The sequence below is a fragment of the Haliotis asinina genome, chromosome 11, assembly GCF_037392515.1.
Source record: "Haliotis asinina isolate JCU_RB_2024 chromosome 11, JCU_Hal_asi_v2, whole genome shotgun sequence".
In the NCBI taxonomy this organism is placed as follows: domain Eukaryota; kingdom Metazoa; phylum Mollusca; class Gastropoda; order Lepetellida; family Haliotidae; genus Haliotis; species Haliotis asinina.
The window spans coordinates 41,498,911-41,570,999 of NC_090290.1; the positions used below are offsets into that span (position 1 = coordinate 41,498,911).

A 72,089-nucleotide genomic window follows, 5' to 3' on the forward strand; every position below is an offset into this window, starting at 1 on the left:
GAGTTCAGAGCTAAATGCTCGAAACAAAGTCAAAGCCACCAATACCTTTGCTGTGCCAGTCCTCTCCTACTCCTTTGGAGTAGTTGATTGGACAAAACAAGACATCCAGAGTCTTGACCGCCTGACCAGAAGGATCATGTCTGATAACAGAGCACACCACCCTCGTTCCTCTCTTAATCGTTTATATATGCCAATCAATTCGGGAGGTCGGGGTTTGATTAACGTGGAAGCTCTTCATGACAGAATGTTATTGTGTACTTTTGCACATATTTATTTGTCAGATGATTCTCTGGTGATGCACGTCAAGATTCATGATGAAAGCAAGGAATTCCACAGCTACTTTAAGCGTGCCAAGGTTGTTGGACACAATTTGAAATTTGAAGTTGATTTTGTTGATGGCGATGTACTGCTGGACGGTACAGTGATGGGAGTAAACCAGGTGAAGTCTTTCACCAAGTCTGCCCAGAGTCGGTCCTTTGTGGAGAAGCTGTCTGAGAAGCCACTGCATCGTGTGTATATGCAGTGTGTGGAACAGAACAGCAATCCAACCGACTCCTTCGCCTGGATGAAGTCGGCTGGTCTCAAATGTGAAACTGAGGGCTTCCTTTTTGCTGCTCAGGACCAGTCACTTCCCACTCGCAATCGCCAGAATGTGATTCTTAAAGAAAATATCAATATGAAATGTCGTCTTTGCAATCAATTTACAGAGACTGTCCAACACCTTGTCAGTGGATGCCCTTCCTTGGCACAAACAGCATATCTTAAAAGACATGATGGCATGGCTCGCTGCTTTTATTATCGTCTCCGCCATGCCTGTGGCTTTGACTCCGAGGTCCATCCATGGTATGACCCTGAACATGTCCAGGGCGTCCTGGAAAATGACAGCTACAAACTTCTCTGGAATAGGCCAATATACAGCCTGAGACGAATTCCAGCCAACAAACCTGATCTTGTCCTTTTTGATAAAGAAAATGAAATTATTTATATCATAGAATTTTCTGTCCCTTTTGACAGCAATGTGATTGGCAAGATTCAGGAAAAGCATGATAAATATGCGGACCTCGCCTTTGAAATGTCTCGCTTGCATCCCAAGTACACAGTCGTCAGGCTCCCCATTGTTCTCGGTGCCCTTGGTTTGGTACCTCCTGATCTCTTGGCGCAGATCAGGAGAGTGCCCGGGTTCTCCACTGGGAGCACAGCCCTTCTGACAATCTGGGTAATGCAGAAGGCTGCAGTGTTGGGGAGCCTCCATATTCTTCGGAAAGTTCTTGGTGGGTTCGACTAGGCAGTGTTTCCTGGGAGAAGTCCCATTCGCTGTCTGGGCTGCGTGTAGAGGGGGCGAGGGCCCTGAGCTGATGATGAGCTTGACCAGCCTGACTGTGCCAGGATCACCCGAACCCTCTCTGCTGCATTTTCATTCTAATCTGTAAAAAATAAATAATAAGGGTATTTATAAAGCGCTAGTTCCACATCACTGAGGGACATGCTCAAAGCGCGTATGACATACAAATACAGTTACCCTGTCCACTTCATCTTAGTCTTAGTCTTAGTGATCTTAGTCGGTTCTGCAATAGGATAAAGTCCATGCACTTGTTCAAGAATCAAGATAAAATAGTGTTCATCGCAAACGAAATTGAGTCATTACTGCCGAACTATTTTCTAATTCAAAAACTTTAGCCTCAACTGTATCTTGCCGTTATTCTCGCTCACAAGCTGTTAATCAAAGTCCTGAAATACTAATGAACGCGGCGTTAAAAAACATATACCATACAAAAAACAAAACCAAAAAAATAGAAAAAAAACTAAATTTGTATATTTGAGTTGGAACTGTTATGATTCAAGTGAAGGTCTGTCGAGGATGAACAGATAAAGGATGTTCGGTTTGAACTCGGGAGCAGGTCGATCTTCGACTGAATCGATAATATTGGAAGGACACATCTGCAGTAAAGGATTGCAATACCTGCTTGTTGTAAGGGAATGCAGCATCTGAACTTACAGATGTATTGACCGGCAAACATGGCTATTGGTGCCGGAATGCTTGTCAATACCGTGTTAGAAGCTATTCCGATAACGCAAAAAATAACAGCGAATCTCAGGACCAACATTAAGTTAAGAATCTCAAATATCTATGTAGTTTTTTTGGGGGTGACAGACGATATGAGCTAAGGATTTCCCGCCGCGGGATATGTATTTAGTGGTATCGTGATAAGGCAGGCTATATTTAGACACAGAGGAAGTTTATGAATCATTCAGATGACGAACATCCGGCGGGAGCAGGCATCATGCTTCCTGTTCACGCGCACGCACGAGCACACATCAGTCGATGTTACACCACGTGATCACTTAGCGACCGGGATTCAGCGTAATATGTCAAACAGTTTCACCGAACGTCAAGCTATGAAAACAAACACGGATTGTTTAATTTCTTTCGACAAACGAGCTATCAATATTATTCTTTACCATACGAATCGGTTTCTATAAATTGATGAACCATAATTCCTGCTTCTAGGAATCTGAAATAATGGCAGATAATCCAAAATTGTGGTATGTGATATTGGAAACGCATCTTCTATAAGAGTGGAAACGCATTTTTCTTCGAGACTTTCGAACTGTACTTCTTGAAACACGGGTCAAAGTATGTGCCCTTTAAGTGTTGTTCGTCGCAATGTCATCAATACAGTAGTGAAATCGCAATGGTACGTGTAGGAAACCTAAATAAAGTCAAGTAATGTTCTCAGGTGCATTAGCATTAAATTGAGTCTAAATATTGTTCTTTACACTCGAAGAGCCGTTGAGCTTCGAAAGTTTTTACGTACCAGAGTAAGTGAGTTTAGAACAATGAGCAATTTCCAGCTATATGTCAGCGCTCTGCGAATAACAGAATCCAGTGATCAACAGCATGATAATCGATTTAGGCTAATTGGAACCAATGACGTGTCAACCAAGTGGAGCTTCACCAGCCGATCCTGTTAGTCGCCTCTTACGACAAGCACGGGCTACTGAAGATCAATTCTAACCCGGATCACATAGTATTAGATATATGCATATTTAATGCTTACGTACCCGAAGAAGTCACATTAAAGATGTGTGAAGCGAAATGTAGTTAATTGCCTTTTCTTGTATTTAATTCAGTTTAATCTGGGGTCTTAAAGAACCTACTGACTGTTTCGCATTGTGGTAGTTAGCTGAATACGTCAGTTACAGATATTACTCGACACAGTATCAGTCATCATTAAGGATTAATTAACAGGAACGCTAACAACCAAAGTATCGAAGTAAACTATCGATCTGAAAGGATGAACATGCAAAACCACTTTTCGTAGACAAGACTAGAAGATTTAGCCGTGGACACACGCACGTCTCCCAGGGTAATTCCTTTCAGATCTCCTGAAAATGTTGACGCTATGAATATCCGTTGATGTATTGACAAGAAATGGATATGTCTGACTTCTTGTATGAATGTGGTGGAGTCGATGGTGAATGATACGATTACATAGCAATGCAGGCCGATACGAACAAACTGTACTAGTACCAACTTTAGTCGTTTCCATGCAGATTCTTGTACCGTTCTCAAGCGCAAACGTAATACACACGAAATAATGTTATTCATAAAGTTTGGTAGATATTGTACTTAATTTAAAAATTGTAAAATGCCACATTACGAATTATTGTACGGTGGTTCTCATGCGCGTACATATACGCCAGAAGTCACGAGGTTGCGAAAGACTGGAGGCACCGCATGGTTGCGCAGGTAAAGCCGACTGTCTCGGTGACTCATTTTAAAGCATTTTAAATGAAAATGTAATCTATAACACTGGAATATTGAGTGAGTGAGTGCGTGAGTGAGTGAGTTCTACGCCGCGTCCAGCAATATTCCAACTACATGGGGGTCTGTCAGTAATCGAATCTGGACTAGACATTTCGCTTTTCTCGACTCAAACGGACGTTATTATTGTTCACGGTTCTTCTATACAGGATATTGAATAGGGTGCGTTTGGTCGATTGTTTCGTTTTCTGTACATGAGATGTAATATGTAAGGAGATCAGGAGATTTTGCACATCAGTATAATTCATTTCAGTGACTTCAATGATGTATGACGACAACCATTGCATATATGATCACTATCATGCCATTATAAACCTAATGAGACACTAACGGTGATAGCGAAAGCGCTAAAAACCTCAATCATAATCGTTCTGCTGTAATATAACAAATTAGTGCTGGTCGTTGTGAAGTAGACACAATTATTGTTATTTACCATTTTAGAAGTAAGTGATTCTAGTTATCTCAGTACATTACCGAACAGTTAAAATACATGTTATATTAGTGTCATTGCTGGAACACTCTTTTTATCCATTACCAGTTATTTAGACGTGTATTAAATATATGCCACGCCCACCCTTGCTCGTACGTAATGTCAAGGGTATTGAAATCCATGTCCTTCATCCACAGAATTTAAGCTTGTTGCAACACTGTCGAGCACCAGACAAAATGACAGTATTACCCAATTGTACTAATGGTAAGAAAATAAACTTATCGTCTGGCCGCCATATGAACAACACATCATATGGTTGTTAGATTTGCACACGATTAAAGGGGTTTTGAACACCCAACTCTTGCCATTGTTTTCATGTGTTTTCGAGCCTGTGTAACCAATGTAAATGTAGCGATTGTAGGACATGTATTTCAGTACCTTTGAATTTAGTACACGCGTAAATGATTGGTAACCTATGATACAAATTTGACACTACTTTAAGATGTATTTTAATGGTACTGTACAGAAACTGTTACTGGTTCGTTCGATGCCCATGCTGTTGATCGCTGGATTGTTTGGTCCAGACTCGATTTTTTACAGACAGCCGTCATGTAACTGACATACTGCTGAGTGTGGTGTAAAACTAAACTCACTCACTCTTCGAACGTTCTCCCCATACGTTCGTTAGATACATCGCTCACTACCACTTTCTCCTTTTATATTCTAAAACGACTGTTGCAAATTCGTAGAATCCTGATCAAAGTAGAAATGTCTTAAAACTAATTCCTACAATTCTGTAGCATACTCATTGTACGCTGAATGATCAGAAGGACGATAATAATATTTCATCAAACCTCTCCACTTACCTATGATAGCTGTGAAATACATGTTAGGTTTGTGAAGTTACTTAAGCAACAATTTGATCACAAAGGTTTACGAATGATTCTCATGTGTTGCTTTAGACATTATAGGAAACATTCAATATAGAAATACCTACATACTCTATGGATGACAACTTCTATTCATGAGTGAGAAGTTTCAACACAGATTCTTGTACCGCTTTCAAGTGTAGTCTGAAAGGCTCCTCAACAAAGCATACCTTCAGCACAGATTGCGTGTCAGCATACCTTCAGCACATATTGCGCGTCAGCATACCTTCAGCACAGATTGCGTGTCAGCATACCTTCAGCACATATTGCGCGTCAGCATACCTTCAGCACAGATTGCGTGTCAGCATACCTTCAGCACAGATTGCGTGTCAGCATACCTACAGCACAGATTGCGTGTCAGCATACCTTTAGCACAGATTGCGCGTCAGCATACCCTCGGCACAGATTGCGCGTCAGCATACCTTCGGCACAGATTGCGCGTCAGCACACCTTCAGCACATATTGCGCGTCAGCATACCTTCAGCACAGATTGCGTGTCAGCATACCTTCAACACAAATTGCGTGTCAGCATACCTTCGGCACAGATTGCGCGGCAGCATACCATACCTTCGGTACAGATTGCGTGTCAGCATACCTTCAGCACAGATTGCGTGTCAGCATACCTTCGGCACAAATTGCGTGTCAGCATACCTTCGGCACAGATTGCGTGTTAGCATACCTTCAGCACAAATTGCGTGTCAGCATACCTTCGGCACAGATTGCGCGGCAGAATACCATACCTTCGGCACAGATTGCGCATCAGCATACCTTCGGTACAGATTGCGTGTCAGCATACCTTCAGTACAGATTGCATATCAGCATACCTTCAGCACAAATTGCGTGTCAGCATACCTTCAGCACAGATTGCGTGTCAGCATACCTTCGGCACAAATTGCGTGTCAGCATACCTTCAGCACAGATTGCTATTATCAATAATAGCATGTTTATGGTTTCCATGCTTTTATCAATAGTTCCTTCCTTTCAAAGTGCACGCCACGTCAACTGCAAAGGTAGCGATAACGTTATCGGGTGAATTCTCGATCGAACGAATTCATACGTAAGTGGGATACTCGTCTTGCCCAGCTTCTCCCAACAAAAATCAAAGCTCCAACTTCATTGGTCACGACAACAAAGAAATCTCGTTCAACCTTGTTTTTCTCCAGTCCTTTGGTGTCAAGTTGAAACACTCTTTATATGTGTTTTCTTTTTGAACCAGCAATAGGAATAATGTTCCTTTCATATATCCAACTGATTCAAAGGTTCTTTCAGTGATATTTAATTGATTGAGGTTGCAGGATCGACGGGGTGGCCTTCCGAAAAGGGGTTATTCAGTAGTAAGTGGCGAGACATATTTGAAATCTATATTATTGATTAAGATACACGTAGAAGAGATGTCTTCCACCATTTCGGATATTGTATGAGTTAATATAGCTTGTATTCTTGCAAAGACTGTTAATTAATGTATACCAATTTCATTTTACCCTAATCATATTAACCCGCAGCTGTACCTAAGTGGATCAGATATTTGTTTGACGTGAAAGTTGTCGATTCGATCCAGGATTTTTCAGAAGAGGATGAAAGGATTCTTACAAATCATAAGCGTGGACATGATGATTCTTATGCTGTTTATCACAGGATTGTCTGGTCCAGATTCGATTATGTACAGATCGCTGTTTATCTGGAACATCCATGAATACGGTGTTACTAGTATTTTTTGAAAACAAACAAACAAACAAACATAAAAAACAAGCAAATTGTGACGAATGGCTGGTGTTCGCGAAAAGTGAGCGTCTTTTGCACCCGCCAGTGGTAAGGCATTTTACAAAGTGTGGGCTCCCGTACAAGCATGGTTGGGGTACTTAGAAACTCCTGTGATTGAGGCTTAGTATATTTATCAATAGTCATTTTAGCAAATGTCATGGCGGATCCGCTTGGGAAGCGATGGAAATGGTCATAGTCAGTTACTTTCGTTGTGCTGAATGCGTCCCTTCGTCACTCCAGGAACATACGACTAAGGTGTCGCTCGGACAATGTTTCAAGACAAGAAGCCCGATCCACAGAGCGTACGTAACCCGTGCTATTCGTATGAATTTGTGATCGAAAATAAGACAAATTTTACAAATTTTTACGACCGATCCACAAAGCCTTCTTAATTCATTTGTAAATTCATTACCTTATTGATGTAGATGAAGATCGTCGCTCTCCTGCTGAGGAGGCGACGAATAAAGGGGGCTTTTCCAATGACGTCATTACTTCAAGTGAATCCCTTCATCCGGTTAGGAGATGATACGTTCCATGTACTACTGCTGTCGCCATCACCCCGACGTGAATTCTAATCAATTATCAGTCACCACCAAGCGCGAGAGGAGCGAAAATCATGGCACACAGAGTTGAGTCTTCTAGTGGATTTCATTGAAGCAAAAAACAAAACAAAAAATAAATAAAAAATAAAAAAATAAAATAAAAAATAATACTTTCGTTATTCTCTAACAACCAAAAGAACAACAAAAAGAAAATAGCTTGGGATGACACTTGAAAGAGGTTACTGTATCTAAGAATTTGCGTGAGTCATATCTGGTGCATCATTTTGAGTTGGATTAAGTAAAGCATTACAGGCGGCGACTATGGATACCTATGGCCTATCACCACAAGGTGTTAATTCAACAAGTAGTCTGTAGACATCATTTTCATGGCCGCAGCCACACTTGAAGCCACATCTGACTCACATAAAGTGAGATCACTCTACCCGCCTTTTAGACGATGCCACTGCCATGTATTATTTCTGATTCGCAGTTCAAGCCCTACCTCTCTTTGTTACTGTGGGTAATGTGAAAACACGTACATTGACGTTTTCTGGATCTGAGTGAGTGAGTTTAGTTTAGTTTTCTCAGCAACACTCCAGCTAAATGGCGGCGGTCTGTAAATAATCGAGTCTGGACCAGACAATCAGCTGATCAATAGCATCAACTTGGATCTGCGATCTGTGAACTGATGGCGTGTGTCAACTAAGTGAGCGAGCCTAAGCACCCGATCCCGTTAGTCGCCTCTTACGAGAAGCATATTCTTAGAGAATGGAGGCGAGGGTGGAGACAATTTTACAGTGTCTACACTATGAAATATAGATATGAAGTTCATGTGTGTGTATATATATATGGCTGATGGCATGATATCGAGAGAGAGAGAGAGAGAGAGAGAGAGAGAGAGAGAGAGAGAGAGAGAGAGAGAGAGAGAGAGAGACTGCTTTCGCTTTGCTCTAACGCACACAGTGACTTGGCTCGTTCCCAGCGCAACTTCGGCTGTGTTTAACTTCAGCCAGTTTATTGTATCAGTCGGAATTTTACAATGAATGAATGAATGAATTATAGTAAGAATTAAGAGCAAGAATTATATGTGAATGAATGAAAGAAATAAAAAAGAATAAAAGAAAAGGAGTACATATGTGAATGAAGGAAAGAATAAATGATACACCGCTTCCTTCCCTCCCAAAACATGCTAAAGAACGCACACGTGTCGCTAGAACACATGTGTTAACATCAGCTGTCATTTTTAAAAAAATCTACTATGAGACATTATTGTTCACATTAATAATTATTTCAGATATCTGAGGAATGGAATGGACACTAACAAAATTTTAAATGACGCTGTCACAAACCCCTAAAAAAGAGAAAGTTTAAAACTGTCATAAAGTGTTGTAAACACCTTTCTAGTTTTGTCAAATAATAAGATCAACAAGAAAGAAAGAAGTCTTGGACCTACAACCCTCAAGCATCACCAGCGTCAATGGCGGATCAGATCAGATAGGCGATATGTCATATTTTCACACACCTCAGATACACCCTAACATTTTGTTTTAGATTATAAAACTATCACTGTTACTTGCAAACCCATTTCACCTGATAGGAAATATTATCTCAGTGTTAAACTGTGTACTCCCAATGACGTTGTACGTAGCGAAATCGGGAGATATCCCATGTATATCTTTGCATACAAAGGCTTTATTGTGTATTTGTACAAACTGTTACACATGCCTGCTACACGTTTTCCTAAGAAATGCTACAATTTACTACTGTTAGATGATTCAAATGGTGAAATTAACAAAACTGAAATACTTATTGTATACAATGGGTTCTGGGTACGTATGGGAAAATCAATTCATTCCCAGTGTAAACCTTTTCATTTCTGACTTCACAACTAGAGGCAAAAACATATATTTACAGGAATGGCATTTCTCACTGTCTACTGACCCTAAAACCCATTCATATTCTGCATTTAAGCCTATGTTTGGGACTGAGCCATATCTCCTTTGCAAAGGTATCAAGAAATTCCGCATTGCTTTAGCTAAATTCAGCTGTAGTTCACACCAACTGAATACAGAAATGGGCAGATATACAAGAAACACCTAAAAAGCGTAAGATTGTGTGAAATGTGTTCCTGTAACTACGTAGAAAATGGGAGTCATTTCTCATAGATTTCCATTGCTTAGGGTGACCTACTCGTACGTAACAGTTTTACCGTTTTATTCCCGCTGATGTTTTCACTCATCCAGCCGTGTGTAAATTCAGCCGACTAATGTGTAATGTTACTCTTGTAGTCTTACGAAATCTTGCCATGTTTATGTTTACGCTAATAATCGGCAAGTTGAAGGCCGTACATGTGTCTGTATCATGGGCCGAATATGATACATGAAGTAATGAAAGACGAAATAAGGCTATCAATGTGACCCTTGACACGTTAAGGAATTGAAGAATGTGGTCATGTGGTCTGATACTTCCCAGTTTTCAATAACACATGCCGTTATTTGGACCAAGAGAGAGGTTCCTTCAGACGTGTTCTGGACAGTAGCTACTTGGTGTAGTGAATGTGGAGATTTGTTTTTACATTACATTGGCACTGAAGTGTTATTTGTGGCCCAGGCTTTACAACTTTTGTGTCGCTGAAGAGATCTTCCATGCTGGCTCCACCCACGAAGCCAATGCAACTGTCATGATCAAACGCTTGAATGTGTCATGGAGGAGAAAGTGAAACGTTTTGGGATGCTGGCATCAAGGCAATACGAGTCCAGGATGGAGGAAGAGAAGGTGAATTTGTGCGAAGTTTATTGGATGGCGTTTCCCATACACTAGCGCTCCGTCTCAGAATCGGCAACTCGCTGATAAACAGAGAGCGACGATACAATCTTATGGTCAGTCATTGTCATAATTTGAGCTGCAACACCTCGACAATATCATGGCTCCAGTAGCACGGATAGAGTGAGTTTTGTACACTGCGGTTAGATTGCACCTCATGCACACTGACGGCATGAATTTCTGGATAGTATTGGCTCCAACGAGAACGTTGCAATACCAGACTGACTTGTCATCCTATGTTTGTTCTCAAACAATGCAAACCATGGAGATACCTATTGCCGGCAATATAATATTAGAGCCCTGGTTGCTAACGGGCGGTCCAGTGTAACATACAAAAAATATGGTTACGGCACATGGTCAGTTTTGACCAGTGGATAGCCGACATTGCTGTCTATGTCGAGACAACATCGTATCCCACTTGCGTAGATCGATGATCATGCCGTTTATCACTGGATTGCCTGGTCCTTACTTGATTATTTACAGAAACAGCCGCCACTTAGATGGATTATTGCAGACTGCAACGTTTAACAACCATCCAACCAATCATATGTGACAACTGTTTTTCAGAAATAGCCAAGTCCTCCAAACCTATTCCAAACCTATTACTCATTTGCAATAAATGCAAATTTCAGCCCATGCCGATCATGTTTAATCATTCAGCTGCTTTAATCCGACATAATGCCATTTGCATATTCCAGATAATGCATTTACAAATATCATTTATCGCATTAATTCCATATTGATAGGCAGACAATTACATATCTGCTATAATAAAATCTCTCATTTCAGGCTGCAAAAAATATTTAAACAGTTTTAACCTCTTTAAGGACTTGTTAATTCATTCTTCCTGGATCAGTCCACTTCAATTTAGGGTAGATAGGTAAACAGTTGTTGTTATAGTAGAAACCTGCCCACATGTATGATTACATGTTTTGAATTGGTGTCCCACTTTTCAATCCATTGTTTTTTGCTCTGCACCATCCCGCTGCCACTTCACACTGCATTCGGATAGAGAGACTGGATCCGGAATATAAAGGTTAGTCGCGAGTATATAAATGCTTACTGTGGTCATGTTTACCCGCCTAATATATAAATGATTGAATGTGAATAGTGGGTGAGTTTAGTTCAACAATATCACGGCGGGGAACACCAGACGGATTTCACACATTGTACCCATGTGGGAATCGAACCCTGATCTTCAGCGTGACGAGCGAATGTCTTAGCCACCAGACTATAACGTCGCCCCATAAATGTATTTATTCAGAGTGAGACAGTCCAGTGATTAAGCATAAACTTCGATCTACCCAGTTGGGATAAGAAGACATATGTTAACCAAGTCGACAAGCATGGGTTACTGAAGATGTAATGTATTTATTCAGAGTGAGACATGTGTCAACCATGTCATCAAGCCTGACCACCCGATCCCGTTAGTCGCATGTTACGACAAGTATGGGTTACTGAAGATCAGTTCGAACTTGGATCTTCACGGGTCTCATTGTAGGAACATTCAAGGACAGATTTAACGTTGCAGTATTTGATCATGGTTTAACATTATTTTGGCATTATTTAGAAGTTGGGGAATAATACAAGGTCACGCTTTATGGATTAACAACTTATTCATTCAGATGATGCGACGTTTCGATACAAATTCTTGTATTGTTGTCAAGCTGGTCATACATGTTGTCCGTATTCCTGCTGTCAGTTATTGGGTTCTGTATGTACATGAGCTGCATATTCTGTACAGGCATGAGAACATATTCACATGTTCGTTAGAACATATTACCCTTCAGACTCGTGTTATATAATATGTCACTCACTGCAAATCTATTACATTATTCTTTTCATGAAAAAACACCCAAACAAACAAAAAACATCAGTTTTCATCAGAGAACTCTGTCAAAATGTGTTAAAGTGTAAAACAAGGGCTCGGGATTTTTGTGTACGCAAATGAAATGTAGGTTTAGTATGTTTTATCTTAAAACATTATGACATACATGCCATAACAAGGCACATTTGCTGATTTTTCACGGGGATCTAGTTTAAAAGTGAAGCGGAGACACTGAGCGAGTATACTGAATTCAAACATCACTTGTGATAATCTTATAGCGAGGCACAGGATGCAAATTAACTTACAAGGAAATATGCTTATTTGAAGTCACAGCGTAAGTCTTTCAACTATTTTAAAGACAGACATGTCCACTAACTTGAGTTTAGCCCCGTCTCAGACCTATGCAGTCATTCTATCGTCCGATGTAAAGTTATACCGCCATTGCGTACCAGCAACAAGAAGGAATGTCCAGACCACACTACATGGATTTGTTTGTGCAAGGTAACAAGCAACATTCACTCTGCACACTGCAGCTGGGTAAGTGGTTCTTTCTGTCCTTTTCGTATTTAGATTTCTGGTCCTGTCATAAATGGATTGCTTCAGCCCCACCCCACCTGGAGATTTACATTTTCAGTCAAACAAAGGTTTACAATGTCCATGATACGTTTAATGTAATAATAAATGCTCATAATAATCAGGATAAAAATATTGTTAGTGAAAAAAATGGTTTGATATGGACTGTTGATGGACATATTGGTGGCGTCCTTGAAATAGATGGAGCCCAAAGAGTGTGCCAGGGATCCTAAATTCCCACCGTTCTCTAGATGCGAATGATCATGTTTGTCTTAAAAGGTCGTTATTATCCAATTCACGGTCAAAGGGCAATTACTGAAAGACTCTGGTGTGACTTCATGATTTGGACTTTGAATGGGTGGGCTGTTGTCAGAATGAGATTTGATGAAAAAGTCTGAAATGACAGGCTGCCACAGTTGAACAAATTTTACCCGACTAATGCAATTCCTTAATTATTCTAAAGAAGTGCATTCCACGGTATAATTAAATAAGATTTCACTAGTATTTCAGTGTTTAATGAGACGAGTTCATGCTTGCCTGAAAAGTGTTTAATTGCACAAAGTGAAAATGACAAGTGCATATTTCAAAAAAGTTTGCCTAAAGTTCTAATAAGAGTGTTTGAATTCAAATAAGCATGTGGAGAATACCAACTCATTGTGCATATTCAAGTGCTGAGTGAGTGAGTGAGTTAATATTTAACGTCACATCGGCAATCTTGCAGCCACATCGTGACGAGAACAGTCTTGAAAAGCGGAATTTATATATATAGTAAACAACCTGTCAACGAAGGACAGTAAAACAACTAGAATATCACAATAATAAATAAAACTAGCTTGGACAGTTAAAACTAATATCACTATTCAGACAATACCATAAAAACAGGCTCTATAGATCGCCAACAACTGAAGGTAGATCACCATACTAGAGGCCATGGGGACTTACATTACTTTTGCTACCTGCATAGACCCTAGCTGGATTTACACCATCCCCTCAGCTGCTGGCGAGTGTATGCAAGATTAGCCACAAATTAAAATTACAGAAATACTACAGCTACAAAAAAATGGAAGATTAAATTTGACCTCAAATGTTTTGGGACTTACGTACCCTCTCAGGAGGACAATTATTTTACGGTACTGCAACCCCCTTCGAGGATACAGCCACTAACGATCTCAGTTACTAATTCAACTTCCAATCATAAAATGTTTATATATTTACAAGTCAGATAACAAATCTAATTCTTTTAAAAATGCAAAAATTCAATGAGAACTTACGTTACTAAAAAGGTCTTTCATAGTTCTTGATTTGAAATAATTGTCCCTTGTGATGGAATATTCAACACAGTCAAGTCAAGTGCTTGAAAATAACCAAAATGATAAATAATTTTTCCTGATGTACATTTACTTTTGAAGCAAGTACCATGAATTCACTTTCTGTATGACAAAAAAAACAGACTTGTCCGTTACTAAATTGGTTCACGTTTTGTATTTGATTGCTTAATTCAGCTGAATTCAACAATCTATATAATCTATAATTACTTCCTATACATAACTTTTTTCCCAAACTTGGCATGTTATGTATTCTTCAATGCTTTTGACCTCTTCTTTGATAGCTTATGATAATTACCAGCTTTGCAGATCAAGTAGTATTTGTGTAGATAACAAGGACACAAATAGATCACCAAAATTAATTTGCTGGCGAACTGATCACTATGATCAGATCAATATTGACTCACTGTCAATAACATGGACAGCTGCTGAACAGCTGGAGAGATAACATTACAGTTTAGCAGGGTTGCCACGAATACACTATGTTGCGAATATGATATGCATTATGAATGGTGGGTAATAAATATGAATAATTATAATGAATACAATATCATAGTTGAGTGATTGACGCACAAGATAAAAAAGAGGTTAATTTGTCACAGCAATAAACAGAGATCTAATGACATTCAAATTTGGTATTTTATATATATATAGTTATTATAGTATATTTTACCAGGTGCAGCCTTGGTAAACTAACATGACTTGCGCCACTGCAAAGATGGCCCATATTCCATTCTTGTATATCTCACTTTGAAAAATAAGACATAATGATTCAGTAAAACACACGCTCCCTTACAAAAGTTGTAAATATTCATTACTGTTCGGTTGTGGTGACCACGGATAACGAAATGAATGAACGAAATGAAGAGCTAAGGTTTGATTCAATGAATATGCGAGTGAATGGTATCAGATTTAATCTTTAAAATTCTATGTGGTTATTACATATGGAACTGACCCGTGAAGGTTCCGGGGTAGAATAGGCCTTCAGCAACCCATGCTTGCCATAAAAGGCGACTATGCTTGTCGTCAGAGGCGACTGACGGGATCGGGTGGTCAGGCTCGTTGGCTTGGTTGACACATGTCATCTGTTCCCAATTGCGCAGATCGATGCTCATGTTGTTGATCAATTGATTGTCTGGTCCAGACTCGATATTTACAAACCGCCGTCATATAGCTGGAATATTGCTGAGTGTGGCGTAAATCTAAAGTCACTCACTCACTTATGGAACTACGTGATCCATTCAGTGCAACACTCTCAAATGAAGTCCTTCTTGTAGAATTGAGGCCTCCGTCCCAGTATGTATGCTGTAAACGCAAATATTAACTATGAAATATCACAATTTGGTATTTGCACAAGGATACCTAGAGCATCAATCAAAACTAGCCAGACCTGAAAAGGCCAAAGACAAATAACTCACGTCTTGAGAGAGGGCAACAGCGACGGTGATACCAGTAGATACGTATAGTACGTGTAGATCAAGCGAACACTCGAGCGCCTCAAGCATAAAATACTTGGGTGGATATCAAACTATTCAATTACATGTGAGGAGCGATGTTTACACACGCACAACGTGCGTCATAACATGATCTTACCCAGTAACTAGTTTGCATCTTCTTGTATCCTTCTAAGCGCCTGACTCAATTCCAGCAAATTCGTAATGGCTATGGCCTTCCATTGTAAACTCAGTAAAGGACTGCTGGGTCATATATTTATATCACTATATTCTCAGTTACGCTTTGCTTCCCTTATTAACGGAAACATACTCTATAGATATTGTCCTTAAGAAGTTAAGAAATTATGAGCCGAAACAGAAAACTTGTAATGTTTGTTGAATGTCGCATGCTAATTTCTGTCAATATGGCAGTGATCCAAGAATCAATGGTCGAGCATTGATACCGTCTGAAATACAGGTTAAATAAAAGCTTGATACACGATCCCAAGGCTATTTAGACATGTGTGATGACTAGATATCATTATGATGGATGCATTTAGTTCACAGAAACTGATTGAGCCTGTTCGTAAGGTGATATCAAGGAATCCAATGGAAATGTTCAACTGCTAGTAACACTTGTTATTAAATTCATGACACTTTCGTGTCATTGTCAGATCACCACAGCATAAAAACGAAACAACACCTATCACGAATCATTCCACATTCGTATTGCAACGCAGCCTGAAACTACTTATATTTCAAAGATGACAGCGGTGATGTTTTTTCTTCAATCGAATGTTTGAAGAACGTCATTGTACCTTCTATTTACCTTTCTGTTTACTTATCATAGGTTTGAATACTAATATGAAAACAAATATAAGTGACCCAAACCAACGAAGCCTAGTAGAATGACGTCACGGGTAGTTACAGTACGTAGTTGTATAGCTACAAACAGAAGGGTGAGGCATTTTTGCGTAGTTTATACTACGTCAAAATTATGAGAAATGTACGATTTCGTGTTCAGATGCACGTTGCACAAAACATGCCCTTTGATATTTTATTTAATCGATACGTTCCGTCACATCTCCTAGACATTATTGAAAACAAATACAAAGAAATTTTACTTTTGAAATTTCCGGGAAATAACTGACAATGCCGAATATTATGGAATAAACACATGATGAATGGTTGCCAATGGTTTACATGACTTCTTGTAATCTTCTAGCCTAGTTTTCCATTGAAGTCAGTGTCATTGTGATTAATTATTTCCCCCCTATCAAGTTGTCTCTTTAAACTCTTTAAGAATGGAGATATTTAGTTCTGTACTTGTTTCATCAACCGCTTTGTACTTCTTATCAATTATCAAATTTTTTTAAAGATCTGTGGATTGGGGTAATTGTTTTCCCACAGCTTTTAAGTACATTGGTCTTAAGAACAAGTGAATACGCTTTTAAAGGCGACTGCAATTGTTTGTTAACTTCATATATGGTTTTACTGCAGTCATACCAACTTACCAAAGTAACTGCAGAACACAAAAGTGCATGAAATATAAGTTATTAGAAATATTTTAAAAGTAGAATGCATGTATCAAATTTGTTTGCATGAAATATGATGTGACATGTCATGAGTCTTGCTTTCTGCATGCTTTTTGACACCTGAAGTTCACACACACATGGTATTTAAAACTAAATGTTGGGTGATTGTTCTCTTGCCGCTGACTGTTGTGGGACCAACGTTAATTCGAACTCATACTGCGCAAACGTCACGTCTCGCCACGGCATGGTGTTTACCTTAATCAGTGTTTAGTCGTTGACATAATGCTATGGCAGTCTGTATGAATTCACACTAGCCATTGTGACACGCCCTTGGCGATATGTGATTTCAAAAGTGTCAGTTATAAAATATTAATATTACCGTACCACACAATTTTCTCTGTAATGAATTTTCTCTTTTTCCACCCACTGTCTCTGTATGAAAAGAATCGTGACAAAAGAGCATTAGGCATATCACCAAATGTAGAGGATTTTTTTTTGTGGTTTAACAACAAACTAACTATAAAGGATACTTTATTGGACGTGAAGCACCTTTTTCACTCTGACTGGAACAAGAAAGGAATAAGGGTTTACTGAATCATGATGGAGAGTCTCTCGATGAACATTATTTGTGGCACACACTATTACTTACATGAAATAAGTTAGTGCCCCATCATTGTTTAACTATTGTAATATTTCTAATGAAACCATTTTGTACGTATTTTAAGTCTTTCATTTGATAAATAGATTGTATAGGGAAATTAAAGAATGTCTGATGCTGGAATTAAAGTTATACCGCATATTATACTATGTAAATTAAAGAAAACGAGGAATGATCCTTTGATTATATTTTTCATTACAAAAAAAACACGGGTGTGGAATAGTATCAGGTAAAAAATACTATTTCTAGAATTTTGCAGCCAATACTATCAAGGCTGAAAAATGTATTCCTTTCACAACATGTCCATATATTAATGTCTTCGTCTGAAGAGGTTGACCCCTGTTCTGTTGCTACTGTCGATTGGTAATCATTATAACCCTTTCACACATGTGAATAGAAACATGAAACGTCAGGGGGACAAGCAGTGAATAAATCAAGTGCAAACAGTCCAATTTCGATCGGTTTGGGACCATCTAAAAAGTCCGATTTAGACAGCAGTCCGAGTTAGACAGAAAGTTCCTCGAATTATCCTCAGTTACAGTTTACAAATGAGTGTTAAACACATCAAAGGTAAATATGCGTTCATCTGTAGACAAAATACACAAACCAATCAACAAGCTGTTTGTTCAGTCCGAATTATGAAGCAATGTTTTTACGCGTAACTACCTTTCCGGACCGACACTTTGGTCCGAAATAATGAGAGTCCGAGATACAAAGCTTTTTCATCGGGGCGACAAAGAAGGATTACGTCGAGAGCATAAATTCAGTCCGGCATATACAGCAGAAAGACAGAGTCCGCGTTGGACAGAGTGTACTGTATGTGGAAAATAGATATATGGTGTTTAAAGTTTATTGTACGCTACATTAAATGGAACAAATTATATCTTCCTTGAAGCTAAATAATATGAATCTATTTTCCTTGTTGTCTATGAATAGTACTGTATACCATATTTTCTCAGTTGTGACTTGACTTCGTTAAATGTCGTAAACCAGAACAGACTTTGGTATCTACCATTCGATATTGTAAAGGCAATCAATATTTCCAGTTCCATAAAGTACATCACGATTTAGCACGTCAGCCAATAAATTGAAGCAACATCAATAACAACGACATTATTTATGAGCGACACGATTCATGGACACAACCTTGCGCGGATCTTCAACATCAATCATTTTTATTAGCTGCTTAAACATCTCATCAGTTGAATTACTCATAATTACATTCAATATTTCATTGACCTCGTGATAACGTTTAATACGTGTTTCCGTAGTTAAGTCGTATTGAGCGCTTGTTCAAAGAATAGGGAATACTATTGACTGCATGTTCATTGGGTACTGCCTGAAGGTAACTCCACTCCGTTATAGACTCGAGCTGAAAGTATTCATACCTGGTATGCGTAGACCATTGTCCTCCCAGGTGTAAGACACGTCATTCCATGTCTCATAAACTTCAAAAATAGACGTAAGTATATAAAGGCAAAATACGACTAAGAAATCCTTGCAATACCTGTAAATGTTTCATCAGCATTAAGGTACATTGTCTTTTTCCGCCATGAGTAATAATATTAATCAAGGTTGCAGAAGAGTCAAATTCTAGAACGTTAATGTCCTGTCACTTTAATCAGTGGTCTATAACCCAATGGCGACGGTTTCTACGGGATTAAAGTCGTTCTCAGTTACGAGCGTGGCCTTTGTTGGAGGTGTTTAATCATGCAGCCAGTCTAAAAGCTCTAAGCTGCAATGTAGTTACCAACGTAATTTGTCAAACGAAGGAAGAACAGATTCAACAGAATATTCACGAATATCTCTGAAAGTTTAGCACTTGCCATGTTGCACATGTCAACTGGTACGCGGGGCTCAAACACTATTCGCTCAGGCCACTAACCAAGCAAACCATATAATTTAGCCCTCAACCCTCCCTTCATAACCTAATAAGTATAATGCAATGCTTCCATCACTCTTCCAAAACGTCAGCGCCAGAGAACGATCGATGATCCAAAGATACTTACTTCATTGGTCACATAAAACATAAAATAAACCAACCGTCCGAAATATATGAACGGATCACTGAAAACAGTGTTAACATCTGGTGTTAGTGAAATGATTAAACAGGTCTCACATTCTTCGACATCAGTAATAAAGTCCACAGGCGTGAATAAGATCATCCGTTTGCACTACAGGGGCTATATATGCATTTTAGCATATTCATATACTGCGGCAATGTAAAGTCCTCATGTGACTACCTCAGGGATTGGGAAAGAGAACGGTGACAATGGGCCATTTTCAGAACTATTTGCCATTTTCTGAATTTAGAATGGGTCGAATAATCAAATAATCAAATGATCGGAACAAATAATCAAACAAGCACTTATTACAAAGTCGGTATTGTACAGTCGATCTTTCTTTCTGACGCATATGGAAAGGGTTTTTGTCTTTTGTATTTGCCTTCTCCTCCAAACTCTCCAAAGTAGAGGGAGGCGCTCCCATCCTTTACCACTCCTTCAGGCTGTTTTTGTCTCACGAGTTTCTACTATAACCATATTGATCTGTTACTATCTATAGAGTAAAGTAACTGCGTTCAATGAAAAAATCATGTTTTGCCCCGTCGACTTTTTCCGTAACTTCTCTCAAAGTGATTACATATGACTGTATTATACTAGACCCGTGAAGGTCCCAGGGTAGAATAGGCCTTAAGTAAACCCATGCTTGCCATAAAAGGCGACTATGCTTGTCGTAAGAGGCGACTAACGGGATCGGGTGGTCAGGCTTGCTGACTTGGTTGACACATGTCATCGGTTCCAAATAGCGCAGATCGATGCTCATGTTGTTGATCACTGGATTGTCTGGTCCAGACTCGATTATTTTACAGACCGCCGCCATATGGCTGGAATGTTGCTGAGTGCGGCGTAAAACTAAACTTACTTACTCACGGTATTATACTGTCTGGTTGTATGTTTGTTAGAGTTTAAACATATATGTATGTACCGGTATTCAAAAGAATGTTCAGAAGTTGCTTTGGGCTTCGAAACTGTAAAGGACTAGTTTGTGCGTGTGTGAAGTTATCGATATGCATTTAATGTTTTGGTCGGCAACTAGTGATGCTGTAACATTACCCTGTTTGAGGGATTTAACAATGTGTATATATCGTCGCAGTCATTGGCTTCATTTCCGTGGTTTCGTAGACCATGGTAGAATACTTTTTTGAAATTATATAGATATTTGAAAACACCAACAACCCGGGGGGATGTCAGTTTTATATAGCATTTCACAGCAAGAACGTATTCAAAATGCAGTTATGAATTATCGGACTAGTCACTTTGTTGTTAACAAGCATGAAACAACAAAAACATAGCTTAATAATAAAATTGACCGTTAATTGTTACGTTCCCGTCCTAAAAGATTAAGAGAGGACTTGTCCCTTTTATATGGTGGATTCACGTAAAAATGATAAGACTGGTTGCCATTCCTTCGATAAGAAAATATGAATGATGAAGTTCCTGCCCTTGAGACGATGACATCAATAGGAAAGGCAATCAATACCACACGTCAGGAATGAACCGAGGTACCCACAGAGGGACGTTTCGTGACGATGTTGGGGCGTCGTGGGAGGTACCAAAAGTGTTACACATTCAGGTGATAGCAAATCCAAACATCGATACATGTACACGTACAACGCCATCTTTATTTTTCACTCCTAGTGAGTGCGTGCGCATTACGATTGCTAAGAAGCAACGAATTATTGGATTCTCGGAACAATCTGATATTTTCGGATATGGCACAGACTTAAAGTAAATCTATGTTGTGTTTTTATATGTCATTTTGACGCATCGATGTAGATCCGACAGCATGGACAACGTTGTGGTAGCATTGCTCTAGGAATATAAAACATACGACCACTTGTATAAAGAAGTATTCAGAGAAGCGTTCAAAGTATCCATAAAATGGCAAAAAGATTTTTTTTTATATTTTCAGAATTGGCTTTATATATGTATCCGTTTCTTGAACCGAGGATGCGGATTTGGCGAACTATAATATTTTAGAAACTCTATTCAAAACTTGATAAGGAATTTGTTTTTTATTTAAAGAAGTATTTGAGAAAAATCCAGGCATATTTTATTTAACTTTCTTAAATTGTCGTAAGGTTATTGACTTTGTTGATCAAACAAATTTGAAGATTGTCAAATGTTGCAGTCTGTTTGAAAATTAACCTTCTCGTTCGATATATTATGCATATATTATTAAGGTAAGAACATTTGTCCCACCTGACGTTCTGCACAAGCATAATTTTATTTATGTTCTCTGGGCCATGTAGCCTCTGATAATATCAAGCCTTTTATTTCTGTATATAGATGAGTTTACTATAATAGTGCATTTATATTGCGCTAATGCATCGCGCACATTTCATGCACGACGCGAACATTAAAAGTAAAGTGGAAGAAAACATTGAAAGAGATGGGTCCCCAGAAAGGTTTTGAGCAATTTGAATATTGAGCAAGTCCTATTTCGATAGGAAGTTGATTCCATTCTGTCGCTTGGATGCCCATAGCTTGCAGCCTTAGTTTTCAGGACACACGAGATGTGCTTGAGGTATATGATTTTACTCAGTGCGGGTGATACCATGACAAACATATATTTTTTTTTAAAAAGTAGGAATTCGTAGTTAACTTCTAGGCCCAGCTTCGAAGCAGGCGTGAAACATATGCAAATTCAAGTACTAATATACATTTAAATATGTACATTTACTTCCTGATTAATGTTCATTAATTATATAAAAATGCGTAAAACCAAGAGAGCGAGTCAAAGTCATTTTTTTTATAATTGAGCTTCATGAAACAGAATTACCTTGCAATCAATTAGCAAACAATACTGATACCGAGAATAGCTTTTATGCATATTTAATGACTTAGTCAAAACGAAATAATGCCCTTTCCATGGATATTCATACAGACAACAGACAACTTTCTAACATGCTGCACGTAAAATTACACAACCTTCGATATAATCTGCGCGTAAAGATGCATATCAATAACTCGCTGAGCGCTTGAAATGGTGTTATGTAAATGTGAAAAGCAATCTGCAAAGTAGACTCTGGTGATTGTGAATGAAAACTCATCCGTAACAATCGCTATTGTCGAATTGTCGATGCACTCTAGTTGCCTTAGAATCATGAAAGTTTGAGCGTCATTGATTGCTTTAAAAATAGATAATAGAACTGCAATATTTCTTGCGTTAACATTTGATATTTACTTTGACTGGGTCGGTGCTTTTGTCGTTGTACTGTTTTGTTATCATAAGATCAAATAACTGAATGAATGAGTTTGGTCTTACATCGCACTCAGCAATATGTCATCTGTATAACAGGGGTATATAAATAATCGAGTCTGGACCAGACAACCCAAGGCCAGTGATCAAGGATATGAAAATCGATCTACGCAACTGGGAGCCGATGACATGTGTCAACCAAGTCATTGAGTCGGACCACGCGATCCCGTTAGTCGCCCCTTAGGAAAAGCATGGTTTACTGAAGATCATTTCTAACCCGAATCTTCACGAGTCGTAAAATAATTGAGCAAAACGACATGCGTACGCGTACTCACTCACTCATTCACTGATTATTGACGAAAAATAACTAAAGATTTGTTTGGTGGCAGATTTGTAAGCCACAAAACCAAGCACCTGTTCTGTTTGGTTAAAGCTGCTGCGAGAAAGATGTCGGCTCTATGCGACCGCCTGTCTATAATGGATTGTGGAATCCAGTTTGGAATCCAGTGATCGATAGCACGACCATCAATCTAACCAATTGTGATGCGATGACACGTTAGCGAACTTGAGAACCTGATTCCATTAGTCACCTCTCACGACAAGCATGGATTGCTGAAAATAAGAACTAACCGAGATCTTAATAGTCATGAATAAGGAAACGACCGAGGAGTGATGGGTGTCCATACTTTCCCTGAAATAAAATTGACAATAATCGACTTTTGCGCCAACACGCTGAAAGAGACAGTTTGTTCATTAACACCATCCGATTAAATGTTTTTGATAAACATGCCATCTTGTGAAAATGTAATCTTTGTGATAAAACATTTTTTATGTTCTGCAATAGTCTAAACAACAAAATCGGAAACAATACATACTGAACAGCAAACGAAACGCAAGTTTCTAAAATATGTAAACCTTATAAGCGTTAGCGATTATGTTTATGCGTACTATTTAAAAACTAGATAAAAAAGTGATTGAGTGATGGAGTTGAGTTTTAGCAACATTCCAGCTATACAGTAGCGGTCTATAAATAATCGAGTCTGGACCAGATAGTCCTCTGATCAACAACATGAGCATGGATCTGCGCAATTGGGAAGTAAGTAAGTAAGTAAGTAAGTAAGTAAGTTTCCTGCCATAACACATTTGACGTGTGGAGGTTGTAAATGAAATATTTCGTACTTGTCTCGCTTCCGCTGGACATAGGAATTGCACTATTTGCTGAAAATGTCGTTGGAACAGATTAAGACATGTCTCTCTCTAACGTTATGTTAATCAATCTTTTCGTATTGGATTCCGAGATTTCGCCGTTGCAGAACAGATCACGGAAATTACGTTTTAATGCAGAAAGAAAAGCCTTGATAACAAAATGTAAAACCTGCTATCACCTTTGACCAACCACTTTGACCACTCTTTCGTACAGAGATGTTCTTCTGGTTGGCACTGGCCACCTTATGTTTGGCTCTGATTCTGTGACGTCTTTAAGACAATGTATGGAACTCCTAACAGGTAATCTCCGATAGACACGGTCAAGCCAGAAAATGTTATTTACGGTGAAGATTGTAGTTTGGCCAAGCGGATGCACTTATGACACGATCATTCGACTCTACATGGAATATGTCCAAACAGGTAGGAAACAGTAAATCTGTGTCCCCTGCCATCAGACGTCACTTACGTGTGGACGTAACACTCCTCGTAGAACGGGCGTTTGGATATATTTGGATTTGCAAGTGTGATGAAGACATTGATTCAGAACGTGCCTGTCAGAACAGATGGTGCAGCACAAAGGACATGGACAACAAACATCTCAAACATGCGGTAGATCTAATATCACAACTTCTAGGCTGACACGTATCAATTGAGGAGAATTGTCAACTGGTGTAAAGAGAGTAATGGCGTAGCCGATTAGTACAAGACGCTTATAAAAGACAGACGAACCTCCGAGTTATTGCTAGAACGCATAGTGACGTTAGAAATTTTGAGATCTCCATCTTAAATCCGTTAGGGAAATGGTACCGTACTTCTGGATGTTTCTTTTATGCAGATATCTCCAAAAGATGGTGGCTTTGGAACTCATCAAGAAGACTGTGGAGATTTTTTAGAAGACTGTATGATTTATGTACAATCAGCTGTACTGTTTGATGGTGATGCAGTAAACGTTGATCTTAAACATCTGTCGAAAGACTCGGAGCCAGTACAAGAAACACCAACAACATCAGTGCTGCACAATTTGAATCATCAGGTGTTCCTCTACCAGCCAACGAAGCTACACTTGCTCGCTCTTTTGGAACTTTGTTACATAATCCTGACAGGCAAACTGCGCTCGTCACGCTCCATCCAGAAAATGTGTTTGATAGTGAAGTTTGTAGTTTGGCCAAGAGAATGCACTAACAACACCGCCCGTCAGCTCTACATGAAATATGTCCAAACAGATACGGAACAGCGACCACTGTGTTTCGAGGATATGAACCTTGATCAACTACTAAGGATACGGCTCCCTTGAGACGGGCAGATGCTGGGCCCTTATTCTCTAACCGTTCGTAGCCCAAAGAATTCTTACGTTTGATCGTAGCCAATGTGTTAAGTATGGGCTTAAGAAGTCCGAAGGACTACGAACGTTTCGAGAATAGCTAGCCTGGTCTGCAGAAACTGTTTACAATTCTAAAAATACTCTTTTGTCAACAAGTCTAACAAATAGAGGTTTCACCAATCACTTTTGTACAGCCTCACAGGAACAGGAATGTAGGGTGAGTGTAACACGCACATTGTGATGTAGGCCTATATATTGTGAGGACATATGGTGAGGACATAGACCTGCTGATATGTTCGTGCCACCACGCTAGTTCATCAAAAAAAGTCAAAACTGATATATTACAGAACCATATACAATAAAAAAATGAAGAGAAGGCCAAGCAAATAAAGAAAACAAATAAAGGAAGCTCGGAGAAGACATCTGCAGTAACATCTTGTTCATCCACGCTTCTACAAGATGTGCCACTAGAAATAGAGTGTTTGGAATTGAGGAATCGTCCGTTTTGAAAGGACTGTGACAAATCTCTGACATATCCTCCGTCAACAACTATCTGTATTCAGTGTGGCTGCAGAAGGAGAAGATAACATCATTGTTGGTGAAAACGTATCTGTGAAATTGTCCAATGGTAACACAGACATAGGTCTAGACAAACTGCGTCATGCCAGCTTTTCTGAAAAAATGGCTGAGAGTTCAGGATCCGTTGAGTCTAAAGAATTGTCATCATTGCTGCAGCTGCAGGAACATATCATTCAATGTGTGTTGACTATCACGTTCAGGAGTGGATTACACAGAAAACGTGGGACAGACTGCCCTGAGAACTGGAGATGGGAACTCGAAAATGGTTGCATATATATGTACACTATTCTCACAGCTCCCAGACACCTTCTTAGAATTATCAGCTATAACTGTAAGTGAACTGTAGGGAACATGCATCGTCTGGAATGTTATCGAGGTTTTGGTGACTGTAGAGGAAGGGGGTGGAGTGGGGACTGTGGTGTATCTAAGCGTCCATGAGCCAAACCTGAAATGATACTGATAGAGTTGATATTGAAACACACACACACACACACACACACACACACACACACACACACACACACACACACACACACACACACACACACACACACCGCCCTGATAACTGGAGACAATTTCAACAGTTAGTCATTTCCCAATTCCTATTCCTACCCATTCATGTGTACATACAGTTAGCGTGTCCAGAGTGAGTTTATTCCGCAGTATTCCAACTATGTGACTTTGCGTTGTGAGGCTGAATGTCCATTCTCTCTGTGATTTTCCGTGATTCTGGTAATCTGTGCTTCAGGGTTCATCCTGAAAAATGGTACACTATTGAAAGGGAACTTACCGGAGATTTCTAGAATGCCATTATTACAGTAAATGCAGAAATGCTGACTTTATTGACATTTGTTCAAAGCTTATGTGGACTTTTTTCTCACATCAGCTGTTCAAATAGTACCCAAGCCATGGGTGTGGAAGTGGGACATCAAACAATGAGAGGCAAGCAGCCTATTGTATAAAGCAGAGTCTTGTTATTGTCGGTGAACCAACTTTGTACCAACCTCTTTTAGCAAGCTGTAGTACACAATATTACTTAAGGAAAAAAAACCTGGAAGGTACAGGAAAGCTGGAAAGAAGCAGAAATTGAAGACTCTTCAACCCAAACACGAAACTCGTGATTTCTCCCTTATACAGTCAGTAAGAAACAAAGCTCTCATTTTGAATGACTTTATTGTCGATAACGACCCTGATGTGATTGTTATTACTGAGACATGGCTTACCAATAAGGACTCATCAGTTCTTGCTGAATTAATTCCCTCCAACTATGACATAGCAAGTCTCAACAGGTCTGGTAGGCGAGGAGGTGAGTTGCATTTGTATTCAAATCATCCCTGAAGCTAAGGCGATTGAGATCAAAACAGTTCAGCTCATTTGAACATAAGTGTACTACCTGCAAAGTTGTCAGTGAAACACTCAGATGTTTGCTGGTTTATAGGCCCCCACCATCCCAGAAAAACAAACACACAATTAAGGACTTTCTCTCTGAATTCTCAGATTTACTACAGCGAGTGTTAACGGGAAAGGGAAACTTATCATCATGGGCGACTTTAACATTCATATTGTATCGGCTTCAATTGTTCATGTTCATTGAACTTACTGATTCCTGTGAGTTGAAACAGCATGTCTGTGGTCCGACTCACAGATCGGGGCATACTTTGGATCTTGTGCTCACAAAGGATGACTGTGGTCTGGATCAGACAGTTACAGTGTGTGACGAGGGCATCTCTGACCACTTTGTTGTTAGAGCAGTTCTAGATCTCGAAACCAAGTATGTGAAAACCTGTGCATTACCCCCGCACCATTAAAAACACGTGCAGTAGTCATCCATCCAAACACTGGATGATACACAGACAAAACTTGTGAAATGAAAAAGAAAAGTCGAGTGGCAGAAAGAATGTGGCGGAAAACTGGGCTCGTAGTCCATCCACAGTTTTATACAAAAGCCAGGAATGATGTTAACCCATTGCTAAGGTCCACGAAAAAGGCTTTCATTTCACAGAATATCCAGGATAACAAGTACAATCCATGCCAGGTATACATCATCAGTAACCTGCTCAAACATAATGCTGCTTGCACATTTCCTGTGCACAGCAATGAAAAGGATCGGTCAGAAAGATATGTGGACTTCTTCTCCAGCAAAACTGAAACCACTCGCGCTGACCTAGAAGGTAACCAGGGATCCTCCACCACAGGCGATCTGCAATTCGGCGGGGATGCACTCAACACCCTCGGTGATATCACTAGCCAGGAACTCAAGAAGACCATCGTCGTTTCTGAGACTAAAACATCATCACTTGATGTTATACCAACATGGCTCAGTGATGACTTGAGAAATTGCAGATCAGTTTCTAACATGTCCTTTGTCTCTATATGTATGCAGCGAATTGTTGTCAAAAGGCTAACCGACCATCTTAAAAAGCACAACCTTCTTGAAATATTTCAGTCTGCGTACCAACCAAGACAGAGTACAGAGACAGCTTTAGTCAAAGTACACAATGACATCATGTCCGCAATGCACAAGCAACGCTGGTTGTTGCCTTTGATGCCATCGACCACAGCATCCTTATTCAGCGTCTCCACACCAGGACAGAGAGCAGAGGAACAGCCCTTAACTGGCTGAAATCTCTAGATTGACACTGTTCTCTTGGATTCTACGACACTTCGTTGTGGAGTGTCCCAGTGCTCGGTTCTTGGTCCTTTGATGTTCGGAATTTACATTGTGCCAATAGGAGACATCACTAGAAAAAATACTGTGAACTGCCACCTCTACTGCATGATGATAACCAGCTGTATTTATCTGTCGAAATCAAGTATGTGAAAAACTGTGCGTTCCAAATCCAATACTGTATTGCAGAACTAATAACCTGGATGGCGTTAAATTAGTTGAAATTCAACGACAAAAAGACAGAGCTTTTAACCACCGGATCCCGACAGCAACTCCTAAAAGTACCACATTCTCTCTGTCTCACAACCGGTGATGACGTTATCACACCTGTATGTCATCTTCGAGGAACCAATGTCGCCCCTTTCCAAATCCTGCTACTTTCATACCTTTAACATCAGCAAAATCTGTCATCTTTTGGACTATCACACTGCTCGTTACTCATGACAAATCTTGATATTTCCAAACTCGACTACTGCAATTCTCTCTACTTCAGTACTCCTGGTCATCTACTTTCCAAACTGCAAAGAACACAAAACTCTGCTGCCCGAGTCGTTGCCCGTGTTCCCCTATGTGACAGCATCACTCCCATCCTTGAAAGACTTCACTGGCTCCCAATATCCTGCAGAATCAACTTCATGCTTCTCCTCTTCACTCACAGTTGCATCTACGATGATGACTTTCCCAAATATCTGAAGAACCTTTTAACTCTCCATGCTCCCAGCAGAGCACTCCGCTCTAGCAACTCCCTTCTTCTTTCTCAGTCACCCACCAAAACCACAATGGGTGGCAGAGCCTTCTTAGCTGCAGCTCTAGTACTCGGAAACAGCTTCCTGTCGCAATCAGAAAAATCAACTGTAAAGACTGTCTGAAAAAAGACGGTCACCTAAAAACCGATCTGTTCACATTATCCCTCAGAGGGTTTTCGTACTCTCTCCTTCAGCGCCGTTGACCAAATACTTTTTGGAAGCAGACGCTGTATAAATTCATTATTACTATTATAGGTCTGTTCAGAATCAGAATCGTCTGTACCAAACAATCCAGTGTAAAACGGCACACCAAACACTAGTATGAAGTATACGTGTCGTGAAGCAATTCAAGAAAATATAGGGATTTTGTCTCTTGATTTCTTTCTTGAAAAACGCATGCACTCTTCATACTATGTCCCGAGCATCTTATACAGCATCTTGTCGACATCTGTACACAAGCTCTGATGTCAGAACCCCCCCATCCCCATCCCCACCCCACACCCACACGCATGAAATGCTCGTGCATGTTGACAACATGTTGACAAATTGCGACATTGCTGGTAATTTATCAGAATACCTACCAGTACTCCCTTGTGAAAACGCTATTGTCAGAAACTTTATGTGATAGTTTCTGAACTAAGTTTAGACATTCAACACCCAAGGAGGTCATCAGATACCTTTATTAACTGAGCGCATTAGAGTTGGATAACTTTTGTTGTTTAGACGTTACTTGCAAGACAATGTGGTCCAAAAGTTGACGGACAATAGTCGCCTCTTATAAGCATAGGTTACTGAAGATCATCTTCGGTGCGTTCAGAGAAGTTCCCTTTACCAATGACGCAAAAGGGGAGCACCTCCTTTGTTCCTGCTCAACGGTGTGTGCTGTTGGACAACCACCCGTACTGTGGGGAAAGTACGAAGTGCTTATGTTTTTCACCTCCATTCACAGTTTCTTTCCAATCGCAAATCTTTAATGCTATAATTACTTATCATTTCGTTTGGAACAGACATGGAGCACGAAAAATGGGGTTCTCACGTGGATTACATGTTGACAATTCTTGGCTACGCACTTGGAGTAGGAAGCATGTGGAGATTTCCCTACCTGTGTGTGAGAAACGGAGGGGGTAAGTAGGACGACACAAATCGAAGCTTACAAAAATTTCTGTTGTTTTGCCAGCTGATGTATAGTATGATGGTATAACGCCTCAGAATTGTCCTTTGTGGTAGCAATGTGCGTCGCAAACTTTTTAAACGACAGCCGTTTCATGTATTCCCTTCATATTTGTTTCTATATTGTGATGCTATGTTGAGAATATGATCAGTGGTTTACCAATTACAACATTAGATGGTTAAAAAGTTGTACAACTAATGAAACCGTTTCGAGAAAGGTTCATGAACGAAGACTAATAAATAACGAAAAATAAATGATGCATTGTTAACTCTTGCATTCACCAATCAGTTTCACGTTTATGGACATGCAGTACATGTTGTCTTGAAGGAGCATTCCTGATACCGTTTATTGTGTTCTTGATCATCGGCTCAATTCCCTGTGTCTTCCTTGAAATGGCGATCGGTCAGTTCTCACAGAGTGGAGCAGTTAAAGTCTGGAACCTGTGTCCACCATTTAAAGGTACAACACCTACGTTTGGTAATTTAACATCTGTTTGAAGTTGTAATGGGAAATGCATGAAATATGTGCGCATCCACGTCAATTTGATCCCTTTATTCCTGTAGGCTCATCATAGCAAATGTGAATTGTTGCTTAATTTAGGAACACAAAAGACCCCTATCAAATTTAACGATGAAACAAGCCTACTGGAAGTCTATTGCTAAGAACAAACTGTACTAGACAGAAGAGTCAAAACCCTTTCCCCGCTCACCAGAGTAGATTGTACAATGCTGACCACGTCGTGAGTATATATATGTTTCAGTAGAATGACAGCTGCATGATGTTTATAAGCAATCGAGTCTGGACTATACAGTCTAGTTATTTTCACCATGCCATACCATGTAAGCACTACAAAATAGTCATGACACTAGAGTACATGTAACAATTTATATATGTGTACTTGCGGCATTGTACGTGGTATAGAACAAATATTAATAATGTTAAGATCCATTGTTTTGTCCATACTAGCCTTTACCACTGACCTAAGATATTATTTTCCTCAAGGTATGGGAATCGGGAACGTCCTCATCGGCGTATTCTACAGCACCTACTATGCTGTCCTGTTTTCCTGGTTAATCTACTACTTCTACTACTCCTTCTTTCCCAACATAGCCTGGAGTAACTGTGACAACCCATGGAACACACCGTCGTGTATAACGTTGAACAAAGTCAGCGATGACGCACCTGCCAACGCAACAAATAATTCATTTGTTTCCCATGGTGCGACGGTCATTCAAAACTCTTCTGCCTTGCCTAATGCAACCATTCATGCGTCGAAGATTACATCGGCTGAAGAATTCTGGACGTAAGGAAGGAAAACCACATGTTTTAATGTGAGATGTTTATTCTGAATAATGTACGCTAGATAGTATTATGTAAAACTAGCACAGAGCCCTGTATGATTTAGGGACCAAAACTGTCTACGATGCTTACACTGATTGATTGATTGAGTGAGTGAGTTTAGTTTTACGCCACTTTTAGCTCCATTCTAGCAATATCGCGGCTGGGGAAATGGGCTTCTCACACTGTAACAATGTGGGGAATCGAACCAGGGTCTTCGGCGTGACGACCGGACGCTTTAACCACAAGGCTTCCCCATGTAGATGACGTATATTGGAAGTGCTGTGTTTCAGTAGTCCACAGTAGTGGTGGACTTTCTCAATGTATTCTTCTACCATGGTGGCTTTGTTGCTCTCAACATGGTTTACGCTACGTTGAACAACAAACAAAATACATTGTCTGAAACAATGGTTTCATAATGAAAAAATAAAATTTTAAATATTTTATTTAACTACACGATTCAGAGTGATAACACTCATAGCTGTACATAAACAGAACCCTTTCGAGGACCAATGTAAGTTGAGGTATCAGTCTGGAGCCTTAAGTCTTTTGTAAATTCATGTTCTAACATCGCTTCAAATACAGAATGTGTATGCTTTATTGAGAGTTCAAAACAGAAGTTAAGTTTCCTGCTGTCGTCAAATAAGGTCTTTTACCTGCTATTAGTATTTTGCATCAGCATTCGTAGAAATATTCTATTTTGGGCAGGTTAAAGGTCTTGCAAATTAGCGACGGTCTGGAACATCTGGGAAGTATGCGGTGGCCTCTGGTTGGCTGTCTTGCAATCACATACATCCTGGTGTTCTTATTTCTGTTTCGAGGGATCAAGGTTTCAGGAAAGGTAAATACAATCAAAGCAAAATGTTTCTTACTGAGGCATCGATGGTATCGCGACGCGTTTGTCGATTGCACACATTTTGATAACACATCCTTAGGCTTTCATGGTCTGTGGTTCGTCAGAGCATGCACGTACTCTTACTTTCTACTCCCGTTTTATTTCCTGTTTCTATGACAACAGGTGGTGTACGTCACAGTGGGCCTTCCGTACATCATCGTGACTGTGTTCCTCATCCGGGGCTGTCTACTTCCGGGTTCGGCTGACGGAATATATTTCTACATTAACCCACATTTTGAGAAGTTAATGGAACCAGAGGTGAGAAGGACTGGCTGTCCTTTCAACCAAATTCATATCCCATCTGCATTTTGCAGTTGTACTGCCTATCTTAAGTATATGAAAATGATATGAACATGTTATTTACGTTGAATTCACGTGTCTTATTTGATTGTCTTTGCGTATATGGGATAGCCGTACATTTAAAGTGTTCGCACGTGTCGCTGAAAACCCCTATTCGATTCCCAGCTTGAGAATAACGAGTGAAACTCATTTTTGGTGTTCACCGCCATGATTTGTTTGGGCTATTGCTAAAAACTCATTCGTCTTTGCGCATTGTATTGTTTGAGATAATATTCAGTATTGGTAAGTATTTTTTGTTTGTTTTGTTTTGTTTTTGTTTTGTTTTTTGTAGACTATTATCGGGTCAGCGAAAGTGGAATATTTTCATACTTCTTTAACAGCGTTTTATTATATAAGAGATAATTTCTTATGCTTGAATTTTTTTGGGGAATTTACATGAGTTCCTGTTTGTTCTGCACATACCAACTGCAATTGGTATGATTTAGTTCAAGTTCTATTTCCAGATTTGGGTCGAGGGTTGTAACTACGCCTTGCTCGCTTACGGAATTGCATTTGGGTGTCTTCCAACAATGGCAGGACACAACAAACTTGACAACAATTGCTTTAGGTACATTGTTTCTCTAACACTGAGTACATTAATTTACCTCCTGTGTTTAGCTATTGCAGATAATAAGGGTCCATGTATGGCTGACTGCGTACCCGAACTGTCCAGTCGTGTATGAGAGTGACCTTCTTGTCGGTTACCGTAGCAATCCGATATTAAGCGGATTAGGAAATCAGTGTCGAAGCACCGTAGAATACATCCATTTTATAATATCTCAGGAGACATGCTTAAATTTTAAGTAACAAGTAGTTGCCCAAAAACCTCTATGCTTTAGCCCAGAGGAGCAAGGTGTGGAGCGCGCTTTGTTGGCGTATTTCTTATCCTGTAAACAACATGTCATTGATACACAGTGCTTAATACAATGGTTACATTGCAGGGACGCTGTGACTTTGGTGGTCGCTACTGCATTAACATCTGTATATGGTGGGTTTGCATTCTTCGCAATCATGGGCCATGTTGCTCATGTGCGGGGCGTGACGGTAGATACGTTCCAATACTCAGGTACCTACTTCATTGTTCCCCAACTCCAGTTTTAGCAGTTTCTGTGTATTATCTTTAATATATACTAACTCGCAAATGTTTTTGGTCAGGTTGTTAAGTAGAAGACGTATATAAACGTGAACACTTACTTTTATGACTGAGTGAGTTAACATACAGCCTCACATAGGTAATATTTCCGCCCCTTCGTTACGGGAGCATATTTGATTATAAGTATTTATGTATATTGTATAAAACCCGTTGTCATAGGGCAGTAACACAACTAGGCTATCAGAATCCGAATTTAAAACTAATGGATGAAGTTAAAACTATTAGTACAATTTGAACAATACATAATATAGAAATAGGCTGTAGATTGCCAACAACTGTACGTAGATTACCATACTAGGGACTTACTTTTGTGAGATTTCATTTTCTCTTTTGCTGGTCAGCAAATATTGATCCACAACATCAGCGTATACACGTCATTCACATCTAAGAGAGGAAGAGGGCAATCGCATGTTTCCTGCGTGACAAGAAGTACCATCACATAGAAGCACTTAGTCTTACCTTGATGGTGTTGTGAAAGTTTCCACTGCTCTCTAAGACATTTTGGGAACGAAAATATCTTTAGATGGACACCAGTTACCAATATGCCAGTCGTAGCAGTTCATGATATTTGTGTTTCACAAACCAGTTGCACATGGGCAATGGACATGGCGATGTAACGCCAGCTCAACCGTCACACACATTCCATTTAATGTGAAACACTTGGTCGTTGTATATCAACAATGGTATGAGGAGACACAACTGATATGGAACAGTTTATTATAGATAGACATCTTCTTTATTGCAATGGATGTAACGAACAACTGATATTGTTATACATGTTACGAGGTACCATATACTCCAACTTGCTTAGAATTATCTGTCACTTGTGTGGGCTCATTAAAGCATGACATTCAATGCAAGTCAGCCGAGATTGTACAGAAACCCGGGCAAGTGATAAATTCATTTTGTATCACATAATGACACTCACAAAGATCAAATGAGACTTGAAGAAAGTAATGCCATGCAAGTGATACCTTTTCTTTCTACTAGCGGTATTCTGTTGTCTCGGGCTACTACCAGATAACATTAACCTTGCAGTTCTATATCTTGTGTTTTCACTGATACATCGCAGTAATGAAACGTGCAAGGCAGTTATGTATTTGGTGATATCAACCTTCACATTTTATGACTACAGTCCTGTTTTCATTTGTACAGGATACAACCTTGGTTTCATCGCATACCCGGAAACAGTGGCAGCACTTCCCTTCCCTCAGCTGTGGTCTGTCTTGACGTTCTTGATGTTGATAACACTTGGAATTGACTCGCTGGTTACGTATGGTTTCTAGTACGATCCCCACCTTACAACATCCTATCTCTATGAGATATGAGTAGACTCTATGAGTATTTTGGAGTATGAAGTAACACAAAATACTGACGTAGGGCTACATGTGTCGAAATGCAAATTTAAGGGCATTTAGTAAACGTTTTGCCAATACCTTAGTCCTTTATACTAAGCAGTCGTCTCTGTGCATGTCGATAAGACGATCTCACATTCCAAACCCGTTTACAGGGAGTACATTAAAATTGTTCATAACTGCACATGGTGCTCGTTGTGGCCATCCCTGTCCGACTGGTCGTCAAATGACCTGACGTCCAAAACCTGCATGTATACGCCAGAAACGCGCGAGTCACCAAACCTTTCAAGGCGGACAGTATTTTGCAAATGACCTTCGAAGTTGTCAACAACATTCAGATTTAACATTTATAGAAGCTTGAAAGACCCTAATTTTATGGTCGAAAATTCTTGACCGTCGGGCAGGTTAAAGGCCAGGAAAAGATGTTATGGGGAAACGTGTGAAAAGGATTGTTCCGTTTCTTTTTCCCACTTGTATATTTTGAGAATGCTGCCCATACATGACAAATATGTGTCAAACTCAAATGTGGTTCTTATAGTGGAATCCCGTTTCTATACAGTTACCATGCTACGAGATTGCCATAACAGCATTGGCAGATCAGTTTCCAAGCCTGTCTCGCCGGCGTTTGCTTGTCATCGTCATGGTACTAGTGCCATGTTTCTTCCTTGGTCTTTTGTACGTGACACAGGTGACTATCACGAACTGTCCAAAAATTATCTTGCGTCATTCCTGTCAGAAACATGGTTGTTTGAATAATTATTATTTAGTCAAACGTGTGTAATGCTTTCCCTTTCCACTGTTGGGCAATACACATGCACAAACAGCTTGGTTAAGCACCCCATGACATATCTCACGATTGAACGATCCCCGATTCTAACCCGATATCTGGGACGTGATTGGTCGTCAGGACTAACATAGGAATCCTCCTGTACAGAACCTGACCCAAATGGAAGCTGCTTTACACGAGGAATAGCGTAGACTGCCAAAAGATCAGGAGGCTGACAGGGAGCACGAGGAGGAGAGTGATGGCCAGCTTACACTCGGCATTGACCTCAATTGTGTTCACATTCACCAGTAAATTCATCATTTAAACATTCAAGGTCCATACGTGTACATACAGGTTTTTGTTTGAAAATCATTTTTTTCATAAAAGGAACACTAATCATCATAAAATCAACATAGATTTCAATCGAGCAAGTTGTTTTTTCCCATAGTCACCCCGAGACGCTTTACATACGTGTTGCATATCATTACAAAAATACAGGGATGCTTAAATAGGTTCTTTGTGTATACTTCACAATACAGTATATCTGTGCTGACAATGTTCGTAAAGCTTGATTTGCGATGCAGTATTTGTGCATAAAGCGTTTTAAGTACACTGGTCTTCCTGACGCTGAAACTGTTTTTTGACAGGGAGGAATATACATGCTTACACTGGTGGACTGGTATGCGTTCTTCCCATCAATAGCAGTGTTTGGAATGTTGGAATGTTTTGTAGTCAGCTGGATCTATGGTAAGCATTTAACAGTAGACCCCTGTAGGTCCTGGGGCAGAATAGGCCTTCAGCAACCCATGCTTGCCATAAAAGGCGACTATGCTTGTCGTAAGAGGCGACTAACGGGATCGGGTGGTCAGGCTCGCTGACTTGGTTGACACATGTCATCTGTTCCCAATTGAGCAGATCGATGTTCATGTTGTTGATCACTGGATTGTCTGGTCCAGACTCGATTATTTACAGACCGCCGCCATATAGCGGGAATATTGCTGAGTGCGAAGTAAAACTAAACTTGCTCACTCACTCTTTTAACAGTGACAACTCCAAACAAAATAAGCCACATTCTTCAGTGTGGCTAAGGAGCTATCAAATGTATATATCTAACTACCTTGGCCCGGTTGTTCAAAACTCGGTTATCTTTTAACTAGCCGTACATTTAACCGACCGTTAACTAATAACGGAGTGTATTAACTTTTAACAGGTTGTTAACGTCACGTTATATTAACACACCCAGGGACCGCCGCTAACCTTTTAGCAGTGGCTGGCTTTCATACCTAACGCTGCTTTCCTGATGCCAGTTCTGCAAAGAAAGGATTGGGTGTACCGTGGTCTAGACTTACATATTTGGAATTGTTCTGACGAGAGTTACATATGAATCTGTAACTATACACTTCATATGAAAACGTTGTACAAGTACAAGCTGCTTTCGTTTACATCTTTTCATTCTTTTGTAAAGGTTGATATATGGTTTACTACACCACGTGTGTCAATTTCCCCAGTAAATATTACTCAAACACTTTCAATGAAGAAAACACGTACATCCTATAACCACATACGACACGTGGCTAAATGTAGATAATCAAAAGATATCCGAACGATAATAATATGATACAAAGAGTGGTAGGATATGGCCATTGTGTGTACTATTATTCCACCAAATATGTACAGCAATGTTGACTTATGACATCACTACGGCTGATTCATTTCTTAGAAAAATGGTGGCTAACATGGGTTTTGTTAGGACCCCAGACTAAGGAAACTTACTCTCCCTCACACTCCTGTAAAGCCAGCGACCAGTTACCGCCCCGACCAGTTATCGCCAACACCTGGCTAGAGCGCTTGCATTGACAGCTTGACTTGCACTTACGCACACACTTGCCTCCTGTCAGTTGTAAACTGAACTAAATGGAGGTTCATCTGATTAATGAGTAAATGTTCATCTATAAATTAGACGCACTTTGATGTTTTTCGAGCCATCTTTCAGGAATATGTGTTTGTTAAGACGTTCAGATAATGACGATATTGCATATTATTCATGAGATTCCTCAACATTATGGTGGGATAATACGTCGATTTTATTCAGCACTGTTGGCCCGATGGCTTATAGAACAATTGCAGATTGATTTACTTATACGTGATCTTAGTAACATGTTAAGTTTCTATTGGCATGGAGTGCATATTTCAGATACAAAAAACTAATGGTTTTAATTTCGCAGCATCTATATTGTATGATTTGGCAATGTGTGGTGATACATTACAATTATTACAGACTGTTAAATAATTCATAAATGATAATGAGGGCATCTTAACGACTTGGCGATACAGCCATGACAATTAGAGTGAAAAGTGAGCGAGAGGTCGAGTGGGAACTCAAAGATTCATTACGATTGTAGCCGTCTAAGCGTAAAACGTGTGTCTAATATTTGTATCCTCTTTCCATTATGGCATATACTGGACACACTCCACTGACTTCCAGTCGAGTTCCGGATCCAGTTTAAACGTTCATGCCTGTCTCAATGGAACTGCACCTTCTTATATATCTAGTCTTCTAACTGTGTACAAGCCTTCCCAATATCTCTCTGTTCAATAGCCTGGAACAGTCTCCCGTCGAGCCACAGAGACTGTTGCGACCGTCATACCTTCAAATCCAACCTAAAAGCACACTTGGTCAAGATAGCCTTTGAACTATAGCTCTTTCCCTTAAACCTATGTCTACTGTCTGCGCTTTGTGCATGCTTATGCATGGCCATATGCGTGTTACAAATATGCTATGCTATTATTATTATTTAATCAGTTAAACGTAATTGACTGTGAGATTAGGCGTTTGGTGTTTATTTTAGGCACACAAAGAATGGAGAAGTTCATCAAACTGATGTCCGGAAAGACTGTTCCCAAGCTCTTGATCTTCAGCCTGAAGTTCATCAGCCCAGCACTCCTTCTGGTAGGTGATGGTGTCCTGCCTTTGTACACTGTGAGTGAGCTTAGGTTTACGTTGCACTTAAGTCTTTCATTCAGTTAACAGAAGCAGCACGATACAAATGAACCTTATATTGGCCATACCCACATGGGTTGTCACTCCAGATCTGAACAGGTTATCATGCGACGATGTCGTATTCACCACACAAGATATGGCCAATTATTTATTGAAGTTGAAGATCCTCCGTTCTGCCTCCCTTGTGATGAGAGAATCACGGTCAAGCATGTCTTGCTTGACTGTGTTGAATACTCCATCACAAGGGACACGTACATTATATCACGAACTATGAAGAATCGTTTTATTAACATTAGTTCTCATCTATTAATTTCATTTTTAAAAGAATAAATATTGTCAAATGATTATGTGTAGATACTCTTTTATACTTCGTAGTTTAGATTGTTAGTGGTTGTAGCCTCAAAGGGGCTTGAAGTATTGTAAAATTATTGTCCTCCTGCGAACGAGCGTAAGTCCCAAAGCATTTAAAGTAAATTTATACTTGCCACTTTTTAATCGTAGAATATGTGTGCTTTCTATTTACGGCTAAATTTGTCTTCTATCACCAAAGGCTGGAGGGATGGTGCAAATCCAGCTAGGGTCTATGCGGGTAGCCAAGGTAATGTAAGTCCCCATGGTCCCCAGTATAGTGATCTACCTTCAGTTGATGGAGATTTACAGTCCGTGGTTTTATCTTCTTTAATTACAATGTTTTAGCTTTCTATGCTAGTTTTATGTTCATGTATGTGATAGTTTAGCGGTTTTGCTGTCCTTCGTTGACAGGTTTTTATGTTGTCTATTGATGTAATATTGATATAAATTAAATTGTTCTCATCACGATATGGCTGCAATATTGTCGATGTGGCGCTAAATATTACCTCACTTACTCTCTATTGTAACACTTTTTAAAATGCTCAAGTTGTGTAGTTTGTCCATTTCCGCACACTGGTGAGAGTAGCACATTGATGTTGGTGTATGAGGTACAGTGGTGTAACAAGTCCTTGTTGGTATAGTGAGTCTAGTTTTACGCCACACTCAGCAATATTCCAGCTATATGGCGGCAATCATTATAAATAATAGACTCTGGGCCAGCCATTCCAGTGATCAACATCATGAGCATCTATCTGCACAAATGGAAACCGATGACATGTGTCAACCAAGTCAGCTAGCCTGACCTCTCACGACAAGCGGAGTCGTCTTTCACAGCCAGCATGGAAAGCCAGTTGGTATATAGTAGACACTAGAGAACAGCGTTTGTTCGGTACCACACGGTAGTGTGATGCAATTGATGAAACCAATGCGTATATGCAGGTATAGTGGCCAGTAGTATCAGAATGTCACATAATTGGCAGGCAATAGTTTCATTGTTACCATATTTCCCACACTCAATTAGAAATGCTTACCAGCCGAAAACAAAAACATACATACACAATATTGCGTATACATGGTTCAATTCAGAATGTGTTCAAACAGGTCAAGAAATTCAAGCCCCTGCATCAAAGAACACGTTGAAACGTCCCTGAGGACCACAGTGGTGTAGTGGTTAGCACGCTGGCCTCTCACGCCAAAGGCCCAGGTTCGAAATCCCGGTGGAGACCTGGGTCTCATATTGTGTAGCTTCCCTGGGCAAGGCACTTCATCCACATTGCACTCAGTCCCCCCAGCTGTTAAAATGGATACCCGGGAAGTGGATCTACAGATCTATACGGTCAAGCTTAGCGCTTAGAAGCTGCTTTGAAAGTACTATTCCGTCAGGGTAATAACGTAATATCAGAGAGCAGCATCGTGTTGGATTCTAGGAGCAAAACCTAGCATCATTATCATGTTTATTTGTACGTTTTTCCTCATCCTATTTTCCTCCCTTTGGATCATCAGACTCCTTTTGCCTGAGGACATTCTGTCTATACATATATGTATCTGAATAGAAACTTCAGTCATCCAGTACTCCAATACAATTGTTCCTTTATCCGGGATTCATCCATCTTACAGATCATCTTCTGCTACTCCCTGTACTCCTACCGTCCGCCTAAATATGGGGACTACATCTATCCCTCTTGGGCCACGGGATTTGGATGGATGATATCCATTGGTTCACTCCTACCATTGCCTGTTGTATTTATCTGGACGGTGTACAAAACAGATGGAAATTCAATCAGAGAGGTAACATTATTCAGCGCTTAGCGTTCTCAGAAACGTTGTTTATGACAGTGATTCTTTTTGACTTCAGAACAAGTTTCAACTATTATTTATTTATTTATTTATTTATTTATTTATTTATTTATTCAGGAGGCTTGGTCTATATCTCTTGGCACTCGCACAGCCACACACAGCCCCCCCCCCCCCCCCCCCCCCCCCCCACACACACACACACACACACACACACACACACACACACACACCTTCCTTGAATCCCGGTTAAGAAGATGCCATTAGAGGGGAAACCACTGCAGAGAAAAGACAATTAATCAATTAATGACAGTTATCTATTCAAGGTTTGATACGTTGAAGTGATAGCATAATATGGACAGTTCTTCTTAAAGTGTGTGTCCTCATTTTTGGTCGGGTGCACAATGCTGTCATGCATTTCGCAGTTGTGCTAAATGATGTGGCCGAGTGGAATAATTTTCTTTTCTTTTGTTTGTAGAAATTGAAAAAGTCACTGGAACCTGACATGCAATGGAGACTATCATTGCCGAATGAGAACACCATGGAATTAATGCTTTAGCTCCTCCGCGTCATATACTCATTTTGAACAAACATTTTTGACGGTTTCGTGTTTTTGTGCACTTGGATAAAAAAATGGAGTTACGAAGCTGCCATAATCTGAAACGGTTCCCAAACACAATATTCTCGTGTAAACAGCACCATGGCCAAGTTGCCTTGTTTCACAAAACGTCTTTGACATATATCAATTTCATCTGCCTCACAAATGATGAAGTCAAGTTGTTTGGTTGTTCAAAACAGAGCTGAAAACGAACAACATACACTATACATATCTGTGTACGAAAGCCTAACGGTGCCACTTGTTTAGCTTAAGTCGTTCTATTAAACCGAAACCTTTCGTAAGTGTAATTAGTTCTATATTTTATCGAAATTCCAGGGGATGTGTTTTTCAGTCAGTTGTCACCACATTATCTGCGAACGAAACATTTTCGAAAGACTTTTGGAGTTTTTGCGAAGATTGTGAATGTTTGGTTTTCTCCTTGTGTAATTTAACGTTCAAATATTCCAGTTCTGGAACGATTACGATATTACGTGCCCTTCACAATAAGCGTAAGGGGATACGATTCTTCTTCTACCTAGTTCCCGACACTGAAATGAGGACGTCCTGTGCCAGAGAGATCTTTAAAGCAGAAAGAGATGCAGTGAATTAAGTAGACCCAGCTGACCTTTTGCTACCAATTATTTGAGAATAGTTCATGAATGCTTGTAGTTGCCTTTTGGAAATATCGTGTAGTACATGAAAATGTCATTTACAATGTTAACACAAGAGAAACTGTTATTTCCCCCTCACTCACCGGAACTGCTTATAACTGGCGCTGGTTGATGCACTGGGGTAACTGCTTTTCTTTCAATAACTTCTTTGAAGGCAACCGTGTGCCCGAAACATCACGTGAACAAACAATGCATAAGTATGCTCTTCACAAAAAATAATACAAAACAAAAAATCAAAACAAAACGCATTGATGTTTTTTTTTCAGATTAATGTATCTGCGGCAAAAACATTACAGACATACTGTTTCTTAACAAAAGGGTCAACTTTGTTGGAATGATCCAGCATCAGCGCCAAACCACGGTAATTTGAAGCTTTCCTTTTGCTTTAGAAACGTGTGAAGGAATATTATCGTCGCCCAAAACCGCGCAAGGCATAATACTCTTGGAAGTGAGTGGTAATGTGGTATCAACCATTATTAAAAGGCAAACGGTCGAGGTTAATTTGGCCATTCGGCTCTGCTTGGAAACAAGCAAACAATCATGACACGACTGAATTACACCAATTGAAACATCGGCATAGGCCGTTTCAAAGCTGGTGAGTCGCAGTCTGCTGTTGACCAACATTTCAACGTTCATCATTGCACAATACCTTGCCTTTGGAATCGGTCCTTGCAGATAAATGCCACCCGAGCGACCGTTTAAGAGTTATAACCGAAGCCCAAGACCGTTCCATCCTGGCTGCTCACTGCAAATCTTAGGAGAGAGCACAGGGCATTGATGGTTTGAGAAGAATATAAAAAATAATCAAATTGTCAGGAATGGACTGCCTGAAGTGGGAACTCGACCCATATAGCCAATAGTCGTCATGAGAGACTTCCATCGACTAAATCACTTGCAGTGGTGTGGTAAAGGTCGCAAAATGAAGCCTTAGCAAGTGGAGTCTGTTTCAGTGATGAATCGCGATTTCTACCTCACCGGCAAGACAGCAGAGAAATGTATCTATTGTCCGTAATTGCACTCGACAGGTTCAAAGACTCAGGGGAAATAGTGACATGATGTGGGTTTCATATCCAATCCAGCACACAACCATATGATTTAGTGGTGGATTAAGGGAATTGGCAGTTAATCGGTGCATCAGCAAAGGCCTTGCACGTTACTTTCTTTTTATTACGGACCGGCAAAGCAGATCTTAGAAGGTGCGATGTAGAACAAGCCTTCAGCAACTATCCTTGCCCAAAAAGGCAACTATGCTTGTCGTAAGAGGCGACTAACGGGATCGGGTCGTCAGGCTCCCTGACTTGGTTGCGCAGATCGATGCTCCTGGTTTTGGTTGTTGCTGAGCAGGGCGAAAAACTCAACTCACTCACTCCGACAGAGTTAGAATGACTTGTTCCAGCATGACGACACTGTTTCACATACAGCTAGCGTCACCCTACGAGTTGCCAATTTTATCATCTTGCCATGACCTTCCCGATCATTAGATCTAATCTTGAAAGAACATCCACTGGATGCACATGATTGACGAATACGTCAACGTCACAACACGCCTCAGACATTTCCACAGCTGGCAGAGAGAGTTGGGATGAATTCTGCGAGAGCGACTTTGTGCCCAGACAATGCCGAGCAATAATTGCTGCCAATGTGGACTCAAGTTATCAGAAACATACCAATGAAGGTTGCTGTTGCTACATATTTCCCTGTAGACGCGTGAATGTCACCTTTTGAGCATCGAAATCACATGCAATACTGGCCCTGTCAACAAATAAGACAACCAAAATGCTTCAAGCATATATGCGCTAAGTTTGTGGATATGAAAGACAAATTCGATATTCAACTGACAAAATTCGACTGTCGTTAAGTAGCCATTTTATGAGTGCTTCTGCTATACCCTGACTCGTTGCTGTTTGCAATTCTAAAGTAATTGGAAATAGTAAAACTTAACTGTATATTTTCTGTTCTCCAGTTTCTGGAATCACGAGATGATAGTTACATTCTATTTTACTATCTACGTGAAGTGTTGTATTTATTATATGCGTTCAATGTTTGGAAACATAATTTTAAATTATATCAATCCGTGAAAATACTATTAATTGATATGTAATGTCTCCCAACTGTAACCTCACTTCTTTCTTCAAGCACACTGATAAGACACAGTTTAGTATTATTAACAAGTAATAACCGAGAGAACACTGAACCTGTATCCCCTGCCATGTTTTAATTTTCATTGTACGAATACGACACCTTTGGTGTCAGCGTTACTGTCAAAACCCGCGTTACTGTAAACGTGAAGTGAAGCATGAACTCAACAACGAGGGAAAGTCGCTATTTCAGTATTGGTGTCCTGCATGACATGATGAATAGCAGTTATGAGATTTTAGAATAGTGGTTGATCATCCAATGCCGAACTTGCTGAAGAAATGCACTTGCTTTAGTGCTTATGTTTATTTTCCCATTCCATAATCTTTAAGGCAAAATGTGTGTTATATACACAACGTTCCTGGGCTTGAATCATCTGATGAAGGGACAAGGAATAGCCCAGAAAGGTGTATACAATATAGAACACATCCATAACGTATACTTATACCTGAATTCCAACTTCTACATGCACCCGTGAATTGCCATAAAAGGCGACTGTGCTTGTCGTAAGAGGCGACTAACGGGATCGGGTGGTCAGGCTTGCTGACGTGGTTGACACATGTCATCGATTCCAAATTGCGCGTATCGATGCTCATGCTGTTGATGAGTTGTTGATGTGTTGATCATTGGATTGTCTGGTCCAGACTCGATTATTCACAGACCGCCATACAGCTGGAATATTGCTGAGTGCGGCGTAAAACTCCACTCAACTCAAACTCAACTTCTACATGCCTCTCATGAAACTCATTCATTATCTTCTGTGACAAATCAGGTGAGCATCGAAATCACATGCAATACTGGCCCTGTCAACAAAAACCTGTAAATAGCAAAAGCCTCCATTTTAGCCTCTGATTGGTATATCTACCACGTTTTGCAGAAAAATAAAGAACGGATTTTGAGTTCTGCTCCGGAAATGAAGTCCATCGCTCCATTTTTTAGAAACAGTACTAGTCCGAAACGTTTCCACTGAAACCGAGAAAATAATATAACACAAAAGCCTGTAGGTACCAAAAGACACCATCTTAGGTTCTGACTCATGTATGTAACACGTTTTGCAGAAAAAAAGAAAAATTTCTGCTCCGGAAACGAAGCCGATACCTCCATTTTGAAACGAAGTCCGAAACATTTCCATGCAAACGGAGAAAATAATAAATCACAAAAACCTGTAAAGAGCAAAAGGCACGACTTTGGGATCTGCCACACATATCTACCAAGTTTTGCTAATAGATATTACAAAATGTTTTAGATGTGCTCCAGAAACGAAACACACCTCTCACTTTTCCATGCAAACCGAAAAAAATGATATATCACAAAACCCTGTACATAGCAAAAGGCACCACTTTAGGTTCTGATTGATATATCTCCCAAGTTTTGCAGGATAATATTGAACGGATTTTGAGCTCTGCTCCGGAAACGAAGCCCACCCCACCATTAGACTAACACCAAAATGTTCCATGGAAAATTGAATAAAAAATAATAGAAATGCCAAAACTCTGTAAATAGCAAAAGACTCAACTATAGGTTGAGATTATTGTGTCTATCAAGTTTGGTCTAAAAATGTTGAACGGTTTCTGAGTTATGCTGCGGCAACAAAATGATTACGGACGGACGGACAGACAGACGAGGCGTCGACTATATCCCCCTGCATTGCATTGTTTCAGTGATTTAAGGAAAAGGCAACGTTTACACAAATACGCCAAACAATAATTACATAATTACACAACGAACGAAGTTTTGATGTGATGTTTCAAATGTTGTTACCGTTTAGGTAACAGTAATAAACGGTTGTGAGTCACCTTTGAACCACCTAAACAGAACACAGACAAGTCTGAAAATATTGAATATTGAACAATGTATTCAATAAACAAGGAGGTCACAATGAATGGCAGTTCAGATTGAGTATACAGTATTGTGGACCATTAACTAAATGTCTATCTTCAAAGTGGTATGTGTCAGAAAACACCGCATATATACCCATTATACAGTTCCACAGAATTCTGGATAAAGCTATGTCGTAAGGCAATCGTATACAAAATCCACACGGTCGACAGGAAGCAGAACAAGTGGAAGTATAGCTAAGAGGTTGTAACTCTGAACCTATCACCTCATACCACTCTCAACAAGTGGAATAACAAAGTCTAAGACGGATGCGAGTTCATATCATATTCAGCGCTGTAAACGCCTGTGACCCATAATGATGACGATGATGATGACGATGATGATGATGATGATGATGATGATGATGATGATGATGATGATCTCGCATAATGATGAAAATGCGATCTTAATTACCCCCAAAACACAGCCTAATAACACATGTCATATATGCAATGTGAACAATTGCTACCCACAAACTGTCGCATGCGGCGTTGTCGATGTTTGCCAAACTGGTTTGAATAATTTGTACGTATCATATTCGTACAGAGTGCTCCAGGTGACATAAATCTGTGGGGTTCGCTTGAAATAATGTTCGACGTGTAGAGGGCGCGAGAATCGATTAAATGCAACGTAGCATTCATTCATTTGATTTTTTTTCTTTACATTTGGTATACGTATTGTTCAAACGCAGGCCATGGAGGGAATGTTCTATGAATACAATACTCATAATTATGCACAATACTTGCAAATGAGTGTGGTTGAGTGACTGTGGCGTAACGGTACACCGGCACTTTAGGATCTATTGGTCAGTGTAACTGTAAATAAAACGACGTTAATGTGAGCCAAAACCACGTGCTTAGGACCTGTTCCGAAAAGGCATACCATTATCACCAAAAAGAACCCTTGTTTGATATTTGCGAGATCGACATACCAGAGCACACTCTGGTTGATATTTAATCGATTATTTCAAGGGATGCAAAGAGTGGATCTACACACCTTCCAGTGACTTGAGTCACCAGGAAATAACGGACCACCACAAAATCGAAATGACGAACTATCTGGCTTTATCCTGAAATATTGGAATTGCGAAGTAGGGTCCGAAATAGGTTAAAGTGACTGACTTAGTATTTAACGTCACATCGGCAGCACTCCAGCCACATCGTGACGAGAACACGTTTTGCATTAAAATGGAATACGTATATTGTAGAAAGTCCTGTCGTCAAAGGAGAGTAAAACCACTAGAATATCACAATCACATTAAAACTAGTGAGGAAAGATGAAACCAATAGCACTATTTGGACAAAACAACATACAACACGGGCTAGGCATCGTCAACAACTGAAAGCGGATCACCATATCATGGTCCATGGGGACTTACAGTACTTTAGCTAGACATTAGCTGGATTTACACCATCCCTTCTGTCGCGGACGATGGTAGGACGATTTACCCAGATCTTAAAATAACAAAAATACTACGATTAAAAGTATGGTTGACCCTGATAGTTTTGGGACTTACGTACCCTGTCAGGAGGACAATACTTTTATAATAACAAGTCAGCTATCAAACACGTTTTCGTCACGCTGGCCACTGAAGAGCTGATGATGAGACAGTTGATCGTAACCTGGCATGAAGAACCTACTGTGGTGAATCCAGTAACTTTCTCTGTCTCGGGCTCAAAACGATTAATTCGTGACTTGCCCAGGGTGAATGCATCTATTTTCAAAAGAACTGTGAAACAGGAATTTGGGATAAGTCCTATATTGAAAAAGATGACTGGGTTATAAAATTTGACATCCATTCGGCGTATCACCATATTGATATTTCTTGGTTTTGCATATCCACACAAGGTTGGAAAACTATGGTTCACGGGTTTATCTTAGGACTCACGTCGGCATCCTATGTGTTTAAGAAAGTGACTAGACAGCTTTTTAAAAAGTGGAGATCCTCATCATCTGACATTTTGAGCAGGTTTAGAAATAAGCAAGATCATCTCTTATCTGGTTTTGTACTTAACGTTGTGAAATCTCTGTGGATCCCTTCACAGAATTAGTGTTTCCCCTAGGCATATCTGACCCTTGAAAAATCCTATATTTTCCAGATTTTAACGAAGGCAGGAGTTACTTCCCCTCCCGGATGTTTTTCTTGTGCAATAAAACTACCTATTTAAGTCATGGCGATTTCGGCTTTGATCGTTTTCATTCTGAAACACCATGCCAACAAAAGAAAGAACGAAGAGGAAAAGAGAAGAAGCTATGAAGGCTGAGGCAAAGAAGTGTCGTCGGCTCTTGGATTTCTTAGCGCCAAACAGGTACGACTTGACAAATGACTTTCGCCATTTTGATCCGATAGCGGCAACATTAGAAAACACACTTGTCAAAGGAATTCATTGTTATATTTTATTTCTATCATGAATGTTTATGAAAAAGTTACCATTCTTATTTCCTTCATATTCAAATGATATTTTATTATTACTAAATTACAGAATACAATAAATTTGTCTGGAACTTAAACTGATTTGAATGTGTATTTCAGACCTGATGTTAAGATTCGGAACTTGTTAGCTATAAGAAGCGTAACCCACTCCCTCAACCAACTCAGAAGAAGAAAGATGCAGACCACAAGCTTGTGTTCGATACCAAGTGGAAACCCTAGCTGAAATACGTTGAGGATGCAGATGAAGAGGGCGAAAGAAGCGGCATGATGTTCTGTTCGCTTCGCACTAAATGGAATATAAAAGGACGAAATGGATCCATGGTTTGCACACAAAGCTGGATGTCAGACTTTAAGACTGGACAAAATTACTCCGCACGAGATGTCGCAAATGCATCAGGAAACAGTCAAACTTGAAGAGGATGATGTTATGTCCATTCATGACATATTTCATAGTTATTCCGAGCAGGAAAATTCATCATTGTTAGATGCACAGATGGTTTTGTTCTTCTTGATCAAGGTCAAAGACTCTGTTCTTGGATAAACTGATGGAGAATCTGAAGCAAAGACTGAAGGTCACCCCTATCCTGACAAGTTTAACTGCACTTGATCTGAGGAACGCTGGAGACTCATCATTTCTGACATTCCATGGTGATGCTGAGGTACGGATTTTGTGAAATATAACAATTTTGTTATTGAAGATGTAAAGGTAAGAGATGAAAACAAGAATTATTCAAAACAAGACTTTTGCCACGTTTTCATACATTCATATTATATTCAAAGTTTGCAGATTACACAACTGGCAGAGCACTTTGGTCTTGATGTAGATAAGACACAGCTTGGATGGAGCCAGGTGAAGGAACTATTTGCTGAAAAAGTTGAGACCTGTTCACCATTAACCATCCTGAAGACTCTGACCAGCCTCAAGCCCTAACTGGGAGACCTCTACCCAAACATTGTGAAGCTCCTGAGCATTCATGCTACTGTGATCCTTTCAACGTTGGAGGTTGAGCGAGTCTTCTCCTACGTAAAACTCATTGTGACAGACCATAAGAACATATTCTGAGAATATGGAATGGTTACAATTTGGTGATGACTAGTTGGATGAATATTCCTGTCCCAAGAGGCAAGATTCACAAGATTAAACTCGCGATTGATACTTTGCTTCAGTGTGCTTCTAAGCCAGTCTGTGCAAGGCCAAATCATTGCCATGAATTTTGTTGTAGGTCCGGCTTAAGAGAAGACCGGTCAGTAGAGATATTCATAGGGCAAGGTCATGATACAGCAAGATTGGTTTGTCGGGTATAGCTGTCAAACGTTTAAAATTCTGGTACGAGAACATAGAAAATATGATCCTAGATCTCTTGTACAACTGTTGTTTATTCAGGTGCCACTGATGATGCATTTGCAGGGAATAATGTCAACGTAAATTTGCGTACCTAGTTGTGGTCAGTGGTCAGGTGAAGAACCATTATTATCTGCTTGTGTCATTATATACTTTCAATCACTATCTTCAAGTCGTGACGTTTTGCATTCCAGTACTACACTGCTTATGTAGTGAACTTTATGTTGTATATCTATACAAGACTGATTCGTACTGTAAACCCTCTGTGTAATGCTGTTACATTCGTGGAGAGAACACGGTTTTAGAGTGCTTTCTGTAAGAGTTTTTATCTCTGGTTTATTATTATATGTCGGTAAAGTATACAATCATTTTGTTGAATACGAAAGTGGTATAGTTGTGTGAAGTTGTGTTGAGGTTCGCAAAATAAATCGGTCGCTTCAGTCACAAGCGTAACCCAATAAACTGTGTTGTGTTGTGATTTTGTGGAACGAGGGGATTAGAAGCTTAGTGGTTAATGCGTTCGCTCGTCACGCCGAAGATCACGGTTCGATTCCCCACACGGGAGCTATGTGTGAAGCCCATCTGTGGTGTACCCCCGTCGTGACATTGCTGGAATATTGCTAAAAGCGGCGGAAAACCACACCCACTCACTCAAGATTGACAGACTGAGATTGTACACTCGCATACACACGTATGCACGCACGCACGCACCCACACACACTCCGCCATCAACGACACGGTTTCAAAGATTTTATCTTAGCCATGTGTTGTCATCTTCGTGCGTGCAGGTGAACACTTGCACTCCTTTGCATGCATGACGGATTGTCGTCCCTTTTCAAAATCATTCGCTGTCACAAGTATCCTTTGTTACGGTATGGGTTGTGCACAGAAAGGGTCTTGTCTGTGCTATTTCGGCATGACTGTAAACGATTCGATTTTGTGCTCAGTGAAACGAATATGCTAATACATATACACTGAATGATAAAACACAATACAGCGTGCAAACAATGGTCTACTGCGATTGCATAAGGACATATATAATGTATCAACACACTTCTTTGTAAACGGAGATGCGACTATGGAAACATCAGATCGGCACTCAGTAAAGAAGCTGCCCATCCATAAAGTTTGTTCTCATCAGTCTCTCGAAATTCTAAACATGCCACACAAACAAGACGCCTTATATTCATGTTTCAGAACTTCCTGACGCCTATGAAACCAGAACCGGTCTGGTGTCAAGTATTCGGTTGTGTCAGACAGATGGACATCGTTCAGCTCCTGCCAATGTAGGGAAGCCGTCCTAAAATGATTAGTGTTACACAACCTGGCTATATTATCAGGCAAAAGTGGTTGTGGTTCTAAAGCTTGAGACGTAACGCGTTGTTATATAACGCTCAGGTTACTTTCTATCCTGGCCTGTATGCAGGATTTGCTTAATGCTTCATTGGTACTTCTGTGTCAACTTTCATTTCAATTATTAGGTACACATATTTCTAACGATATCTGAAGACAAATATTTATAGTTTTTTCATGTCCTTCTGTAGCTCGCTGTAGCGATGCTGTAGTTTATGTAGTAATTGGAAAAAGTACAACTTCACTCAGGGTATTGCCAAATGCCCAGCTTCATCCGACATCAAGTCTAGATCAGCAAATAGAGGTGATAAGTCTTTATAGATGATCAACTGTTTGTTTTGACAATTGCGACGTTTTGGTATAGATTCTTACATTGGTCTCAAGCAGCAAATATAGCTCAAGTGTACTGACATTACATGCTTTAGACGGAATCCACGAACAAAGAACAGGCCTAACGATTCACGTCGGAGCTGACAGAAAACAAGGGTCTCTGGAGAGCTATAGTTTGTCTCACCACATTCTTTTCCCTACTGCCCAGCTCTCTCTGTAATGTTAAAGCTCCAAATAAGGCAAGGCTAGATACACACACACACACACACACATACCATTTGCTGCAATGGTAAAGGTCTAAACGAGGCAAGTCTAAATTTCATCAGGTAAAATGTATCACAGTCCTCCAACCACATTGTTTTGCCTTCTCTCAAGCCCTCTCTTCAGGTAAAATGTATCACAGTCCTCCAACCACATTGTTTTGCCTTCTCTCAAGCCCTCTCTGCAATGCTAGAGCCCTAAATGAAGCAAGTCTAGATTTCCTCATGCAGCCTGTCTCATAGTCCTTGGACCACATTATTTTCCCTACTATGTAGCCCTCCCTGCAATGCTTAAGTCCCAAAAGAGGCAAGTCTGGATTTAATCAGGTGTAAATCTCTGTTTTCTCGGGTCACTTTTTTCAACTGAAGTGGGTTTCTTTGTTACCATCAAAGTTATATATCTTCAGAGATAGAGCGTTAGTTTGAGAGAACACCTGTATTGAAACCTGTATTCATGACATGCATATGTGTAATATGTACATATGTATATATATTAAACGTGATAAAAAATGGCATGTACATCAGCGCGTTCAACAGCGCTTAACTAGAAACGCAGCATGCGTACTCGGAAGATTGTTAAATGTTTTATAACTGAATGTTCACTGAATGATATACTCACTCCCTAAATTGTGTTATGCATAAAATCACAATTTACAGAACATGCAATACATCGGCTCATTTGTTTGCTGTCAACGAGACGGAGCGGCCAAAGCTGAGGTGGATGATCGAGAAAGGTTGGTTTCCACTGTTGGTGTTTTTAGGTATCAGTTGTTTTGCTTGCTTGTTGTTTGACGCCGATCATGGCACTATTCCAGCTTCTTAACAGCTGTCTGTAAATAAGCCATTCAGTCCTGTGGCTTACATAATGAACATCAATCTACGAATTTTGCATGCTTTGACATGTGACAACCAAATCCATGCGATCCTGTTCGTTGCCCCTTACGACACACACGGATTACCAAAGAAAACATTTACAGTTGTTTTCGTAATCTGTATGTGCTCTTGGTGTTTCTGTTGTTCAACAGACAAACAGATGATTTTAATCACGTCTCACCTCAAATGTAACACCGCCCTCAGCCTTATGTATAACACTGGGCCCTAGTCGGATTTCAATAGAGTTTGAAATAAATTCTCTAATGGAATAGAGATATGTTCCTCGATATCTACTTACTGTGGGTGTCTAATACACGTCTTGCAGCCTAAAGCCTAGTACCCGCTTAGAAACCCAATATTTGCATCTTTAGTCCTGTGTAATCTACCTTTTTCTTTGACCTGTTTTTCAAATACAACTGAAAACCGGTTCGTATTCACGTACTGATAACACGTTGCGCGCGGCTGCGTTACAAAGTGAACATAAGCATCACACCTTTCTTGCGATACCGGCACGTTACAAGTTGTTCACTGGTCACGCGATTGATGTACCCTCGATGCTGTTTATGTTACATGAGCAAACATTGAGGGTACATCAACCCATGGGCGCAGAGGGACCAGTGAACTAGGTGTTTATCTTACCAAACACCTCAATGTTCATTTTGAACTGTTTGAAACATGGGTATCGGAACATACACTCCAGCCAACCCGTGTGAACCAAACGATTCGAATCTTGCATTTTGCAGTTTTTCCCGCCGATATTGTTTTAGTAAAGTTGCCACTGTGTAATACCCCTTCTTACTATTTACAGGGACTAATTTGAACGTTTTGTCAAAATTAATTCTTTGAATGCGAGGCGACACAACAAGAGTTGTCTCCCTTCCACACTCTCCATTCACAAAAGATCGGTAATTTCCCTGCATCATGCGTGATTCAATGTTATGCGAGATAAAGATGTACATACCACGAAGTACCGAATGAGTTACAATTGGCAGCAGGGTACATAGAAATGCACCTCGCTTGTGAGTTACAATGAAAATAATAGAAGAGCGCTTAGCTGTCACAGTGACATTTATGTGTGAGTGAGTAAGTGAGTGAGTGAGTTAATATTTAACGTCACATCGGCAATATCTCAGCCGTATCGTGACAAGGACACTTAAATAAACACGTAAATGAAATATATGCACATTCTAAAAAATTGTCAACGGAGGACAGTAAAACAGCTAGAGTATCACAAGTTTAATTAAAACCAGCATGAAAAGTTAAAACCAATATCACTATTTAGACAATACAATTTAAAAACAGGCTATAGATCGCCAACAACAGAAGGTAGATCACCACACTAGGAACCATGGGGACTTACAGTACCTTTGCTACCTGCATGGACCCTAGCTGGATTTACATCATCCCTTCAGCTGCTGGCGAGTGTACAAAATGATAACCAAAATTAAAACAACAAGAATACTACGATTAAAATCCTGGTAGATTTAAATTTACATGGAATGTTTTGGGACTTACGTACCCTCTCAGGAGGGCAATAATTTTACAATACTTCAACCCCCTTTGAGGGTACAGTCACTAACAATTCTAGTTAGTAATATAAACTAACAATCATTAAAATACATCTATTTACAGCACATACTATTCATAATTCATTCAAGAAATCAATTTCCTTTAAAAAAAACCAATGATTAAATGAGAATTAACAGTGTTAAAAAGATCCTTGACAGTTTTGACATTGAAATATTTATCGCTTGTGATGGAGAATTCAACACAGTCAAGCAGGATATGCTTGACCGTGACTCTCTCATCACAAGGGATACAAAACGGAGGATCCTCACCTTTCAATAGGTATGCATGAGTATATCGTGTATGGCCAATACGACATCGTCTTAAAATAACCTCTTCAAATCTGGACTGACAGCCCAAGTAGGTGTAACCAATATACGGTTTTTCATGTAATTTATATAGTGTCCCACTTCTTCTCCATCAGATCACGGATGTAGGTTCTAATGCTCGCTTTGTAATCAGAGTGTGGAATAAGAAGTGGTGTCACAGATTTGTTGAGTGCTGCCCTGGCAGCAAGATCGGCCATTGTGTTACCAGAAATGCCTACGCGGCTTGGTGACCAACAGAAGACGATGTCGTATTGGCCAGTTGCAAGATTATTATACAATTCAATAATATAAATTAAAAGTGGATGTTTACAAGATAAATGTTTAATCGCCTGAAGACAAGAAAGAGAATCTGAATAGATTATATATTGTTTACGTTTAGGGTGTCTTTGAATATATTTAGGAGCTGTTAATATGGCGTTAGCTTAAGCTGTAAAATGTAACTATTATCTGGTAATCTAGAAGATACTGTTCTGGATCTAATGACAGTGGCACAGGCCACTGCACCACCATCCTTGGACCCATCTGTAAATAAGGATTTATAATTCCTATATTTATGTTTTATTTGGTTATATTCTTGTTTATATTGTAATTCATTAGTTTCGGATTTTTTAAATGTGGTCAATGTTAGGCCTACTTGGGGCCTGACCAACTGCCAAGGAGGAGAAGAAAGAAGACGGGAGGGAGCTATGTTTTCCACCTCAATGCCGGCAGCAGAAAGAAAGGGTTTAATACTATGTCCTAGAGGCGGGACAAGAGAAGACTTTTTGTTGTATAAATCCTCATAACGTGGAATGAAAACACAGTTATATTCAGGGTTAGATTCATTAGAGTATAATTTAGTAATGCACTGTAAAGCTAACCTTATACGTCGCTGCTCAAGAGATGGTTCATCAGCCTCAACAGAGAGGCTGTCAATAGGTGAGGTTCTGAAACACCCAAGATAATGTCTTAGACCTTGATGATGGACAGAATCTAACAGTTTTAAGTTGCTTTTGCAGGCTCCAGCATAGACGATGGAGCCATAATCAAGTTTAGAACGCACGAGTGATCGATAGAGATGGAAAAGGGTAGCTTGATTTCCTCCCCATTTAGAATTTGAAACCACTTTCAACAAGTCAAGTGCTCTCGGGCATTTAATTTTAAGGGCTTTAATTTGCAGTGAAAACGTTAAGTGTGATTCAAAGATTAGACCCAGGAACTTAGCTTCCTTAACAACTTTAATTGGCATGCCATCTAGAGATAGTTCAGGGTCCTTATGTGGTTGATATTTACGACACAAATGCATCCTGTTAGTTTTCGATTTAGAAAATTTAAAGCCGTTTTCAAGACACCATTTATTAATCTTTTTTAAACACAGCTGCAGTTGCCGTTCAATGGTATGCATATTTTTACCACGACAATATCAAAATCATTCACAAATAACGATCCATCATTTAAAACTTTTGATAAACTGTTTATCTTTACTTTAAAAAGTGTGACAGACAGAATACTGCCTTGTGGAACACCATGATCCTGATTGTAATCATCAGACAGGGTAGAACCAACGCGAACTTGAAATTGTCTGTTATTTAATAATTTGGCTATGAATTCTGGCAAACGACCTCGCAAACCGAAATTATGTAAATCTCTCAGAATGCCGTATTTCCAGGTTGTGTCATATGCCTTCTCAAGATAAAAAAGATAGAAACAGCATGTTGTTTATTAATCAGCGCGTTTTTCACAAATGATTCTAAACGCACTAAGTGATCGACAGTACTTCTGTTTTTCCGGGAACCACATTGTATATCTGTGATAAGGTTATTTGTTTCCAAGTACCAAACAAGTCGATTATTTATCATGCGTTCCATGGTCTTGCAAATACAGCCAGTTAATGAAATCGGACGATAATTGGATGGATCCGTATAATCACGTCAAGGTTTAGGTATTGGTACTACTATGGCATCACGCCATGAAGAAGGAAATTTCCCGGAAGTCCAAATATCATCAAAAATTGATAAGAGCGTCGCTAAACAGGATTCTGGTAAGTGCTTCAGGAGTTAATAATGTATGTTATCAGCTCCTGTAGCAGTGTCATGAGCTTGATCAAGTGCAGTATGGAGTTCATGAACAGAAAACGTTTCATTACAATCTTCCCCATTATCAGAATTGAAATTGATAGTTTTCTTCTCTTGTTGGTTTTGATATTGCTGAAATTTAGGTATATAATTAGAAGAGGAAGAATGTTTAGCGAGGGTTTCGCACAGTTTATTTGCAATATCTGATTTATCAGTAAGTAATTGATCTCCATGTTTAAGATGATGGGCACTATATTTAGTAAGTTTACCTCTAATTTGCTGTATCATGTTCCATACCTCGGACATGGGTGTCCGAGAATTTATTTTGGATACATAATTTTGCGTTTGTTCTGTTTAAAAGTACGCCGCACTTTAGCATTTAAAATTTTAAATATATTTAAATCATGCACCATAGGATGGCGACGGAAATAATGTTCTGCTTTTTTCCTTGCCTTTCTAGCTTGTTTGCATTCATTGCTGAACCATGGTTTTCGAATATGTGGAACTGCAGAGGACTTTGGTATACACTCATCAGCTATGGAATTCAGTTCATCAGAAAAACATTTAACAGCATCAGGAACGTCAATAAAACGTTCAGGTTTAAGTTTCTCCGCACAGTGTTTCATATAAAGTTTAGTTAGCCTTTCTCAAAATTTCGCCTTGATGATGGAGGGTCATCAGATGGAGTTACAGATTTTAGTATAGTAGGAAAATAGTCAATTCCACAGAGGTCATCGTGGACTGACCATTCAAATTCATTTAGTAGTTCTGAATTTGTGAGTGACAAGTCAAGAGCAGAATAGGTCCCTGTACCGGGGTGTAAATATGTGTTGGAACCATCATTATAAATACATAAATCATTGTCAGAACAAAAGTCCTCCAACAATTTACCTTTAGTGTTTGTAGTTACACTAACCCAGATTGGGTTGTGCCCATTTAAATCTCGCATTATTATACAGGGCTTCGGGAGTTGGTCATATAGAGCTTGAAGATCAGTTTTGGCAAACGTCGAAGACGGCGAAATATAAAGACAGCATGACGTAAACGCTACATGTAAAGTAATTCTCACTGCAACAGGCTGCATATTAGTATTAAGTGAAACAGGGCTTTGAATAACGTTTTGTCTGACGAGAATGGATGATCCGCCATTGGCCATATCACCCGGAGGTGCAAAACAATGACATGCATTAAATTGACGAAGGTCAAATGTATCTGTTTGTTTTAAATATGTCTCCTGGAGATATACCGCTGAAGGTGTAAAATCTTGGACTAATAGCTGTAATTCATGTAAATTAGTCCTCAATCCTCTGCAGTTCCACTGTACAATATTATTGGAATATCTTTTGGGGGGATTTATTGGGGATCTACCCCGCACTCTTTTGGAGGGCGACAAGCTATGTGCACAAACGACCATGTGTTCAAGAGACCCGTATGTATTGATCAATTGAATCTTGTTCCGTGACCCTTTAGGAGCTCTGCCACTTCGTTGTTTTGAAGCATCATTCTTTGGCTTCGGCTTACTTTTCACCTTTTGTTGACTATCAGCTGTCGATTGAGACTTTGAGTGTGACTGAGGTGATGATTTGATCAGAAGTGGACTCTGAGGTACTAGGAAGTGATTCCGTAGCCTGTGATGATATAGCAGGGTACAAAAGCTGCGGAGAGTCGCAATTTACCCAAGTCAAGGTAGTTTGGGAGCGTGTTGATGATTTATTTATTTTAGAGCTAGACTGCGATAATGTTTTTGCTACTGTAGCATAACTTTCCGAAAGTTCAGATCTCTTTACCAGTTTCTTGGCCTCGGAAAAAGAGATATTTTGAGTCAATTTTATTTTGTTGATCTGCATTTGCTCTTTCCAAATAGGACACTGGTGCATTTTTTAAAATCACTGTCACAATCTTCTGTTGTGTGTGTCCTCTCACCACAGTAAACACACACAACAATGTGCAAGTATTTACACCGTGTCCATATTTCTGGCATTTAAAACACCTGAGCGGGTTGGGGATGTATGTATCAACCTGAATGTTACAGTAGACTGCCTTCACTGATTTGGGTGCATTTGGAGAGGAAAAAGTAAACAGATACGTACTGCTTTTGATGGTTTCATTGTTTCTCCGAATTGGAAAGCGCTTGATGTAGAGTACGCCTTGATCCTTCATTTCAGATCCTATATCAAGGTCCGACATATCATCAAATAATCTATCTCGATCCCTAACGATACCTTTGCCTGTGTTCAGGGTTTTGTGAGCAGACACCGTGACCGGAATGCCCAGAAAAGATTTGATGTTCATCAGGTTGGTGGATTGTTGTTTTTTACTACTTTCAACTAACAGCGCACCCGAACGTAAGCGTCTAATGTTTTTCACAGCAAAGGGGTTAACCTTTAACGGTGTCTTGTCAGGAGTCTTAATCACAACAAAACGCGGCAAATACTCAGTCAATGCAGACGGTCTGTGGTCAGTATCATCAGGGTCAGTTTCAATTAAACGTTTTGTTGTTTTGGGTGGAATTTCATAAGCCATTGTTAGTTTAATTTGGTTCATCATCTGAGCTCCCCACCCACCATGGAGTATCACAAGGACAATGCTTAGGCAAGCGGGCCTCCTGCTTGCAGCACCAAGGATACCCGGATGATATACTTCAGTAGAAGAATTATAAGAAATTAATCTACCAGATTGGCCCTTGAGCCATCGCCTTCTGGCATAAGACTCTAGGAAAAGTTCATGTGATCATAATGCACAATACCAAAAATTTACAGATTAACAATAGTGCAAAGACCAAACTTAAAAAAAATCCAGATGAGATTTGCGCAATGACACATGCGTAGTCTGTGCACAGGGCTTGGCATGACCAGCCGATTGGTTGAATCGGGCCCATTCAACCACCAGGCTAGGTGAAGTAAGGGCCAAAGTGGTGTGTTGGGCAAATGGAACGCAGTTAAAAGCCCAACTGCCCTCAACCACCAGGATCCCGTCCTCCACCGACACGGGACGCAGCCCACGGCAAACAGGTTGCCCAACTTAGTCGTCTCTTTCGACAAGCAATGGGGTGCTGTGGACACATTTTGTCCCGTGTCCACACGGGAGAAGAGCACTTAGCATTACCAGCTCCCACCACGAGGAGGTGGCTCTTCGTGGGTGCCACATTTATGTGTGATGTAAGATGATGAAAATTGTATGTTTCGTCAATATCTACATGGTTCACTGTGTCCCGCCGAGAGGGTATGCATAAATATGTAAGTCCCATTTCATTCACAGTACTTTTCATTGTCAGTTTAAGCGTAGTATGCGCTGTTAAGTGTGTAGCTCGGCTGTGCAAAAATCACCAACATCTGAAGGAATGGCGTAACTCCAGGTAGGGTCTGTAAGTCGCCATGGTCCTTCCTACGGTGATCAACCTTCACCTGTTGGTTTTTACATTGCATCTTCCTGTATTGTCATAAACGTTTAAAGGTAGACACGCTAGGTGTGACTTTCTATCTGTGATAACCTTGTTGCGTTACAGCTCTTTGTTGATCTATTATACACACTGAAATGTTATTTATTATTCAAGCATATATCCTTATAGGCAGGATATGACTGCAATATTGCCAGTATCACCACTAATGTAATTTAATATGTAGTTTGTATATCCATTTATCACAGAGTATGTAAAAGTGTTGGTAGTAATACAAGAGGAAGTCTACCCGTGAAGGTTTGAATACTGGCCTTCAGCTGACTTGGTTCACACATTTCATCGGTCCCAATTGCGCAGTTTGATGCCTATGCTGTTGAACACTGGGGTGTGTGGTCCAGACTCGATTATTTTCAGAACGCCGCCAAACAGCAGTGAAAAACTGGTGAGTGCAGCGGAAAAAATCTAGACTCACTCACTCACTCACTGAAGCCGACGGTCGGTTTTTGTGTTTGTGGTCCTTTGTTGTACAGAGACAAATTGCATAAGTAGAGTTGTCATGCCCGAGCAAACACAAAACTATTAGTTATTCCAGACATCAAATCTGTTTTCATTTCCCGAACCAGTCATATTCACAGTTGGTTCGTGTGTGTGCATTTTGATGCGTTCTTAATTCATGTGCTTAATGATTTGTTGGCAATTTGCCTTGAATACTTTCATTGCAACCTGTGTATGAATATTCGCTGTCACTAAGCTTTGTGGAGTTTGTGATACTTAACGCACAAGGAGACAAAGGATATATAGTCTGGTTCATAATTATTGAGAATTTTTCTTCTTACTTTGAGCTATCCTAACACCTCAACTGATTCACTGATACTTAAAACTAAGTAATGGTATAAGGGAGGTAACTCATCTTGGCCTACTGAGTATAGTACAATTAGAGTTACCTCCCCTGAATTTGTAGCAGACGTCATTTTCCTCAGCACTGTCAACAATGTCTGCTGAAGATAAAAGAAGGTTGATTTTTGAGTTGTGTAATCAAGGAATTGATGATGTAAATACATTGGCAGAGAGAACAGGAACTCCTCTTTCTACTGTGTATAGGATTAGGAAGAATTTTAAAGAGGGAAAGGATTTTGGGCACCAGAAAGGAGAAGGGAGACCCAGAAAATTGGACTTCTCAGATCGCGTCCGGCTGGGAATTTTAGCGTCTAAAAAGCAAAGGGCAAGCATCTCAAACATCAGGTATGAAATGATAGAAAGGGGATCAACAGTTGTATCAAAATCTACAGTTAGAAGAAATTTGATTGATCTTGGGTGGGAGAAAAAGACTGGAATTCCTTCTCCTCTCATGAAACAAGAACATAAAGACAGGCGTGTTGAGTGGTGTTTGGCACATGAAAACTTTGACTGGGAAAATGTGATTTTTACTCATGAAAGCTCAATATGGGTATATTCCAATAATGTGAAAATATGGACAAAGTCTGCGTCAGCACCGTTGTATCGACAACCTAAATACAGCCCAAAGTTCCATGTATGGGGAGGGATATCCTTATTAGGAACGACCCCGCTGTGTGTGTTTGAGGGAAATCTGACAAGTCAACGCTACACTAACATATTAGATAATTTTCTCCTTCCAAGTGCACATGTGTTTTATGGAAATGACTGGATTTTGCAGCAAAATAATGATCCTAAACACACCGCAAAAACATGCCAAGCAGTGGTTTCAGGAGAAAAATGTGACTGCATTACCATTTCCTGCATATAGTCCTGACTTAAATCCCATTGAGAACATTTGGGGGATGATGAAGGAATGTGTGAATCAAAAGGGGTTGACAAAAATTGAAGACATGAAGAGAGAAGTGGTCCGATACTGGGACAGCATTACTCACGAGACACTAACCTCTCTGACAGGAAGTATGCCTACCCGTCTTAGACTGTGCCGTGAAGCTCAAGGAGACTTGATAAAATATTAAATTGTTACCTACACAACATGAAAAGGTCAGTTCACTTTCACAATACATTCAATTTTATCTGATTTGTTCTCGTTTAATAATATGAAATGCTTTAGCTATTCTCAATAATTTTGAACCATACTGTAGGTAAATATTATTCTCATGATTTCAGTGGGATGCTGAGGTTCATACACATGTGTTACAGTAATCGTATTTATCCGTTTTACAGCCGCAGTGTGTGGGGTGAATGGAGGAAGATCAGCCCTGTGTTTCAGATGTTGTTTCATTCAAATCACCCAGCCATAAAAGTCGACTATGCTTGTCGTAAGAGGCGACTAACGGGATCTGGTGGTCACCCTCGCTGACTTGGTTGACACATGTCATCGGTTCCCAGTTCCTCAGATCGATGCACAAACTGTTGATCACTGGATTGTCAGGTCGAATCTCGATTAGTTGTTTCAAAGGCATTTCGAAGTTGGAGGAATCAAACTAAAAGTGCTTTATGGTTCAACTTGTTTAATCTACACAACGTTTCGAGACAGATTCTAGTCTCTTCTTCACCTCTTCTTAATCTCGATTATTTACAGACCGCCGCCATATACCTGCAATATTGCAGTGCGCGTAAACCTAAACTCACTCACTAGTGATCAAAACGCACTCAACAATATTCCAGCAATGAGACAGCAGTATGAATAATCGTGTCTGGCAATTCAGTCCAGGCACATTTGATACAAAGACATATGGCAACAATGTTATAGTTAAGAATTTGCCGTGACAAACCATGTAAGAAACCGCCTGTGAACCAGCAAAACAGAACAAAGACAAGTCTGAAACATTCAAATTCTGTATTATTATGCAACGAGAACAAGGTATACAAAGTCACAAGTCAATTTCACAATGCTGATTACAAATTCAATACAAAACAAATACAAATGAGACAAGATTTAAGGCAATGGGTCACTGGTGTTTCACTTAAATCCCAATATGCAGAATATGCATACTGTTGTGTGTTTCTCATTATAAAGCAGGTAAGGTGGGGTTTAGAGAAATTCAGGCTGTTCACATTTTAACTGCATTTTAAATGAGATCAGGTATAATAGTGTTACCTGTGATGCTAAGTGCACCGATGGACGTTATGAAAATGTTGCTGTATTATGTGATGGTGGTCGCAGAACATTGAACCAACTACTTAACCGGTAAATCCTTGACAATTTAGAATGCTGTTCTTAGGGAAGACCAATCTGATGCTCATTTCGCAAATAATATGTTTATAATGACAATGAAGGAGAGCGCCGGTGTGATTTTGCTTTAATGTCAATTTGGAATGATTTAAAGCAAGAGGAACGAATTGTGGATATGTGAAAGTATTCTATCAAACTTGCACCACTGTGACAAAAATTGTATATTCACAAAATCACTATCATCACCATAGCGACCATTCTTAATTTGGATATCTCATAAAATACATAAACCAATGAGGCTTTGATCAACTTTGTTATAACAGTGTGTTTTGTCTTATGTTAAAGGTCAAAACGATCGCCAATTTCTCTATCAATAGAATTAGTTATCACGCAGTTTAAGCCTCTATCTAATGTCACACAGGAATTGCCCTTACGGTTTTGGAATAACTCTCTAAAGCTCTTAAACATATTTATGACTCTTTATTTGAATTTATGAGGAAAATGACGGAAAAGCCATACATATGCTGTTACGAGTGTTTATTTTTGTATATTTTTGTTATTAAATCAATAATAATTATTATTTGGTCACAACATTTAGTGTTTTGAATAATAATTATGATGGGTCACATTCCGTTTAATAGATGGTCAGCACTTTTAGGATTCTGGTTTTCCGGAATTTGTCTGCTCATAGTTTTCATGTGTTTACTTCCGGGAGACTTTTTCGAGGGCATTTTACAGTGTTGACGATGATCGTATGTGCTGAAACTTTCGGGAAATGACTGAGTATATAGATTAAAAGGCTGGTTGCTGTGTTGAGGGCGACACACATTCACATTTATTCACTTGAGTTACATCATCGTCATCATCTGCATCCGTCAACGCCTTATCTACATCATCCGGTGTCAGACCGATCGCTGTGTTTGCATAGTTGATTCTCTCTCGCACTAAGACTTTGGAGAGTTTACTATATGATATTTTGACACCTATGTATCGCATGTATTGAATTTGTAATCAGCATCCTAAAATTGACTTGTGACCTTGTATGCCTTGCTCTCATTGCCTTAAAGGGGCACTGATGCGGAGCGAATAATGTGTCTCGCCAAGGGTCTAATTACGAAACCAAACCGCAAATTGGTCAGCGCCCGCTCCTTCGACCGTGACGGACAAAGGAACTGGGCTCCTGTCCATATTAGCAGAATTTCTTCACCTAAACAGTCAGGAGGCCGGATGCCCATCATATGCTATTTGTTTAAAAATATCCATTGTATTCCTTGTCTGATCGTAACCAAATATCCCAGCAGTGTAGTTCTTTTCGGATGCTTGGATGGTATAGTTACTGATCCAATTTGATCCTATTTCTGTGTTTTTAACCTCGATATTTAATCATGTTACATGAAAATATGATGTCTACAGGCACATAGCAAGCCATTTGTTTCAGTACGGAAGATTGCAAAGCTTTATATATAGGTAGTTTTGAGTGTTGGTTCAGCTGTGATAGCAACTATCATACGTAAATTTTGGTAGCTATTGTAGCTACAATGGTTTATTATTTATGATAATAAAAATACACAGTTGATTTATTTGAATTCGTAAACAAACAACGATGACTTTGCCTTTGGTAGAGAAATCTGAAATTTTTCTTACGTAAATAAACCCCTTATTTCACCTATTTACCCAAGTACACAGCAAATGCCTGTGTGTATTCCTTATGTAACGAAATTCCGTTGGTATCCTCAAAACAGTTTCGTCCGATAAGTATTTTCAGGCTGCGTACGACACAGAGATTACATCTTCCTTGCTGTAACTCGCGTTTGATGGTGTAAACCTCCACGTGTTATTTGTCATCATTCTCTGAATGGTCAATTAATGAATTTATAACAGGTATAATTAGTAGTAGCACCACTTCGGTTACTCAACAAAGGTTCCCATTTGGCATTTCTCCTGTCTGGAGTAAATACTCAGCATTATAAATTAAGGTCTGTAATGGCAAATGTATTTGCATGTTATGTAATATGTGCATGTAAGTGATGCAAGAGGGTTTATCAGCTGAGTTACAAAAACAAACATCGATCAAAGGATTAACCGATAACACACTGATTGATTAATTACTTGAATCTTCCAGCGGATTTTTTCAAAAGGCAGTGTGTGCAGATGACTACACCCTGTCGTAAAGAGTGAGTGCAAAAACATCATCCTCCCTTCAAAGAATTAACCACCTTTGCGTTGATTGATTGATTGCTCATTATTGGTTAACTAAATTACTTAGAATAGTGGACATCATACAATTAGTTGCCAGGTGTGCTATCTTGGGAGACCAATGAGAGGTTTATCTGGTTTTTACCATCGAAAGACGTGTAACGATGTGTTACTTTTTCGCAAACTAGACAGTTGTAAGACACGCGACACAGAGCAGGATTATTTACCAGCTGCAGATGAATGGAATACGATTTCTTTTACGTGGATATTGATGGATACATTACTCAACAAGGTAGTAGCCTGACATTGTTGTTATAAAATTAGTCTGTTTTACATTCATTATTTGCATTTTGTTTTAATTTATTGTTGTAGCATTCAGCAGAATCTGTATGACAGAAAACACACACTAGATCGCGTATGTGTGTGAAATAGGATCCACATTGGCAATCTATACAATGTATAAATGTTGCTTTTGTGTTAGACATTTACTATGAGTATAAGCAGATCGTGTGTTCTTTTATTATTTTCAGAATCATACAAATATGACAATAAACTAATTAGGTTTATCAGAAAAAATATAGAGACGTACATTGGCTTCGTTATTTTTCTGTCCTAATAGTTTTTTACCATTTCTACCACTGGCAGATGATTAACCTTCAAAGTGTTTCATTTGTTTTCATAATACATTTGTAATGAAGTAAAAATGACTTCACCTAAGTTGATCTGTCTATAACTAAACTATCAATTGCGCTTACGGAATGCGCAGCAGAGGTCACGAACCAGTCACGAATTCTGGGATATCATCCGGGTACTCACGGGAGAAAAATAATAACAAAAGTTTACACCAGTCCACGGAAATTGCTCCGCATCAGTGCCCCTTTAATACAAGATTTGAATATATTAAACTCTGTCTTTGTTCTGTTTTACTGGTTCACAAGGGGATTTCTTACATCGTTTGTCACGGTAAATCCTTAACCGTAACAATGCACCAAAACCGAATGTATTTATTAAGGTTATACGAGTGCTTATTGGTTTCATCCCAAGGTGTGGAATAGCTAGAAAGAATGTAATTCCTAATCCCATGTTACAACAATTCCAACTAAATCACAGTCAGAAATTTATTGCATGAAGCCGAACTGAGTTCCTTAGTGTTCCCTGACCTGTAAAGATCCGGGGTCTTCAGCAACCCATGCTTGCCCTCTTGACGTAAGAGGCGACTAAGCCCGCTACGTAAGCTCGCTGACTTGGCTGACATGTCATCGGTTCCCAATTGTGTAGATGGATGCTTATGCTGTTGATCACTGGACTGTCTGGTCCAGACTCGACTCGATTTCATATTCAGAACGACACCATACAGCTGGAATATTGCTGACTGTGGCGTAAAAGCTATCATCGCTCACTAAATCATCTTCAACAGAAATGGAGCACGAGAAATGGGGTTCCAAAGTGGACTACATCATGACAATTCTTGGCTACTCAATTGGAGTGGGGAGCATGTGGAAATTCCCCTACATGTGTATGCGAAACGGCGGGGGTAGGTATAAATATCACCAATCTAGTGAGGAAGACCGATTGAAGTAAGAGCATTATGTCTGGTTCATACGATACATAGTAGTCATACATATTAATCGTTTTTCGTCTTGCCTCTATGTTGCGAAAAACTAACCTCTTAGTTGTGAACTTATATAACAGTTACAGTGATTTATTCTTAATCATTCCTATTTCTGGTATTTCTGTGTACGATGTGTCTTTAACACAGATGTTGATATGTCGCATGTATCAGTTGCTGAAGGCGAGTCCATGTATCTATTTATATTATTTTCATGGTCCAAACCACTTTCTAGCGTACATTTGCAATTATCACTCAGGTTCATGAGTGTACCTCATCTCTACAGCAACATGTTCATTGTAGTTGTGTGTACAATACCTATGTCTTGCAGGAGCATTCCTGATACCGTTCCTGGTGTTCATGATCATCGGCGCAGTTCCTTGTGTCTTTCTTGAAATGGCGATCGGTCAGTTCTCACAGAGTGGAGCAGTTAAAGTCTGGAACCTGTGCCCACCGTTCAGAGGTACTATACACGTGTTTAGTGAAGCATCTTTTGTCACTTAGGGGACGGGCTATGGAAGATAATTTCCCTAATAAACAACACTAATACTCCCGTCATTGGTTCACGCTGCCATGCTTTATCTGACCTGAAATATATTCTCGGGTGTAGACAGCCATAGCACGTAATTCTTGCACTTGCCAGCGGCTGAAGGGATGGTGTAAATCCAGTTAGGGTCCATGCAGGTAGCAAAGTTACTGTAAGTCCTAATATGGTGATCTACCTTCAGTTTTTGGCGATCAGTAGCCCATATTATATATTGTATTGTCTGGTTTAATTACTAGAATGTTTTACATTCCCATGCTAGCTTTATATCCATATCTGTGATACCCTAGTATTTCTACTGTCCATCGTGACAGGTCCTCAAAATATTTTCATTTTTCTCATATGAATCGTCTTCGTCACGATATGGCTGAGATATTGCCGATGTGACGTTAAATGTTAACCCACTCATTCACTCTCAGCACGTGAATTTAACCATGCAGTCACAATTAAACTGCGGGTATATATCATGGCAGGTCGTCTAACAATGGAGAGGTATATTCATGAGTTTTTGTCATTGACGTAACAATCTATGAATGAGTTAACATTTAGCGTCACATCGACATTATTTAGCCATATCGTGAATTTGAATATCAAGACTAAATACACAAGGAATGAAAACCTATCGATGGACAGTAGAGTAAATAGATTAACAGTTATACGTTAACACTAGTTATTTAAAAGGATAGGTAGTAAAAACAACACATCATAAAAATAGGCTATAGATTTGAAGCAACTGAAGGAAGATCACCATGCTAGGTACCAGGCTAGCCATTCTCGAAACGCTCGTAGCGCTACGAACTTCTTAAACCCATTCTTAACACATTGGCTACGATCAAAGTTAAGAATTCTTTTGGCTACGAACGTTTCGAGAATAAGGGCCCAGTACTTTTGCTACCTGCAGGGATCCTAGCTCTATTTAAACCAGTCCTCCAGCCACTGACGATTTTACTAAAAAAAATGCAAATTATGACAGACTTTAATTTACTTTTACTTTTGGGACTTATGTACACTCTCAGGGGGACAATTTGTTTTTACCACCTAGGATACCTTGTGAGAACGTCCCAATTTCAAAGAGCGTAATACGAATCTTCCTCATGTGGTCTTTTATAAGAGTATACAATGTCTTAGAAAAATATTCAAATTCCTTTGTGGTCGCACAATTGTATTCCTGGTGCGTTAACTTAATCCAAGGTTTTGGCACGTAAAGTACAAGACTGTCACTTGAGACCACATAACACAAGATCGATGGATCATCAACAAATTATATTGAAAAAAATATCATAAGTTTTACAATCCAAGCTGGCAGTAAAATGGATGTAACTTTCTGAATCAGACTATTGCATGGTTCAAAGACTATTGAGCTCAAAGGATTTAGAGACAGATAAAACAAAGGACTGAAGGTGTCACCCTGAACTATTACCCTTTCGATTGGAATCGCTTCCGAAGTTTGCACCTGCCCTTTCGACATCATCTCAAGTTGAGTCGACCAGCAACTCACTAAAGACTTGAGTAAATCAAGTAGTCGCTCAGGGAGGTCAATGCACTGAAGAGACTTCAGACTCCATTCGTGAGGGATAGAGTCATATGCTTTTTTGTAGACAATCCAGCACATGGAGAAGTTGCAGTGGTATGTATTATTATTATTAAGTTTCCATGCCTCCCGCCAAGATATATAGCAATGTGTTTTAATATTGTTGAATTATTGTTGTTCAAAAATGCAGGCCGTGCCCATGACCCTAAATAATGCATGTTATCCAGGTATGGGAATCGGGAACGTCCTCATCGGCGTATTCTACAGCACCTACTATGCTGTCCTGTTTTCCTGGTTAATCTACTACTTCTACTATTCCTTCTCTCCCACAATTCCCTGGAGTAACTGTGACAACCCATGGAACACACCATCTTGTACAACGTTCAACAACGTCGTCGATAACGCACAAAATACCTCTACAAATGTTTCCCTAGCCTTTCCTGTCCATGCCGTTAACAACTCTTCAGCCTTGATTAACGGGACAAAGAATTTAACGGCAATCACATCGGCAGAAGAGTTCTGGACGTAAGATGGGAGGCCATTATGTTTTGTGGAAGTTTGCTTTATAAAGATTTATAACCGTCAATTTTATCCTCGTAGTTTACGCCCATATTATTTCTACCAATGATGCGCCCCATAACTCATAGAAGGTTTAACACTTAAAACGTGAACTCACTCACTGACATTAAAACGGTAATTTCAGGTATTCAAAAAAGTGGTTTTGCTAGTGGAACTAATACCAACTGGTTCTGCAAATATGAACTGTTTGCAATTGATATCATTGCAAATGTCATTTTCTCACTAAGAGCGCTGTATTTGTTGACGTGTTTATTTTACTTTCAAGGGTTATTCGTCCTTGACAGCCATTTATTTCAGTCAAGGTATACGTAGTTTCTGATGGACACATCATGGGTTTTGATAACGCTAGGTAATTTGCTAAATATGGAACCAAGTCAAACGATGAATGTATAAGTTTAAATAAATTCTAAATGAAAATTTCGCGAAATGTTTCCTCTGTCTTATAAACTTCTCAAATGTAGCTTAATTTTTAACACAAAGTCCCTTTTTGAACAGGTTAAGGGTCCTAGAGATTAGCGACGGTCTGGAACATCTCGGTAGCATGCGGAGGCCTCTGATTGGATGTCTTGCTATCACATACATCCTGGCGTTCTTGTGTCTCTTTCGTGGGATCAAGGTTTCAGGAAAGGTAAAAACAATAAAAGGCAGGATGTTCTATGATCAGCCATAGATTGGATATGCGAAGTATTTGTCTTTTGTGACACTCTGAATAATACTTTGCCTAGTTTCAATGACAATTTCATCCTTTGTTTCCATGGCAACAGGTGGTGTACGTCACCGTTGGTGCTCCATACATCCTCATCACTGTTTTCCTCATCCAGGGCTGTCTACTTCCGGGTTCGGCTGAAGGGATATATTTCTACATTTACCCCCAGTTTGAAAAGCTGCTGGATCCAGAGGTGAAGGATTGGAGGAGCTACAACATTAATAGTTGGTCCATTCACAATAATTTATATAACATCTCCCAATCATCAGTCAGTAACATCTAGTGAGATAAGAATGTTGGCGCGGGTTTTAAAACTGTTCATCGTCACAATTATCATAGCTGGGTGAACAGGTGTGACAGATACGATGACCCAGCAACTTTATCGCGGTATGTACTAAAACAATTGGGAAATCTCAATGAGTGATTAATGGTTATTCAATTTTCCAAAATGAATTTATCATTATTGAGAAAGACAATAAGACACAATGGGCATTCTCATATATTCTTCAATACGCTTTCTGTCCATGTTTGTAATATTTGTTGCTACATGTTATTGGCCTTCTTGACATAATGCTGTATCTAAGTATGATATACTCATGGACACGAATAAGGTAACACATGAAATTACTAGAGTTCCTTTATTCTTTTCTACCGGGGATTTTTAACCCCGGGGAACAACGCGTACTTAAGAATCTACAGAATCATTTCTTTTTTTAATACAGTTGGACATGTTGTTTTTTCCGAACGTAACTGCAATTGGTATGATTCAGTTCAGTATCTATTTCCAGATTTGGATTGAGGGATGTAATTACGCCCTGCTCGTACACGGAATTGCGTTTGGATGTCTTCCAACAATGGCTGGACACAACAAACTCAACAACAATTGCTTAAGGTACATTATTTGTTAAAGTTATTGACTTGTCAACAGCAGTGTTCTCAACCAGACACTTTAAGTTCATAAC

General features: G+C 39.6%; 2 protein-coding genes across 2 annotated transcripts in view; both read left to right on the forward strand.

Moving 5' to 3' along the window:
* The first annotated feature begins 11,279 nt into the window (after positions 1 to 11,279).
* LOC137256077 (sodium- and chloride-dependent glycine transporter 1-like) lies at positions 11,280 to 42,562 on the forward strand. Its single transcript, XM_067793771.1, has 14 exons — positions 11,280 to 11,347; positions 30,453 to 30,569; positions 30,944 to 31,075; positions 31,619 to 31,919; positions 32,663 to 32,795; positions 32,973 to 33,107; positions 33,653 to 33,756; positions 34,130 to 34,254; positions 35,497 to 35,609; positions 36,256 to 36,384; positions 37,110 to 37,209; positions 39,312 to 39,412; positions 41,432 to 41,602; positions 42,087 to 42,562. Exons 2-14 carry the CDS (start codon positions 30,455 to 30,457, stop codon positions 42,165 to 42,167), a joined length of 1,740 nt encoding a protein of 579 aa, XP_067649872.1. The 5' UTR covers positions 11,280 to 11,347; positions 30,453 to 30,454; the 3' UTR covers positions 42,168 to 42,562.
* Positions 42,563 to 67,577: 25,015 nt separating this feature from the next.
* LOC137255437 (sodium- and chloride-dependent glycine transporter 1-like) overlaps positions 67,578 to 72,089 on the forward strand; it is an 11,973-nt gene continuing 7,461 nt past the window's right edge. Inside the window, exons 1-6 of the mRNA XM_067792879.1 lie at positions 67,578 to 67,692; positions 68,099 to 68,230; positions 70,070 to 70,367; positions 70,917 to 71,049; positions 71,186 to 71,320; positions 71,916 to 72,019. Coding sequence (XP_067648980.1) covers positions 67,578 to 67,692; positions 68,099 to 68,230; positions 70,070 to 70,367; positions 70,917 to 71,049; positions 71,186 to 71,320; positions 71,916 to 72,019 — 917 coding nt within the window. The remainder of the gene's footprint in view (positions 67,693 to 68,098; positions 68,231 to 70,069; positions 70,368 to 70,916; positions 71,050 to 71,185; positions 71,321 to 71,915; positions 72,020 to 72,089) is intronic.

Excerpts from the sequence above, each read along its gene's own strand:
- LOC137256077 (XM_067793771.1), top strand. The coding sequence starts at position 30,455 with ATGGAGCACGAAAAATGGGGTTCTCACGTGGATTACATGTTGACAATT. Across the intron at positions 33,757-34,129 it reads CTTGACAACAATTGCTTTAG|GGACGCTGTGACTTTGGTGG; the intron begins GTACATTGTTTC and ends GTTACATTGCAG. Across the intron at positions 39,413-41,431 it reads TCAGCCCAGCACTCCTTCTG|ATCATCTTCTGCTACTCCCT; the intron begins GTAGGTGATGGT and ends TCCATCTTACAG.